The following is a 72089-nucleotide window of genomic DNA, read 5'->3' as shown; positions in this document are numbered from 1 at the left end:
TCCAATTCCAATGACGAGGTTGTTAAAGAGATTGAGATTGAGAAAGAAACCAATTTGATTACAATCGTGGAAGACCCAATTGAGCTAGATAACAATAGTTTAATAGAGGACCACGATATACTTGAGGTAAATAATTCATTGGAGATAATTAATGAGGATCCGGTACAAGGTTTGTCTAATCCTTTGCTTAATTTTATATCTATTGATCCTTTCCATCCAATTGATGTAGATTCTAAAAGAGTTATTAACCCAACTTTTAAGGAAATACCTCACGTAGGATTGGAGTTGTGTGCTTCCAAAGTTTTAACGGATTATTTTGCTTCTAAGTATCCACCACTTGATGTGTTTGATCATAAGATTGTGCAGGTTCACCAAGCTGAGGAACCTTTTGAAGTTCCCGAATTCTATGTTCTCTATCCACTTCCGAGTGTAGAAAGGACTAAGTGTGGGGGAAACTTCAATAAAGTGATAGCTTCAATATTTATATTTTGTGATAATATTTGTGTGAATCTGTTATTTGAATTTCAGATTGTTATTTGGAAGGATTACCAAATTTTCAGATTGTTGGTGTACGGACGATAACAATAACGTCGGGCTGATGACGTTAAACCAAGCGCTGCTTGGGAGGAAACCCATCAGTTTTGTATCTCTAAAAATTTTGTTTTTGGTTTTCTTAGTTTTTCATATCATATCTTGCATTCCCATCTTAGATTTTACAAAGTCCTATATCTATAATGAAAGTTTTGACGAATTCTCGTCAGAAAATTCTGACTGCGCACTTGTTACGACAATAGCTCTCGAGACTTCATACGGAGTCCGATTTGAGTGGTTGACCATAAATTTTAAAGAGGATGGACATATATTTCTTTTACAAAAAGAAAATATGAATTCAGAGTCTGTTAAGTTGGAAAGATAGGCCTGGACTTTTGAGTTTTGGTATTTTTCCAGAACTTTTTCAGATTGCATGTCAGTCAGTCCGGAGGCCATAAAAGTCATACCGTTTATCGAAACACTGTGAAAATTTTACACCTTATAGAAAAAACGTAGGTGAACAACTTTCATTTAGGATGATTTTCCTAGTTTCCTACCCATTTGTACAGTTTTCGAGTTTTTCAGGGCTGTTATGTCAGAAATCAGAATTTTCGGTTTTGAACATTGAGGACAATGTTGAGTTTAAGTGTGGGGGAGTAGTTAAGCATGTTCGGTTTGCATATAAAAAAATAAATAAAAAGAATAATACTCTTTGATTTCTTGCATTCTTGAGACTTCATCTTTTGGAGTTAATTATGAGCTATTTAGGATGACACTCTAAACCTTTTTAGGTTGAAACAATTCTTACTGCTATAGATTGAGTTCCACTTTATCATTCTACAATCCTTAATTATATATACGTTCATAATTTAATGCGAAATTAAGCTATGGTAGTCGTTTGAAAGATTTATCCTCGCAATTAATCATTACTGAATCACTTTCTTTTTATTTTGCAGTTTTATGTTTCTCTAAAGTGATTTGATGGGATCCTGATACTGCCGTGGATGTTGTAGCAAGGTAATCATTGGTTGAGTTTATAATAGCCCCATAAGACAATTGTCTTACACTCATAAAGTGTTGTAGATGGGGAAAAACGATTTGTTGGTTTTTAAGGAATTGAGGAGACGACCGTACGGAGGAGACTCCTAAAACCGAGCGAAATGTTAAACCTCACACAGATGCACCGCTGCAAAGGGGGTGCTTTAGATTCGAGAGATAAATCTGTAGTACTCCGGCCTAAATTAAGACAATGACCGTTCCAGAGTAAATTCGGTCACAAGAGAGGATGGGTTGATCTGTAGGAGGGAAGCTGGAAAATGAGTGGAATTGATGGTAATCAAAGATTGTGGGTGTGTAAATTCCAAATACGATAAGCTCTGAGTGATTGAAATTGCTCAATTGAGAGTAGTTTCTCAATTGATGAGTTGATGATCTCGTGTTGTCGATGAGACGTGAGATTGATGATACCGATGATGATTCAATCATGATTCAGAGACTTATTTATATTGCTGGAATTGTAGACACCATGATTCCATGAAGTGTGACAGTTGATGGAATCAAGGAGTGGGAAGTGGAGATCGTGTTTGAAACCAGTTGCTCAACGTGTGGAGACTTAGTCAATTTTCCACCCACTACCTCGTGAATTCCTTCAACTGATTGCACGAATTGCTCACATTCCATCGTGTTTGAACACACGTGTCGTAGACCGCCAGACCAAAACCGTAAGTGATATCCCCCAAGTGACACGATTAACGTCTCGTGGTTTGTTAGTCAATTGATGACTTCGTGGTTTGATGGGACGATGAGTCCATGTAGTCGTTGAGTTGAACATGATGTTCTGAAACTCGTGAATTGAACATGTCATGAGACAGAGGTATAGTTCTTACGATGAAGTGAGAAAGTATTGCTCATTCGATGGATCGTTGAATATTGATTGTTGAATCAATATTTCTTGGTTTGAACAAATATTTATCATCTGAGCAAGTGTTGCTCATGTGATGAATTGTTGAATATTTGGTCGTCTGAGCATGTGTTGCTCGTCTGATGGATTATTGGCAGTGTACCAAAAATATTAATTAGAATATTGGTCATTGAACCGAGCATAATTAATAAAATTAATGACCATGTGGTCGTCATAAAATTATTAAGGTTAGAATCTGGAATGATGATCCTTGGATTCAGAAACCCTAATTTGATCAATTGATGATCAATTCATGGTTCATCAGAATTTCAACCATGGGATGAAGGAGGGAGCGATTACATGGGACCGTGGATCAACCATGTAGTTTCCATATACTCACGTGAGCAAATACGAAGAACTCCCGAAGAGTTGACGATTTGTTGGTGAAAGAATGATTAAATGCTGGCTTAATCATTTATTCGAAAATACTCGTCTGAGCCTTAGGTGAGAAAACCTAATTAATTATGACGAGGCGAGGGACCAACCATGGAGTCATGAAACCGGCCCTGGGTTGTCCCGTGACCTCCTGACGATCACTTCATGAAAATCCAAAGTGTTTGGGAGAGTTTTGGACCTAATACGAGCAATTGTGCAAATTAGGCCAAAACTGTGAAAATTGATGGGACCGGCTTCCGTGAGCCAAAGAGTCAATCTTGGTCGGTCAAGATAGCGTGATCGTGTCCCCAAGGCGTCCGCGTCTCAGTCCTGAGAATTTTGGTATTTTCTGGCGTGCAATTGAGCATCCATTCGAGAAAATATGCCAAAATTAGGGTTTCGACGAAACTGAGGAAAACACCATGAGATGATGAAAAATAATTATAAAATAAGGAATGAGGAGGCGTGGGACCGCCGTGGTCAAGGCATGGTCGGCCGGTCGTGACCGCGGTCCCGTGGTGCCTTTTCCTTAATTTTATAATATTTTGATGATTTTATGAAAAATTCATGAATTTTGAGAAATTTGATGAATATAGGGAGTTTCCATGAATTGAAGGAGTTTTCATGAGTTCAAGGAAGCAAAAAATATTAAAATAATAAAAAACAAGGGCGTGTGGGACCGTGGAAGGCATGGCCGGCTGGTTAGGGCCCGGTCCCACGAGTTTCCCTAATTTTATAATGATTTTATGAAAAATTCATGAATTTTGAGAAATTTGATGAATTTAGGGAGTTTCCATGAATTGAAGGAGTTTTCATGAGTTCAAGGAAGCAAAAAATATTAAAATAATAAAAAACAAGGGCGTGTTGGACCGTGGAAGGCATGGCCGGCCGGCTAGGGCCCGGTCCCACGAGTTTCCCTAATTTTATAATATTTTTAGGTATTTTGATGATTTGAGAGAATTTTTCCTAATTTGAGAGAAATACCATGAAATCAAGGAAAACTAATAATAAAATAATAATAAAACAAAGGGGCATGTGGGACCGGCTAGGGCATGGCCAGCCGGCCAAGGCAGGGTCCCACAAGTTTTCATAATTTATTTTATTTTATTATTATTTGATGATTTGTGCAAAAATACCATGAAATCAAGGAGTTTTTTCATGAAATTGGAGAAATAATAATAATAATAAAATAATAAGGAACCGTGGGTGTGGGGCCGGTTGGGGCCAAGGCATGGCCGGTTGGCCAATGGTCACGCCCCACACTCCTTTCCTTAATTTTATATTATTTTTTATGGATTTATGGAAGTAACATGAAACCGAGGAGTTTCTTCAAGATGAAGGAGATTTGATAAAATGAGAGAATTTTCATCAAATCATGGAAAATAATAAAATGAATTAAAAATATAAAACTGGCGTGGGATTGACCATGACACGGTCGGTCGGTCGTGTGTCCGGCTCCCAGCACCCTGGTCAATATTTTTAATTATTTATTATTTTCTTCTCTATTTTGCATAGGTTCATCGTTTCGTTGTATTTTTGAAATACTCGTTCATGCGGTGACTGTTAGTGTATCATCGTTGAATACACCTTCACCATTTGAATCGGGGCTTACTTAGAGGTAGCTCAGACGCCCGGTTGTTGATTATTTATTACTAATTGTGGAATTCAGTGGAGAATAATTCACAAAACTGAGTAATAAGATGTTTATTATTAATTCATAGAATCAGCTGAGGATTCGACTACGAATTCAGAATAATAAAGTGAGCATTACCATTCCATGGGATCGTAGATTCGACCATAGAATCGGAGTAATTAAGGTTTATCTATTACCATTTATGAGACCAGTTGTGGATTCGATCATGAAATCGGAGTAATGAGATAATATAGTTATTGCTATTCTATGAGATCAAGCTGTGGATTCGATCATAGAATCAGAACAATTGTTATTGTCATTCCATGGGACCAGTCGTGGATTCGACCATGGAATAGGAGCGATTGTAATTAGGAATAATTAACTTTATGGCTCTATACTAGCAGAGCAAGCTGTCTAGGAGCATTAATCATCCCGATATGAGCTTGTCGGTAAGTCATATCCTTTATATAGTCAGGGTAAACTCGTTGTTTGTTCCTGAAGACGTTATCGCTCTATACTAGCAAAGCAAGATGTCTAGGAGACGTCCATCACGTGATGCTATATAGAAATAATCACTGAAAGTATTCAGTATTCATGAGATATGCCGTTGTCCAGTCGTGAGACTACATATCCACATGTACTCTGAGAGAAAGTACTCTCCGTTGAGAATTCGATGAGAGACCGTGTCTCGATACTCACGTCTGATTGCTGAATCAGAGCTTCGTATAATTATGAGTTTACAATTTAGCCTTTGTCGAAAATCCACCATCTACATTAAGTCCCCTGCTTACTGAGGAAAGCTGTGTTCCTCAGTCAGCATTAAATGGTGATTTTCCCCATAAATAATAATACCAGTATTGAACTTAGTCGTAAGTTGAGACGTTACCGGATTTAGAGAGCATGAGCAAACCACGACTTGATGAAGGCTTCAATGTCATGATTGGAGCGTCGTTTGATGAGCATAAATTGGTGTTGAACCGCTGGTTTGGACGACGAGTCCGTGGTCGGTTAGGATTCGCGGGTCGGGCCCAATAAGGAAATCCTTAGAAAATTAGGTTTTGGAAATAAAATTGATATAAAAGGGATTAATCCTTTTTTTTTTTTTCCACGACCAGTTCCCACCGCAGCACCTTCACGCCAGCAGCAGGAAGACCGCCGGGATCACGCGTCGCCGCCGGCCAATTCCGGCGGCGCCAGGTACGTTTTTTTTTTCTGATGTTTATGATCCTCATGAGTTTTCATGCTTTGATCATGATGAAGTTATATACATGTGTGTATATTAGTGTGAGTTTTATGAAAAACCCTCGTTTTTGAAAACGTATGTTCGTTCGATCGTTAGTTTTGAAACTAACTATAATCCCTGATTTAGGAGAGATTTTTTTTTAATATGAACCTAGGTCAGTGATAAAACTTAGTTATGAGTTTCATGTGTACCAAGGTTTTATCATAAAAGAAGTGAATTTTCATGATCGGAATAATCCTTCGTTTTAAAGACAAATAATGATGACACGAAGGAAAATGTGTATGATGAACTTGTGTCCAGTGATAAAATTTTGCTTATGAGCTTTCATGTAAATACAAAACTTTATCATATGTATGAGATGTGAGCTTTCACAATATTTTTTGAAATAAACCTTCGTTTTAAAGACAAATAACGACGATACGAAGGAAAAATATTTTTTTTTATATGTAGCCGTGACATATATTGTGTAAAATATGATGGTATATTTTATTTGCATGAATTTTTTTTCATTAGATAAAATTCTTTGAGAATTTATATATGCAAGTTGCATTAATTGCTGTTTTTTCGAAAAATCAGAAACGTGGGTTTTGAGGAACCTTCGAAGATAGAAAATATTTTTATGATGAAATATTTTATTGTTGTAAACTTCATAGGTCAGTTGTGTGAATGTTCACATTATGAAAATTATGTCCGTGATTTTATGAAAAATCAGTTTCGGAAATTAATAAAGTTTCGTTCGTTTTTTGCAGTTTTCGAAGAGACGAACGATTTTGGGGTGTTAACTCTAGTATTACTATCACTATTGTTAGTGGAAGTATAAAAGGTAAGAGTTAAGAGTTACCATTTTTGCTGATGTTGGTTTGTTTACATAGTAGTAATCTTTGATCTTCCGGTTCCAGAAAATGTCGACCAACAGTAACAACAATTATGATTACTGGTATTCCTCTTCTTCCTCTGGCTCTTCTGATGAGGATTCTGACGCTCCTGTAGCAAAATCGAAGGCTAGGGTTACCCAGGAAGGGGCGAAGACTAATGTTCCTTTGGGTAAGCGAAGAGTCTCTTTTGCTGAACTCGAAAAGAAAAGAGCTGAAGAGAAAAAGGAGGATGCCCGTCAACGTGAAAAAGATCGCATCCGGCGTAAGAGACAAAGGGTTGAGGAGAAGCGTCAATTCTTGGATGGGGTGCCTTCTGATTCTGATGCTGATGCTTCTGAAAGAGATATCACATGGGAACCATCCGAGCGTTACATTAAGCCTGATCGATATGAAAGAGAACATCGGAGGACGATGAAGAAAATTGAAGCTGAAGCTGCGGCAGAAGATAATTCGGATTCATATGATGATGTTATCTTTCGTCCACCGGACTTCACCAATGATTTTTACAGTGACTCTGAAGAAGATGATTCTGAGAAGGGAAGTGACGATGAAGCTGACAATTTAGATGAGTCCGACGAGTAGTTTTACTTTCATCTTCTTGTAGATGGTAGAGCGCTCCCTTTTTAGTCTTCATAGTGGATATCTTTTTTTTGACTGTTTAAAGACTTTACTTCAATTAGACTTTTCTTCTGAATGATGAACATTTTGTTAATCGTTGGTTTCCTCTTATCCATGACATGGACCAATGTCCATATATCCAAATTCATCATGACTTGTCGATTTCACGAGAAGTAACATAACTCGGCTGAGAATTCATGACGTGTACAAGGCCGCGTGGACCATCCTTTGACCGTGATGTTCAGTCCCCGGTGTGTTATTTTCCTCCGCGTCTTTGGTATCGATCCTTGAAGCCTAGGGTTTCATTGAAACTCGTAATTGAGTTGACTGTATGACTATCGCCTCATATATATATCTTCAAGACTCCAAATCTATGATCCACGCAAATATTTCTTCCATTTATGAGTTAGCTTCATCGTGCAGAGAAGTTTTGATCCTACCCTCTTGCCGCCATGTCGAGCAATATCATTTCTTCTCAAGATGTTCTTCAGTCGAAGAGCGAAATAGCGTCGTCTATCTCAGTAAGTTGTGCACTTTTTCTTCTTCTCTTTTCTTGTCTCTGTTCAATCGAGATTGTTGATCACATGAGAATGATTTGTCGTAGGACTGTAAGAAGAATGCTACTCCTCATAATGCAAGGCCTAAGCGGACTGTTAGAGCTCCTGCCCGGTATGGATCGGCTCGTGCTGAAGCTGGATCGTCTGTAAGTAAACCTATGACTCTTGAGATTATATTGAGTCCCGGGATTAACACTCCTTCGTTTCATCGTAGGCAGATGTCCGTGTCGTCGTCGATGCTAGACGAAGAAAGAGTGGAAAGTCTGTGACCGTGGTTGAGGTTGAGTAAAGCAGTAACCAGGCATGTGAAGATTCTGTAGGATCCGTGGAGACCTGAGACGGTATCCATGCTCGTGAATACCCAACCGCTGGACTTTTATTCGAAGTCCCATTGATTAATACCTTCCCAGACAATGAAATGGTCGGCGGATTCGTGGTTCCCAAATGTCATGTATCTCTGTACACAAAGATCTGGAAGAAGTATGGTCACATTGCCACCACAGAAGTGTGGAAAAGGTTTTCTTCCAACCCTTTTAACCACGGTAGCGGGGTTATTTCCGATCATCGAGGAAATGAATCAGATGCACTTGCGAGACGTCAAAAACCATGAGTTGCACCAATGGGATGAAATGATCTCTAATTGTGAGATATTTCGATTCAATGTAAGCTGGCTCCATCGTCGTCTTGAGATAATCAAGGTTCATAAGGCAGCAGAGGCTTCTGATGCAATTTCCATGAATGCAGCTTTACTGGATTAGGAGAGGATGCTGGCTCTGAAGTCGGCAAGGGTTGAGAAAGCAGTCGAAGACTTGAAGGCAAAGACCAATATTTTTCAGAAGAAGCTTAACGAGGCTTCTTACAGGGATTATCCGTTGCTAGATGGTTTGCTCTGAGTAAGCATTTGTGGTTGTTGTTTTTTGAGTAAATCTGAGTTTCTAGTTAGCTGAAACAGTTGATCATGGTATGAACAAATTTTTCTCATTTACGAAATGTTTAATGAACAAAGGAGCATTCGTATGCTCTTTGGAGGAATGAAATTACATTTTTGAAAATGCTTGAAATGATGAAGAGGTAGTTTGTTTCATGGATCAAGCATAATAAGCTTTGAGCCATTTGCCATTGATGATGTTTCCTTCCTTTCCTCCATTGATTGATAAAATTTTGTAGTATCCGGCTAGACACTGCTTTGATAACAACATATGGCCCTTCCCATTTAGGAGAGAACTTAGGAGCGGACATGTCTTGTTGAATGTGCTTTGCCGTCTTTAATACCAAATCTCCTACTTGAAATGTTGAGGTCTTACCATTTTGTTGTAGGCTCTGGAGATCTCTGTTTGTAAGCTTCCACATATTTTTCCACCTTGGTCTCCTTGATTCCAGCATATCTAGCTCAGCGATTCTTGATCTGGAGATTTCGGCCTCATCCCATTGTACACCACTGGATGCTGCAATCCTGGCTGAGGGAACTTTGATTTCTGCTGGAAGTATGGCATCGGCTCCATAGACAAGGGAATATGGCGAAGTACCGATCGAGCTCCTTGGTGCAGTTCTGTAAGCCCATAGAGCCATGGGTAATTGCTCATGCCATGATCGAGGATTGTCATGAATCGTCCGACTGATAATCCTGACCAAAGTCTTGTTGGTACTTTCTGCTTGACCATTTCCTTGTGGATAGTAAGGCGTGGAGAAGATTTGTTTGATCCCATATTTATTGAGCAGCTTCTCAACATCTTGATTGGCAAAAGGAGTTCCGTTATCTGTGATGATATGCTTAGGAACTCCGAATCTGCATATTATGTGCTCTTTGATGAAGGCGGCAATCGTAACTCCAGTGGTGCTTCGAAGAGGAATAGCTTCGACCCACTTGGTGAAGTACTCTGTCGCAGAGTGATGATGTATTCATGTTGTTTTGAAGATGCTGGATTGATCTTCCCAATGATATCTAGTCCCCAGCTGTAGAAAGGCCACGGACTATTCACAGAATTCAATGGGAGACAAGGAGTGTGGATGAGATTACCATGAGTTTGGCATTGGTGACACCTCTGAACGTGTGCGGCTCATCTTCCATGGTTGGCCAATAATATTTCTCATGAATTTGAAGAAATAGTTTCTCTTTCCTTGATGTTCTCCATCATGTACTTCCTTCAGGATTGTAGGGATTTCATGTTCGGCTAAGCACCTAGTAAATTTCCACCAAAGCTTTTGCGGTATAAGATCCCATCGAGATGGACAAATCTCTTAGCTTTCTGAATGAGTTTGACTGCTTGCTTCTTTTCTAGTGGTAGTTCGTTGTCCCGGAGGTATTTGATGTAAGGCTCCCTCCAGTCCCCAGTGTGGTGGATCGTCAAAACCTCTAAGTGATGAGGAGGTGTTTGGAAATCAGGGAAAGATCCTTGTAAAACTCTCGATTGAGTCTCCATGGATGGCTAGTAGTACCCCATTCTTTGAAGCTTTCTGTAAAGTGTTACCACTAACGTTTCCCCACAGACTTCCTCATGTATGCGCTTGAGTTTTTCTTCCGCTTCGTTGCTCCCAAGACATCGTGATAGAGATCCATCAGGGTTTCGATAGTATAGCCCTCCATGAAGCAAGAAGTAGTTTTTCAATTCCTTGAGGCTGACTTGGCCTTCTGAAATAGAGCTGATCAATTCATGAATGATGTGTGCTCGCTAATCGTTCGCTGGAATGTCTTCGATCTGAGTGAGCCAAGTTGATGATACCGTACGTCTCTGTAAAATGATCGTTTTCTATGCTCCTTCGAATTGCAGCTTGGAGGCGAGAGTTGCTAGGAAATCAGCATGCTTGTTGTTAGTCCGTCCAATATGGACGATCGTTGCGTCAGAAAAATAGGTCAACATCGCTGAGCTTCGGTTCTGAATGGAGCAAGTGTGATTTCTTTGAGAGAATACGTTCCATTCATCTGGTTGACCAATAATTTTGAATCTCCCCTTATCTTGAGGTGTGTTGCTCCTGCTTGCTTGGCCAAGGATAATCCTAATAGGAAGGCTTCATATTCCGCTGAGTTGTTGGTGCAGTGGAAATCCAACTTGAACGAATGTGAGAAAACTTCACCAGATGGAGACACCAACACTATGCTCGCTCCTCCGGTGTCACTACTAGGGGTGGAAGATCCATCAAAGTATAGAAGCCATGTTTCTTCCTTGATGACCAAGATGTCTGGGAATTCGCCGGGTACTTCTTCATGTAGTGTTGTTGTGTCTTCCCCTGGAAAAGCAGCGAGCAAGTATGCGACCGCTTGACCTTTGATGGCTTTAGGCGGCGTGCAAGCTATGTCAAATTCTGACATATGGAGTAGCCACTTCACTGGTCTTCCTATCAAGGATGGCTTTGATAGCAAGAACTTTATGGGATCAACTTTATGATGAGTACGACCCTGTTAGATAGTAAGTAATGTCTGAACTTCTGGATTGCATGTACCAATGCCAGGCATGCCCTTTCGGCCTTTGGGTATCGGATTTGAGCATCTCTCATTGTGCGGATGAAGTAGTAAATCGTTCGTTCGACGCCTTCGTCATCTTCCTGAGCGAGGAGTGCGCCGATGGCGACGTCACTGGAGGCTGTGTAAAGAATCAGAGCTCGTCCATGTACTGGAGACCTCATGACGTCCAGTGACAATAATATTTGTTGTATTTTATGGAAAGCTTCTTGTTGAACAGCTTTCCAGGTGAAGCTTGCTCCTTTCTTCAGCAGAGGCGTGAACGAAGCAATGAGTTGAGCTAATCCAGGAATGAAGCGTCGAATATAATTTACCTTGCCCATAAAGCTCTGTATTTCCTTCACGGTACGTGGAGGAGGCATGGTGGTAATAGATTTTGCCTTGTCGAGGTCGACTTTGATCCCTTCAGCCGTGACCAGGAATCCTAAGAATTTTCCGGAAGAAACTCCGAATGCGCACTTTAAAGGATCCATTTTTAATTTATATTCTCTGCACCTTTCGAAAACCTGCCTTAGAACTCCGAGATGAGATGCTCGAGTCTTCGATTTTACCACCACATCATCAACATAGTCTTCTACTTGCTTGTGCATCATGTCGTGGAATATGGCAGTCATGGCTCGTTGATAGGTGGCACCAGCATTCTTTAATCCAAAGGGCATCACGGTGTAGTGAAAATTCCCAATGGGAGTACGGAACGCAGTCTTGTTGGCGTCATGTTCATACATCTTGATATGGTTGTACCCACTATAGCCGTCCATGAATGAGAACATACCGTGACCGCTGATTGCATCGACGAGCACGTCAATGTTGGGTAGAGGAAAATCATCCTTCGGAAAACATTTATTCAAGTTCCTGAAGTCGACACAACATCTGATTTGACCATTTTTCTTCTTAACAGGTACCACATTTGCTAGCCACGTCGGATGAAGAATAGGTTTGATGAACCCTGCTGCCAACAGTTTCTGGATTTCGACCTTGATTTGCTCCTCGACTTCGTGTCTAAATTGTCTGGGCGGTTGTTTGACAGCTTTGGAACCAGATACGATGTGTAGGTGATGGGTGACAAGTTTGTCATCCAGACCCGGCATTTCTTCGTACGTCCAGGCGAAGACATCTTGATATTCTTTTAATAATTTCACCAGCTCGGTCCGCTCCTATGGTGATAGCACTGAACTGATCAGGATGGCCTTGGCTCGTTTTGGTTGGTCGCCTAAAACTTTCCACAGGCATGTCAGTTCGGTAGCGAGCTTGGACGTCCGAGATTACATCTCGTGAAGAAGGGTAGCCGTTGATTATGGCTACCTTCTGTTGGCACCTGATAATGGTACAGTGGCGCCTTCGGCGCATGCCAGTGGTACTACAGCATGGCTGGCATAATTCGTGCATGCCAGTGGCACAGTGGTGCAAGTGGCGCCTGGCGTAGCCATGACCACGAGATTTAAGCGGCTGGTCGCCTAAAACTTGCCATAAGTCTGTCAGTTCGGTGGCAAATTTGGATGGCTGAGATTGCATCTCACGAGAAAGGATGTCCATTGATTATGGCCATATCTTTTCGTATAGCAAAGTGGCGCCATTGGCATAGTGGAGTCTGGCGTAGCCATGGCATAGCGGCATGCCAGTGGCGTAGCCGTGGCAGCTGTTCTGGCATATTGGTGTTAGACCCAAATATGGCTCTGGCAACATTGGCCCTTTTGCTAAGTTAAACTTAAGGCCTTAGGAGAATCACTTAACCTAGTTGACATGGTGACTTTAGCTAAACTAGGGTTTGGCATATCGAAACCTTAATTAGCACGTGCACTGCGACACAGTGGCGTGGCTGACATAGTTGGTGCATGCCTGTGGCACGATGATGCAAGTAGCGCCTGGCGTAGCTATGGCCGCTAGATTTTGGCACATTGGTGTTAGACCCGAAATCTGGCGTGGCAACATTGGCCTTGTTGCCACATCAATCCCAATGCTCCGGGGAACGTTACTTGGCTTTGTTGGCGTAGCAACTTTGCCTAAATTAGGGTTTGGCATGCCGAAAACCTAAATAGTATGTGTGGCATGCGGACGCGGCATGGCGACACTTTTTGTGCAAACGGTGCCATGGCTGTGCCAAGGAACTATAGCAAGGCCATGGTATGGAAACGACCAAAATAGTAAGGATTGTTGTGGGCGGCTATGAAATGGCGCCATTCCTAGGGCTTCGTGGATCCCACACGGCTTGTGGCATGTTGTGGGGTCGAAGTGGCATAATTTGTGCCACGACTGGAAATTAGGGCTTTGGTTAATGTAGATTCGTGCTTATGACTAGAAAATCCTAATTTAAGCTTATCATGGCGTTGGACACGAACAGGAGGTAGGTTAGCATGCATGGCGCTATTTATGGCATGTTTTGGCATGCTGCCACAAAGTGGCATGTTAGCATGCCGCTCATCTCATTGGCGCAACATGGCACGCTTGGCATGTTGGCGCGGTTTTTGGAAAGCCAATTGGCTTCGTGACCATCTGGCGCAGCTTCCCCTTTTTAACACTGTGGCAAGTTTAAAGCAACCTGATTGGTCAGAAAAGAGGGTCGGCCAAGCATGGGCGTGGCTACACTTCTGGTATGAGTGCGGCGGCTTTAGAGCGGCCTGATTGGTCGATGGGAAATGGGGCCGGCAAGTATGGGCCCAGCCAAAACTTACATGCGTGTGGCGAGTTTAAGGCGACCTGATTGGTCGAGGGAAATAAGGACGGTTTAGGATGGGGCATGGCCGATAGAAAATGGCGCTGGATGGCTTAAGGAATGACCACGCCTCTCTTTGCTGTTGCTCCTATCCTGTGGCTCCTTGTTTTCTGATTCTGGGCAAGATTTTGCACCTACTAATCCATGGCGGATTAATCACCTAGTTTTCCTAGGCTTAATTTCGACAAACAAGGTATGATATACTGCGCAAGGCGCAAAACCCTAACTTTTGCAAATTAGTCAGGGTAATTGATTGAATTTTATGTGTTGACGCGGATCTCTTTTAAGTTCATTGCCAGAGAGCAGCATTCTTTCTGATTGAATGCCTTATGCAAAGACCTTATCCTTGATACTTGGAAATTCGTGCTACTCTGCTGTGAGTGAACATAAATTGTCATGCCATATCAACATTAAGGGTTCAGCCGGGGAACATAGCACATAAAGCATTCAAAGAAACTTATATTAAGTGAATATAAGCAAGGTGCCAAAATTTATAGAATATCTGGGATTGTTGCTACATGCACCATTCTGGGTAAATTTCATGAGAAAATATTGAGTTTCTCAATAAGTGTGCCAGTGAAGAGGTTGAACACTCATCACTTTTACATGGCTCTGTCTCTTTGCAGAGTGACGACCTATTAAATGCAGGGTTTTACAATTTTAGCCCTAAACTAAAAGCCACCACCAACACCTGGAAACTACAAACATACAATAAAAATATCAAAATAAAAAACGAACGCAATTCACTCGGCGGCGTTTCCCCCTCGTGCGAAGTATATTCTATGCGACAAGCTATATAATACAATGAGCAATCAACAAACTCAAAAATAGAAATATGAGTAAAAGATACAAATGATACAACTTTTTACAAAATAAAACATGCTACATGACATATATATGTAACTTCAAGTTACACATGCTTAAAATACAACAAGATATATATGTGTAAACTAAAGTCATACATGCTGTAACTAAAAAATGTGATCTCTACATCAATTATTGTTCTTCTGAAACAAAATTGTATCTGCATCTTCCTTACACATGCTTAAAATACAACAGTATATATATGTGTAACCTCAAGTTACACATACCGTAACAAAAAAACAGCATGCCTAAATCAATTATTTGTAAACATTTGTTCTTCTGAAACAAAATTGTTTCTTCATACTCCTCTCAGTATCAACAAAATTCTCAGATCGAACATGCAAGAACAACAAATAATTAATAAAAAAAATTGAAAAAAGATTTCAAATCAAACCAAAATAAAATTCGTACCTAGATTTGTTGTTTTCTTTCTTCTGAAACAATGTTTTTTTCTATTCCTCTTCTCAGTATCAACCAATCCTGTTGTGAGTATCAAACCAAATCAAAAAGCGAAAAACTAGATCCAAAATCATAAAAATCGAAATCAGTGGAACTAAAAACTAGATCGAAAATAAAATTCGTACCTATGTTGATTTCTCTATTCCAACCTGTCTTCTTCCTCTTCTCAGACTCAACAAGATCGAAACTAAACAAAAAATCCAAAAATCAGTATAAGATAGAAATCAAACAAATCGATCAGAAAAACTAATGAATCAAACCTATTTGATACACACAGAAAAGATAAATTGATACAAACCTATTTGTTGTTCTTCAATGCATTGTCTCAATCTCGTCAGATCTGAAATCCAGTGAATAAAATCAAAAAATTGAGAAAAAAAATTAACAAATCCTTGTTCTTCCTCTCGTCTTCTACACATCAGCAAACTAACGAATTCTTGTTCTTCAATGCAATGATTTCGTGTGAAGAAAAAATCTAATTATGTTTCTGATGAAAAAATTAACGAGAGCAGAGAAAAGAGAGAGCTGAAAAACTAATTGATTTGATTTTCTGTTTCTGTTACTGTATAATACGACTATAAATACTGGAGGTTAATTTTGGTATTTTCAGATTTATTAAAAAAGGTGCTGACGTCAACAATCCGGAAGAATTCAAAACCTGGCCCCAAAAATAAAAGTTTCGGGCCTAAAAATATCAAAAATTGAAAGTATGGAGTTGATAGTGGAAGATCCATTTTGTGGGGCTTCTAAATATTGAACCCATAGAGTAGGGTGGTTCTAGTATTTTTCACAATAAACATTTTATATGAATCCTATTACTGGGGCTTTAAACGGCTGGAATTTGGGGGTTTATGAGGTCATGAAATAACAATGCATAAAGCCCCTTATTCTGGTATTTTATGTACCCTTAATATGATTAGTACTAATTAAATTGATTAAGTTAACTAATCAGTATTAGTTAACGGATTAGACTATTCAAATGATTAAACTTTTGGAAATCAAAACTTGATTTTCCTTGATTTTGAAGAAGGAAAGATGGTGATTTTGGTGAAATATTTTTAAAAAAATTTGAAGAAAAATGATGAAACCCTTCGTAACAAAACTCGGGATAACCTTATAATCAACTCCCAACATCAATTTTAGCGATTCAAATCCGTTAAAATCAGAGTAAAATCTGAAAATTTTACTTGTTACGGCAGGGAAATTGTTTCGAACCAGCGGTGAGTAAGTACTTACGGTTGGGATATGAGGAATCCCCAGCCGTGAACACAAAAATTTAATGGGAAGTGAAGAACTCCTGGCCGTTATTCTTCCCAGAATCTCCTAAGTCTGTATTACGGCTGGGATAACATATATTTCTCGTCCGTAAATAAATATGTAAGTTGAGAAATTTTGATTTTCAACATGAATAATAGTACGATTGAAAATTAGTAATACTTTCATTAATTAGACCACAATAAAACCCATTACATACTTAATAGATCCCATTACAAAGTTGGTTTTAAATACACCCTTTCCATGTATCAAGAAGTCTTTGATGATGGCGAATTGAGCTTCAAAATAGAAATTATAACCTTTCCATTTTCTCCATTCCTTCTTAGCTTGAGCTACGACTTCTGCATCAGTCTCACCTCTAAGTCGTAGTTGCTTGCACATACGAAGTAAAGCCATATATACTTCCACTTTTTTGCGTATGTCTGCAAATCGGAGATACAATTCAACCCCATCGCGGTTGTTAGTGTTACCTGTTTCACTACAAAAATTTTCAAAAATATCACTCCAATACGATTGACTTGGTAAACCACCTTTCCTTCTTTCTTCTCCCCTCTTTGGATAGCATAATACAAATTTTTTGCAAAGAGATATGTCTTCTTCCAAAGTAAAGTTGGGTTTGTCCTTTGAGTACATTGCATTGAGTTTGTAGGGGTTTTGCTGGAGATTATTGAGGTAGAAGGTGTGATTTTGATTTGGAATGGGTGGTTATATAAAGGTGGAGTTATTTCAAGTTTAAATAAGTGGTTGAACAGCTAGAACCTTTTATAGATCAATCTTCAAACAGATCTATTTTTCAAAATTCAAAAAACTAACCGACATGATGTGATACAAAAGGAAATTATAGGTAGTTACGGCTAGGAAATCGAAAGGAAGACCCCGAACGTAATTCTGTATAAACCTGCAAGGTTTGTTGTGTGTCAGATTTACGACTAGTATTTCTGGCCACAAAAAGGGTTGTTACTTTCTGTCAGAATTATGGCCTGGATATGTAGCCGTAACTAGAATCCATTTTCTTTTTAGTTATCAGAGAGATATACGACTAGGTAATTTCCAACCGTAAAAGAATTATGGATGGGTTCCTAACCATTCTGGCATTACGGTTAGGAACTAGAAAGGTCGACCAAGCTGTAAACAAGAGTTGCAAATTTATATCAAAATTACGGGTTGGAGTTCTAACCACAAATATGATACATGGCCTGGATATGTAGCCGTAACCAAGAGTCATTTTATCTTTGGGTTACCAGAGTAATATACGACTAGGTATTTCCTAACCGTAAAATATTTACGGTTGCTTTTCCTAACCGTTTTCCTGTTAACGGTCGAGATTTTCTAACCGAAAAACTGTGCAAGTTTATTTGACAAGAATTATATGCATTCGCGACTAGGTTATGTGAAGCATCGACCTAGCCGAAAGTGCACAAAAAATTCAATAATGTTGATTTTTTCCTCATTTTTCTTAGATTAGGCAAATGGAAAGACTAACATTCATTCATACATGCAAAGTTATATAAATTCATCCATCCAAATCCATAACCAAACAACGAAAATAGTAAAGATAATAAAAAATCCATGAAGTAAAATAATAAAAAGCGAGTAAATAGTCATTCATTTGATTCCTCTCCCGAAGACGAGTGCATAAACGCATCCAAATCGTCCTCTTTCTCATGTTCCACAACTTGTTTTACAACTCTAGATTTTTTACCTCTTCCACTGCCACCTTGAATTGGAGTCTTTTTACCTCCACCACGTCCACCTCGAGCATTTGTTCCAGCACGTGCACCTTTTTCACCTCGACTACGGCCACCTTTTCCACCTCGACCACGAACACCTTTTTCACCTCGACCGCCTCGACCACCTTTTCCTTACTTTGATTGAACTTGCTCACCATAGGGAGTGTCCAAGTCATCGCTAGAAGAAGGAGACCTAGCCCTCTTAGCTATCCTTGGTCGGTCCTCTTCATAAGCATATAAACCTCCTTTCTCAGGGATTATTATTCCTTTAACTCGATACCGGAGTAATCTTTGTTCAGGTACCGTTAACTTCTCACCTGAATTAATCATACGGGTCATGTCCTTGACCACCCAATTAACTCGTTCAACCTATTTTTTCATATCAAATACACATACTCTAATTATTCATAGATAATTAAAATAATAATAACATATACGAACATAATTAGTAGTATACGTATCACCATCTTCTCCCAATCATCTTCTTCATTCACTGATGTCCTTGATTTTGAACTCTCTCTCTCTCTGCCTTCTTGAAGTTGAAAAAGCGGGGATACAACAACCTCACCCAATATTTCAATTAGCAATCTGTATGGACAAACTCCAATATACTTTCAAGAGAATCAACTAGACTCAATCTTAATAAAGTATATCAAAGAGTTATGTCTCTCTTTCTTGATTCAATTCTTACTCAAGCAAATAATAATCTGCGAGTCTAATTGAATACAAGAGAAATCACTTGAACGGTACCAAAGACCAATGTTCAAGTATCAATCAATTTCAATCAACAACCAAAGGCCGGATTTCCAATTGATGGATTCTAACGCACAACCTGTGATATTTCAATTATATAACAAAATATAATGCGAAATAGAAATTACACAGACACCAGAATTTTATTAACGAGGAAACCGCAAATGCAGAAAAACCCGTGACCTAGTCCAGATTAAACACCGCAATGTATTAAGCCTCTACAAACACTAGCCTACTACAAACTAACTTCGGTCTGGACTGTAGTTGAACCCCAATCAATCTCACACTGATTCAAGGTACAATTACGCTCCTTACGTCTCTGATCCTAGCAGGATACTACACACTTGATTCCCTTAGCTGATCTCACCCACAACTAAGAGTTGCTACGACCCAAAGTCGAAGACTTTAATAAACAAATCTGCATCACACAGAAAAGTCTACAGTAATAGATAAATTTGTCTCCCACAGAAATACCTACAAGTTTTGTTCCGTCTTTTGATAAATCAAGGTGAACAGGAACCAATTGATAAACCGCACTTATATTCCCGAAGAACATCCTAGTATTATCAATCACCTCACAATAATCTTAATCGACGCGGCGAAAGAAGATATTGTGGATTCACAAACGATGAGACGAAGATGTTTGTGACTACTTTTCTATCTTGCCTATCAGAGATATAAATATCAAGCCAATCTTTACGATTGTACTCAAAACATAGAATCAGCAAGATCAGATCACATAACTACGAGAAAGTAGTATCGGTCTGGCTTCACAATCCCAATGAAGTCTTTAAGTCGTTAACCTGGTTTTCAAGAAGAAACCTAAGGTTAAAGGAGAATAGACTCTAGATAATACAACTAGTATCACACGGAAGGTGTGGGGATTAGATTTCCCAGTTTCTAGAGTTCTCCCTGTTTATGGGTGAAGACTATTTCTGCTGGTTTTGGTAATTTTGGGTGTGTGTGGATGAGAAATGAATCTAAACCCTAAACAAATGCACTACACGGGAGTGCTTTTGATTCGAGAGATCAATCTATACAATTCTGGCCTAAACCAAGAAATGGTCGTTCCAGACTTGCTTCGGTCACAAAGTGAAGGAGATGGGGTTGATCTTAGGGAGGGAAGCGAAGAAGGTGTTGAGATTGTGAAGGTGTTGGCTATTTATGACTTGTATCAGAATGATGAACTGGCTTGCACGATGAAAACTATCAGTTCTGGGTGTTTTCTGAATACTGTGACAACACTTGGTTTTCTGTGCTTATCTCTTGTGTTTTGGAAATAGGCGAAGAACCTATTTATACAAGTCATTGAGCGCAAAACCCTCATCTCATAGGAAGTGGAGGAAGTTGAGTAATGGAGTAGTGGGGTCTTGTAGGTGATTGCACGATCACGTCTTTTCCTACTTTTCACATCATCGTTAACCGTCCATGCCTCCTGACACGTTCTTGTGATGGCGCGTTGCACGCTGCACGTTGTAAACCGCCAAACCAATACCCCAGTAAGTATCCCCCAGTTTGTGACATGCTTGATGTCACGAATGAGTGGATCGTGGGACCCACAGAGCGTAGCATACGGTGCTAAGTTAAATAACTAAGTTATTTAAGAAATCGATATTCATGAAATATTGTGTATGTTCGATGCATGTAATGCATTGTAAACAATCAGCATGTATGAGGCATCGATGTTTTAAAGCTTGTCCGAATAAGTCGCGGAGCAAACGTCTTAAAATAGCATCACGTCCAACCATCTTCAAGTGGTCGTTTGGAGGATGCATGGGCGATCCATGCTCTGGCCGATCACTTCATGTGAAAGAATGGCGGACGATGATCATCGAGGTGCCTCATTGGTCGTCTAGATTTTAACCTAGGATGTCCGACCAAGCTAGCGAAGTTGGACGGACGAGATGGTTTGCGACTCTCATTTGCGACCGTTGATGGAATTTTAGGGTTTTTAAGAGGTGCGCAAGCATCACTCTTTTGCTCGATCGAATTCAAGCATGGACGTCATTTTTGGTGGGATCGACCAGGCATACATGTAGACGGCCTGCCGGTGTGCATGTCCATGCTGTCTCGTCTCACGAAGGTGCGATCTAGGCCACTCAATTTGACCGGAAAAGGCGAGTAGTTGAGATCGGTTTGCGGCAGAAACCGATTGCCACAAAGGATTTGAAAACTGCACGTCATGCCACTTTTGGGCGTGCGTTTCGAAGCGCTCGACCATGGTTGGACTAGGCCGATCGGTCACACGTATAGATGGGCCCATGGTGATCACGTTGATACTCTCTGGACCTCCATCCAAGTTGGCGAAGATGGATGGTCGTGATCAAACTGCGGCAGTTATGCAATGCCGCAAACCCTAATTAGGGTTTTGAAGCATTCACACACGCATGACTTCATCCAAACGGGTTGGCAGGCAATGCTCTTTCTTTGGGGAGACCGACCGTGTGGGGCCCATATTGGGCCGACGGTGAACATGTGTGTACCTGCCCGTTGGTCCTAAGCGCGATCTAAGCCATCCAAACATGCAGGCGAAGTTGGATGGTTGTGATCGGTTTAGGACGCTAGTGGAGTTTCGACGACCCTTTAAGCATCACGCCAGCGTCACTTCGAGTTAGCGTTCATTGCTCTAGGGCTAGGTCATGAGAAAACCGATCAAGTGGGCACAGAGTGAGCCCGCAAATGTGGGCGTTGGCGTTTCAATGATCATTCACGGGATGATTTAAGCCGTCCAACCAGGCTGGTGAAGTGGACGGTCTTGATGACTTTAAGACTGCTTTGAACAGTCTAAGCTCGTCGAGCTTCTTCCAAAGCAGCGCAACCACCCTATTTTAGGGATAACGTTTGACATGCTGGGAGGAGTTCGTGTGATGTTCGACCGACTAGGGCGTAAGTGGGCCCGCCGATGGTCATCATGATACTCGCCTACTCTTGTCAGGGTTTGGCTAGGCTTGTTAAATTGCGTGACCAACTTGTGATGGCCACGATTCTTTCTGAGACTGATTTGGACAATCTAGATTTCCTTTAAGGAAATTAAGCATGCTCGATCGGGCTAATATAAGCATGCCGATGTGAGATTCTCTTTGTTAGAGAGTGATGTATCCTGTACGAGTATTTCATGCATGTCTCGAATTTGGCACTTGGAGATTCATGCTACTCTGCTGAGAGTGAACACTCATTCATCATGTCATGCCAAACATGAGAGTTCGGCGAGGAACAACATACGAAATACTAGGCTAATCATGCGTTAATTAATAATATTAAAAAATTCACAGAATATTTGGGATTGTTGCTACATGCACCATTCTGGGCGAATTTTATGTATTTATTCAATTGCTTCAAGTAAATAAAGCGAGAGGTTTTCTGCGCTCATCGCTTATCCAATGGCTTTATCCTTTGCAGGATGTCAACATATTATTTTTGGTTTTATAATTTTAGCCCTGAACGAAAATCTGCCATCAACATTAAATCCCCTGCCTAGCACGTAATAGTTGCACTATTGCGGGGTAGGCATTAGATTGTGACAAGTAAAGATAAAACTTATGAGACAAAGTTAGATGTTACCAGGAGAGACGGGTCGTCCTGTCCTTGGAGCATGTCGCGTTCAAGAGGCGTCCAGGCGAGCGTTCCCCTAGCATGATGTCGGCTGGCCCCAGGTAGATTAGGCATATGGTTGGTTGGATGCTCAAACTATTCATGACAATGTCGTAATCCTCGACTCTGATGAGGACGATCCTTATCATGAGTAATATCCTTAAAAGGCTGTTGAAGTAATTTCTGAAAAAGATGTTGAAGCATCTCCCAAAGAGAATATTGAAGTAGCTTCTGGAAAGCGTGTTGAAGCAGTTTCTGAAACGAACGTCGATACGGATCCTGAAGAGAGCGTTGGAGCAAGCGATCGTCGAGGAGACTCCTGGAGAGAGTGTTCGAAGCAGCTTCTGAAGCGAACATCGAGGCGGCTCCTGGAGAGAGTGTTGAAGCAAGCCTCTTCAGGAGAGAGCATTGAAGCGGCTTCTCCTAGAGAAAGTGTTGAAGAGGCTTCTTCCGGAGAGAGTGTTGAAGCAAGCTTCTTCAGGAGAGAGCGTTGAAGCTGCTTCTTCTAGAGCGAGTGTTGAAGAGGCTTCTTCTGGAGCGTTGAAGCAGCTTCTGCTGGAGAGAGCGTTGAAGCGTCTTCTGCTTCAGTTTGACTTCCCCTTGCGAATTACATGCTTCTTGATTGACCACGTCTCTTGTGTTGAAGATGTCCTTGACTCTGTCCGTAGTGGTTATGGTGAAGCTCGAGATTGGCAGTCTTCATATAGTGGTAGAGCTTGTCTCGTCATTAGAGGGAGAAGCTAATGATGTAACCGATAGCTTCCTCGATGTTGCCTCATGGAATATAAAAGAGGGACACAGTCCCCTGACCACGAGTATCCACTGATCCTTCGACTTATAGATGTTGTCACGCTAGGTTCATGAAGCCGTCTTTACATCTGCGTTGCGTTTCATAGACGTCCAGGAATATCACTGGCCTTTGACAATACGTCTGTTCTCTTGAGTATATCATCGTCTCTGGACATCCTGGAATGATAGCGTGCTTGCATATCTCTAAATTCACCATCTTTGAGATGGGCAGTGTTAAGCAGTCCCCAGTCATACTCCTTTGCCATTATCATCTTTGGATCGTGTCTTTGAGGAGTAGGGAAGTTCTTTCATGCGAATGACTTAACTAATAGGTTCTGCAAATATGATGAAGCTCTTGACATGGATAATCTGTATGTACCTCTTAAGTCCCGGGTGCAATCTCCTTTGGTAATGCAACTATTTCTTTTACGATAGACGAAATTCTGAAAGCGTCTCTTATTGATGTTGTTGTCGTCAAGCCAGACATGGAATATCTTGGACGTTGTTTCATCATTGTGGTAGTCGTGCATGTGGTACTGGAGTTGGAGTTGGAGATCTTGGACGCGCAGGATGTTGTATCTCGGTGGTTTTCCTCTTGCTGCTTCAACGGAACTGCTTACAGAAGGCTGAAGGTTGTATTTCCTGTTGGTGAGATGTATGCTTCCGCGAACATGATGAGGCTCTTCGTTACTGGAAGGATTGTTCTTCTAGCAGGGCAGGTGCTGTCGCAACTAAGCGTTTAGCAGCATCACGGAGTTCAGAGGATGTCTGAAAGCGCAGGTTCTTCGGCAAAGCACGATAGACAGGTACCATCCTATTGATGCACAATTGCACCACTTATTGTTAAGTCACATTTGGATCGGGATCCTCCAGTGCCTGAATTCGGGACCTCTTGACATAATCATTTGGATGTTCGTTGTTTCGCTGAAGCATTCCTCTTAAGTCTGACAGAGTGATTCGCCCAAGCTGTGGATTCTTCCTCGACATGATGATGCATACATCGCTATCTTCTTGAGGATGCTCCCTTGAGGTGTCGGCTCCAGTAGATCTGAAGATTTCCCAGGCTCGCTCTTGTCCGGGCTGACATAACAGGCGAACCCTTTGTGATGATTTGGAGATGACAATATTCGTTGAATCTTCTGAAACGCTTTCTGTTGTAGTGCGTTCCAGACGAAACTTGCTCATTTCTTCAGCAAGGGGGTGAATGAAGCAACGAGCTGGTATAAACCAGGTATAAAACGTCAAATGCAGTTCACCTTGCCCATTAAGCTTTGGATCTCCTTCACAGTCCGCGACGGCGGCATGTGAGGATAGCTTGAGTCTTGGATGGGTCCATCTCGATACCTTCAGCAGTTACCTTTCGAACACTTGCCGTAGGACTCCTGTGTGATCCACCGAGCTTTCGATTTGACTACTACATCATCCACGTAGTCTTCAATTGCGTCATGATCGTACATCCTTATCTGATTGTACCCGCTATATCCGTCCATGAAGGAGAACATGCGGTGTACGCTGGTGGCATCTACTAACATGTCGATGTTAGGTAGAGGAAAATCATCTTGGTGGCAGCATCTGTTCAAGTCTCTGAAATCCACGCAACACCTGATCTGTGCATTTTTCTTTTTTACCGGAACCACATTTGCCAACCAAGTTGGATGATGAATGGGTTTGATGAAAGCAGCAGCTAAGAACTTCTGAATCTCAGTCTTGATTTGCTCTTCTACCTCGTGTCTGAACTGCCTCAGAGACTGTTTTAACCGGCTTGGATCCAGGTATGACATGTAGATGATGGGTGACCAATTTTTCATCTAAACCGGGCATTTCTTCATACGTCCAAGCGAATATATCCTGGTACTCTTTGAGAAGTTCCACGAGCTTCGTGCGTTCATCCGTACACAAGGTTGAGCTGATGGAGATAGGACTAGGAGGTTCCTCATTCCCGATGCTAACGATTTCGAGATCATCAGTTGTGGAGTTGGTGCCATTTTGCAGATGTCGTGGAGCATCTAGCACTTCTTCTTGTGGCTCGTAGTTGTTGAAGCGTTCCGTTGGGCGGAGAGACTAGGTAACAGTCTCCCCTGATAATTGCTAAAAACGGCGTCGGTGCACAGTTTTCCCTTTCTGGTCACGGCTTTCCACAAAAGTTTGTTCCCTCTTAGTGTGAGCGCGGGTCACGACTTCATATGATGAAGGAGAACTGGAACGCCTTGTCAGCAAAGATGCATCATGGAGCTTGGTCTTCGATGATGCAAGTTGGTACTCCTCCTGGATTGATGCCCACGTGGGGAGTGGGATGCAATGAACTTTTTCTGATTCTTCGCACGGAGTTTCTCTTGGTTCGAACAATTCTACTCCACATATTGGTGCGTAAGGAGACAATGATGCAGGAATACGAACGACTTCTTGATTCAGCATAGTCTTCAGGCACTGATGATACATCAAAGGGACAATCCTATTGTCATGAATCCACGGTCGCCCCAGTATCATATGGTAGTCCGACTCCTTTTTTATGACTTCGAATTTCACCTTTGACTGGACGGTCCCTACAGATAAATTCAGATTGACATACTCGTACGTGTTGATTTGATTTCCTTCAAAGTTTTTCATCGTGGTAGGCTGCCGTACGATCTTGCCTGGGCGAACCTTGACCGTCCCGAGAGTCTTGAGAGTAATTACATTCTAAGATACTCCCGTGTCGATGAGGGCCCTCTTGAACTCCGAATCCTTGATGCATGCAGTAACGTGTAGGGACCGGTTGTGACCTTCTTCCGCTATCATGTCCTCTTCTATAAATGTGACATTATTCACAGACATCTCTGGCGTTTTCGAGGTTTCTGGACGTAGAGGAGTTAAATGCATGTCAAGGGTTATCTGGTTGATTGCAGCAAACGTCTCCGCTCGCTGATTCTTCGAGAGGTGTAAAAATTCGCATAAACTTTCTACTAGAGAAGTCGTTTCCTGATCCACCATCCTCTGGATCACAGTGAAACTATTGACTTGAGGAGGATCATTGTGAGGATCAGTCCCCAGTGTAGAAGTCTCTGTGATAGGACCGCTCATATCTGATGTCATCTTGATGAGGAGATCGAGTATGTTGTTTATCGCTTCTTTGATCAGGTCCATGTTCTTCGTGTGAATCTCCTGCACCCGTGCTAACTCGATCAATGTTGGGATTCTTCTAGTTACACCATCAGATACACCATTGGAAAGAGGGGTATCTCCATTGGAGGAACTTCGATCGGGGTTTGAAGTTGTTGGGGCAGTCCTAAGACCAACCATTTTGAAATCAGCCAAATAGGATTGGGTATTAAAAAAATTTACTTCACAGCCGAGAGATTAATCTCCCACTGTGGTCGCCAATTGTTTATGGGTGAAAACTATTTTTGCTGGTTTTGGTAATTTTGGGTGTGTGTGGATGAGAAATGAATCTAAACCCTAAACAAATGCACTACACGGGAGTGCTTTTGATTCGAGAGATCAATCTATACAATTCTGGCCTAAACCAAGAAATGGTCGTTCCAGACTTGCTTCGGTCACAAAGTGAAGGAGATGGGGTTGATCTTAGGGAGGGAAGCAAAGAAGGTGTTGAGATTGAAGGTGTTGGCTATTTATGACTTGTATCGGAATGATGAACTGGATTGCACGATGAAAGCTATCAGTTCTGGTGTTTTCTGAATACTGTGACAACACTTGGTTTTCTGTGCTTGTCTCTTGTGTTTTGGAAATAGGCGAAGGACCTATTTATACAAGTCATTGAGCGCAAAACCCTCATCTCATAGGAAGTGGAGGAAGTTGAGTAATGGAGTAGTGGGATCGTGTAGGTGATTGCACGATCACGTCTTTTCCCACTTTTCCCATCGTCGTTAACCGTCCATGTCTCCTGACACGTTCTTGTGATGGCGCGTTGCACGCTGCACGCTGTAAACCGCTAGAACAATACCCCAGTAAGTATCCCCCAGTTTGTGACATGATTGATGTCTCGAATGAGTGGATCGTGGGACCCACAGAGTGTAGCATACGATGCTAAGTTAAATAACTGAGTTATTTAAGAAATCGATATTCATGAAATATCGTGTATGTTTGATGCATGTAATGCATTGTCAACAATCATCATGTATGAGGCATCGATGTTTTAAAGCTTGTCCGAATAAGTCGCAGAGCAAGCATCTTAAAATAGCATCACGTCCAACCATATTCAAGTGATCGTTTGGAGGCTGCATGGGCGAGCCATGCTCTGACCGATCACTTCTTGTGAAAGAGTGGCGGACAGTGATCATCGAGGTGCCTCACTGGTCGTCTAGCTTTTAACCTAGGCTATCCGACCAAGCTAACGAAGTTGGACGGACGAGATGGTTTGCGACTCTCATTTGCGACCGTTGATGAAATTTTAGGGTTTTTAAGAGGTGCGCAAGCATCACTCTTTTTCCCGATCGAATTCAAGCATGGACGCCATTTTTGGTGGGACCGACCAGGCATGCATGTGGATGGCCTGCCGGTGTGCATGTCCATGATGTCTCGTCTCACGAAGGTGCGCTCTTGGCCACTCAATTTGACCGACAAAGGAGAGTGGTTGAGATCGGTGTGCGACAAAAATCCATTGCCGCAAAGGATTTGAAAGTTGCACGTCATGCCACTTTTGGAAGTGCGTTTCGAGGCGCTCGACCATGGTTGGTCTAGGCCGATCGGCCACACGTATAGGTGGGCTCATGGCGATCACATTGATACTCTGTATACCTCCTTAGTCTATATATACACCCTCCATCCAAGCTGGTGAAGATGGATGGTCGTGATCAAACTGCGGCAGTTATGCAATGCCGCAAACCCTAATTAGGGTTTTGAAGCATTCACGCACGCATGACTTCGACCAAACGGTTTGGCAGGCTATGCTCCTTCTTTGGGGAGACCGACCGTGTGGCGCCCATATTGGGCCGACGGTGAAGCGCGTTCTAAGCCATCCAAACATGCAGGCGAAGTTGGATGGTTGTGATCGGTTTAATACGCTAATGGAGTTTCCACGACCCTTTAAGCATCACGCCATCCTCACTTCGAGCAGGCGTTCATTGCTCTAGGGCTAGGTCGTGATAAAACCGATCAAGTGGGCACAGAGTGAGCCCGCCAATGTGGGCGTTGGAATTTCAATGATCATTCGCGGGATGATCTAAGCCGTCCAACCAGGATGGTGAAGTTGGACGGTCGTGATGACTTTAAGACTGCTTTGAACAGTATAAGCTCGTCGAGCTTCTTCTAAAGCAGCGCAACCACCCTATTTTAGGGCTGACGTTTGACGCGCTGAGAGGGGGTAGTGTGATGTTCGACCGGCTAGGGCATAAGTGGGCCCGCCGGTGGTCATCACGATACTCGCCTACTCTTGTTAGGGTTTGGCTAGGCTTGTCAAATTGCGTGACCAACTTGTGTGGCCGCGATTGTTTCTGAGACTGATTTGGACAATCTAGATTTCTTTTGAGGAAATTAAGCATGCTCGATCGGGTTAATATAAGCACGCCGATGTGAGATTCTCTTTGTTAGAGAGTGATGTAGCCTGTACGGGTATTTCATGCATGTCTCGAATTTGGCACTTGGAGATTCATGATACTCTGCTGAGAGTGAACACTCAGTCGTCATGCCATGCCAAACATGAGAGTTCGGCGAGGAGCAACATACGAAATACTAGGATAATCATGCATTAATTAATAATGCAAAAAAATTCACAGAATATTTGGGATTGTTGCTACATGCACCATTCTGGGTGAATTTTATGTATTTATTGAATTGCTTCAAGTAAATAAAGCGAGAGGTTTTCTGCTCATCGCTTATCAAATGGATTTATCCTTTGCAGGATGTCAGCATATTATTTTTGGTTTTACAATTTTATCCCTGAACTAAAATCCACCATCAATACTCCCTTATATAGTCTTTCAAATCAGGGTTTGCAATCAATGTTAGCTTGGTAACAAAGCATTCAATATTCACCGTTAGATGAATACCTGATTAGATTCAAGCTAATATCTTTCAACCGTTGGATCGAAAACTAAGCTTGTTGCACACAAATGAAATGCACGATTTTAGGTTTGTGTAACCGTACCCAAGCATGTATATTTGTTGGTTCAACAGTAGTTAACCAAATGGTTAGCCATATGTGATAAGCATGTAAATGCTACATTTTATAACCATATTTATATTAGATAGGATAAAATATTTTAGTTACTAATACTATTTTAGTGCTTTTGTAGAAAGTACAAGTGAATTCGATCATCCAGCGAATAAACAGCAAAATGTGAGACTTAATGGTGTTTGCAACGAAAATGGAAAAATGTGGTTGGCCTAGTACTTCCATATATCAGCAACCACAATGATGAAATATGCTTTCCTGGTATTTCTATATATCAGCAGCACTTATTATGTTGGCCTGGTAATATGAGCACTTTCATATCAACCATATTCTTGTTCACCATAACTAGGTCAAATGACTCAAATGAACTAGTTAGAGAGTTGTTCAATTGCAAGGAAATCTTATGCAACTAGACAAGACACAATCGAAGCAAAAACGATTTGATTCTCTCGAATCGGTTCGTGAACTTTATAGCCACGGTTTGCCTTTTGCATTCCTTAGATAATATAAATAAGTTCACAAACAATCGTCTTTAGATATAACCACTTAAGTTCGCAGACTTAGTTCGCGGACTTAAGTTCCCGGAAGGAGTTCTCAAACTCCAGCAGATTTTCTCGGGTCGAGAATTTCCGCCAGTTCGCGAACTGGGTTCGCGGACTGAGTTCGCGTCTCTTGTTCCGGTTCTCTTGATCAACAAAGTTCGCAAACTCCGGTTCAAGGAAAAAAGGACTTATACATATATGTTTTGCCACACAATGCTTATATCCATCATTGGTTATATAATCTAAACTCTCATTTCAATCATTAAAACATTCTTAGAGGACGTTATTATATAGTTGTTATTCACAAACTATTTTTCGTCAAAGTAAGCAATTTTCAAAATGATTGAAACGTATCATGACTTTCCTCACTAGGTAAAGATGAACTTAGCCAAAGCAAAAGCTTATCAACACATATTTCGAGAAATAGATAGGCGAGATAAACTCGACTCGAAATAGCAAATGTGTATAATCAAAGTCTATATAGCAAAGACTTTTGTCTCAAAATAGGAGATAGAGTAAATAGACTTTTGAGTGATAGATAAGTTCAAGTCGATGAAGTTCCACCAGTTCCTTGAGTAGTCCTTCGTCTTGTATGATGATTTCCATGGAGTTCTTGAGCTCAACTACCCTTTCTATCCTAGTCCGAGACTTAGCTATAGTAGACTAGAAATCAAGACTTATACTTTTGATCACTAACGTTGACAAACATGCATGAGATAGCAACGCATGCGAGTTCGACCGAGCAATGCTCTAACAATCTCCCCCTTTGTCAATTTTAGTGATAAAACCATCAATACATATGGAATACAAAAGATAAATGAAATAACTTTTGTAGCTCCTATTCCACATGCCTAATCTTCAACATTACTCGAAATCTTCGTCCCTTCCAAGTACTCCAATGATCCCAAAGGGTGTAAGTTCAGCATCATCGTTGTTGAAAATTCGTAGCTATAACAATGAGAAAACAAGAGTTCTCAATCATTGTTATACAGTGTCATAGTATCATTATATAGTATCAAAGTTCAATTGTATCACAACTTCGACAACAATACTATGGTGATATGTATCACTCCCCCTTAGTCAATACTCCATCTCACATGGAAACCACTCCCCCTTACATAATGATCCGAAAACCATATATATTTTTAGTGTGAACTACATATTAATTCTCCCCCTTTTTGTCAATAAAATTGGCAAAGGTACAAGAACGGGATCCTAATGAAATTTCCGAAAGAGACATTTCTTGACCAAAAGAAAACATATATCATCTTATTTAGATGCAATCATATAGCCGAAGCTAAATGCATTCATCAAGGAGTTTATAAAGATACAAGATAACCCCTATAATATTCCACATCCGCACTCCCCACAAAGATTTGGTAATTAAGCACAAGTTCAATTAAGAACTCTCCCCCATAATATGTCATTCCCGAGAGAACAACAAGAGCGACCTTAATTTCAAAAGAAAAGAAGGATTTATTTGGACATAACAAATCACATACAAGTATGAATTTGAATCCAAAATACTCAATTAAATTAACCACAAGAGAACCCATGATTAATTTAATCGGAAGTGCTCAACATAAGTGAACTTATGGAGACTCAAAAAAATACTCAATTAGAGTAATCACAAGAGAACCCATAATTAATCTAATCGGAATACACAACCAAATTAACCACAAAAAATAATCAATTTAATTGGTCATGCTCGACATAAGAGAACTTACGGAGCAACAACTAAATAACCAAATGAGGATGATTAATTTAGTTGATCATGCTCGACATAAAGTACCTCACGGAGCAACAACTAAGCTAAGAATAAGTCAGTCAATTGTGCTCAACATAAGACACCTTATGGAAGAACACAGTATATGCATAAAAATTGTAGACCGGAGGTCGACCAAATACTGTGGAAAAACAAGGATTCATTTTATTTTCCATCACCATTTGCACAATGACATACAATAGACATAATCCTTGTAAACAAAAGATTTTAACCTATCTTCCATCAATAATTGACATAATAGGCTTGACTTTTGTATTGTCAAAAGTTCATTCCTTCTTTTATCATACATGCATATCGACATATAAAGGACTTAATTTTTGAGAAGGTATGGGACAATCACAGTTCACGGACACAAACACACATATCCCATAACAAATTGAAGTATATAAAACCATAAAGAGAGAAGAGAGAGCAGTCATGCATATTGAGAAGCACTGATGTTTGGTGCAGCAGATGCAGCAGGAGCATCCATAGCAGCAACATGGAATGATTCTGAATCTTTAGGATTTGGCAAATCCTTAGGATATCCATTCAACTTCCAACATGTGGTCTTGGTGTGGCCATATTTGTTGCAATGGTCACAAAAGGGGCGTTGCCGCTTATTGTTACCATTATTGGGAAAAGCTCTAGGGTTCCGGTGATCACTACGAGAAATATTAAAAGTCGCAGATTCAACAGAGGTTGTAGAAGAAGAAGTAATACCTTGTTGCTCCTCCTCCTTCCTGACATGATAATAAATCTTAGCAGGTGATGGCATAGGCTCCATGAGAAGAATTTGGCTGCGCATAGAAGAAAAACGATCATGTAATCCCTGCAAGAGCTCCATCGATCTGTCTTGATTGTGGTTGTTCACATAATTCTTTTCTGCGCCACAGATACATGGTTTAATAGGTCTGAAAGCATCCAGCTGATCCCATAGCGATTTAAGATGGGTGTAATACATCGCAACGCTCAAGTGATCTTGTTTCAAAGTTGCAATGGACTGCTTCAATGCATACAGTTCGGATGCATTATGATGAGAAAACCTTGACTTGATCTCGAGCCATTGTTCTCGTGCTGATGGGAAATTCATGGTACTGGAACGAATTTCTGGATCCACTGAATTGGAAATCCAACTACCCACCAGATCATCGCAGCGGATCCAATGAGGTAAGTCAGATGGATTGGTAGGCTTCACAACAGTTCCACCTATGTAACCCGTTTTTCCCTTCACACTGAGGCCTTTAGTCATCCCTCAACCTCAGGTGCAATAGTTGTCACTGTTGAGGAGAGGAGTATAAATGACAGATGTGGGGTTTTCTGATGGATGCACATAGTATGGACTGTTAGGAGATAAAACAATATCTTTTTCAACACTGGAAGAGTTAGTTTGATCATCTTCGAGAGTCATGATGACGATTAGATTGCAGAGAAAAGAAAAAAAAAATCTAACCTAGCTCTTGTACACCATAAAGGAAACTAGTGATGGAGGTATAAGGTTTTCTCACACAACTGTGTCGAGTCTGATTTCGTTAAGAGATATATATATATATATATGATTACATCGGAATACAGATAGAGATACATAACAAGAAAAGCAAGGAAATAGCTGTAGCCAAAGAACAAAGGAACCAAACCTAATTGGCTAAAGAATAGGTAAAATAGTTGTCACAACAGAAGACTAGGAAAACTAGTTACAACAGTATGTACGTGTGTAAGTTTATCAACAATCTGATAAACTTAATACACTCATCAGTTGTTAACTTCTTCATTTTACAAGGTTTAATTCTTAGCTTTGTTATGGATCTTTACTGGAGTAATCAAATGGCAGTGGCGCATCAGCTTCTTTTCTGTGGACCAAAGACGCACCGAAAGTTTCCTTTATGCTTTGGACTGCCTTGGAGGATTCAGTGCCAACTTTAACCATGCTTCAATCTCGGGGCATTCCAGTGGCAGGCAAAAGAAAAATGTAAGCTCAATCACGGTATAGAAGAGTCTATGAAGCATATATTTTGTCATTACAGTATTCTTTTGGGAGGTTTGGATGTATTTTTTGAGAATCTTATGCACAATCTTAAAGAGAAGAACAGGGAAATACAAACTTTTCTTCCTTATGCAGTTTGTTGGATCCTATGGAAAGAGAGGAACAAGAGAAATTTCAGGTGAAAAAGAAGAACAGTGGCGGAAACCACTTTTACAACCAAATCTGCTCTAATTTTATTGTGTCCAACTTGGAGATCTGTATTTCTATTCCGGTTGATCATGTTCTTCTATTCAACTGGAAAACTTTCATTAGATGATAATTCTTTGTAAACACACAAGCAATCGCCATTTCAAGGGGCAGACGCATCGCGCGTGTGGTTTTACTGTTTTTAAATAAAAACTGTGCGGAAAGGAGCGGACATATATGAGTGTGCCTTCACATTCCAATATTTGTCATTCTCTAATGTTTTGCTTCTTTATTGATGCAGGCCTCCATTACAACTCCTTATTTCCCAAAGCGGCAAGGAGCCGACATATATGAGTGTGCCTTCACATTCCAATATTTGTCATTCTCTAATGTTTTGCTTCTTTATTGATGTAGGCCTCCATTACAACTCCTTATTCGGCATGTCCGTTCACTATAATCCTTGCAGCTAGTTGACATGGTTTGGTTCATATTTCTTCGTTACCCAAGAGAGCTCGGTTTGATTCATATTTCTTCATTACCCAAGAGAGCTCGAGCTCGTAAGTGTACTTCTAACTGGGTTTTCATTTGTTAATGTCGGATATGGTCTGCGGCTTCGTTACGTATGTGACAAAAGGAAAGAAGGTTAGGGACTCGGGGAAAGAAGGTTAACATGTTAATTATGCCCTTGGAATAGAGACAGATGAAAAGCGTTACCAATTTTAGCTGTTGTGTATCGTTTTAATACTCCGCCATTTGAAAATGTTGTTTCCATTATTTGCTACTCCTTCACTATTAAATTGGACCACCATACTCTCAAGTCTCAACTATACTAAGCAGGGGGATCAAAATAAAGTTCCACTAAATCTGGTAGTTCTTTTGTTTTGCCATCTCTAAACCAAGCTTGAACAAAATTAATATACTTCAGAAAGAAAAGCCCATTGACTAGCAAAATGAATAAAACTGTCTTAGAAAGAAAAGCTCCTTGCCATGAAAACACTAGAAGCAAAATTGAGGCACTGTTCTCAAGATTTGTTCAAAACCATTTGGGGTTGCTTTCTGAGCTGGTAAAGATACACTTGCTTCAGTTGACCTTACATCAGTGCCTCCTCTGCAAGTGTGAAAACCATTGTCAGAGAGAGAGGGAGGGAGGAGGGAGGGAGAGTGAATAAGAATATATACATACCTTGCGTTTAAACTGTTTTTTCCCTCCCTTATCCGAATTACTGAAGCTTGAAGGACCTTCATCGCCATCCTCATTCAAAGGTAAACTACTAACATCACCGTAGAAATCTTCCGACAAACCAACCAATCTGGTATTGCCAAGTAAAGTAGAGGATTTATCATAATGAACACAGATAAATACATAATTTAACATCAAGATGACTAACAGGTAGTGTTTAACAATATACAAGTGCAATACTTATTACTCATACCCGTTTCTCGACTTCTTCAAATGCTTTCCTTGCTTTTTCTCCGCCTTCGTCAGTGGTACACGAGTGAAAATTTCCTCTTCTTGTCTTGCACGTTTGTTCATCTTTTCCCTATACTGAATAGCTTCCCTACTCTCGGCTCCGACAACTTCTCGTACCTGTATTTGAACATAGCAAATTAGAGATGAACAGAAGATTGAACACAAGTCCTCTCAGAAAGAGAAGTGATCCATTAATTAACTTAATTACATGACATGAATACACAACTGACCTCTTCAGGTTTCCCTTCCATATCATTCAGAATATCCCTCATAACGGTACTTTGATTAGCCTGCCGTAATATTTGCTTGTCCCTTCTCTGGGCCAGCTTTTCACTCTTAGACACCTTTTCTCCGTCCATAGCAGTGGGAGCAAACTTGGGTGGCACGTATTTATCACCCACCTACACATAAAGTTATTTTCTCAGAGAAAATGATCCCGGCAGTTTAAATCAGTAGAAGTTACTGACTGAAACTTTCGTGTTTGTCTAGATGTACAAACCTCGTGATAGGTCGATTTGGGTGTAATCATGTCAGGATGTGGTCGATATCTCAGTAAGTCATTTGACTTGTTAGTGGTATCTGCTTGCTCTTTATTGGCATCTTCTTTCTCTTCTGTATTCACACTGCCTCTAATGTACTTCTGAATTTGGTAATCTTGCTTTTTATCGATAGTACGAATCTGCAATAGTTGAGAGAAGAGGAGGAATAAAGGAAAAAGAACATAATAAGCATTAAGTAAAAATCGTGACACAAACAACATTTAGCACACTCAGTAAGTATACCATGGCTACTGGGTCTTCTTTTTAAGTGAGAAAATACCATGTCTACTAGGTCCTGAGTCCCGACTCCAGGAAATAAGATAAGAAATAGGTAAGCCTTTACATATTGGCATCTATAGTAGATAACAGTGGACTTCACAGCATTATACTATAAAGATACATGGATTGACAAGTAAATCATCCATTATTTGTTAACCAATTTTATTTGGATACATTCAACAGAATAGGCTTACTAAAATAACAAACAACATGAAAGAGTACTTTGGTAAAAGGTTGAAAAGACTCCATAATGAAAACAAAAGATCCAAATGTTAGACAACTTAGACGTTGAGACAGAAGTCATTTTCATGCTTGACCTGGTTTTCAGTATTAGGCGCTAATATTTTTATGTGATGACAACAATAGAAACATGTACAAACCTTCTCTAAGAATAATCTTATCTCTACAAGGCTCCGAACAACTGGGTGTCCCTCGATAGAAAGACCTTTTGCCTTACGGAGTAAATAGTAAACAACACACTGGCAATAGCTAAGAAGAAGGAAATTCTTGGCGTCAAGATAGCTCAACCCATGTGTTGTTGGAAATTGATCTTCTTTCACCTGAAAATATTTTCTCCCATCAATGTAAGATATGCTATTCATCAATGAGAAACGCAGTTCACAACACCCACAACAACCAATATAATGCATGTTTTCAATACCCACTTACCTTCAATGTTAAAGCTTGCACTTTGCTCCTCACTAAATCCAATCCATCTTTCATTTCTTTTAACAATGCACATAATTGAGAAGCTTCTCTGAAATGGAAACATAGTAATGAGAACAACAAAGAAAAACAGCACCCGAAATAACACAGGACTTTAAGGTGTACATCAAATCTGAAGAACTGAGCTGAAAATGTACAGACAATCGCTATTTTCAGTTAAACTTACTTGCTTGTTGTTTCATTCTGATCTGAAGAGTTAACCATAACCGCCATGATTTTGGGTTTGTCAGCTACAGCTTTGCGAATCAAATAAAAACTAAATCAATTACATCAAAGTCGAACTTGAGTTAAAGCAGCAGCAATGAGTCAGGTTTTGCAGATAGAGAATGTTTCTATGACCTAACAACATATATCAAATTCAAGTACCAACACATAAATAACTGGTCTAATCTCAGCAAACTAAAATCCCATAACTGATCAATATTTCAGACGTGACAAAACCGCAAAATTCTATTCCTATAAAGCTTCAACTTACCAAAGAAAAAAATAAAAAACTTCTTCCTAGCGAATGGATATTACTAATATTACAGAGACCAAATCTTTGCTCAGCAAAATTTTCCAGAAGCCTTTGAGTCTGTGTAAATTATCCTACACAAACCTAAGAAATCAAAACTTATAATATTGAAAGGGAAAAAATGAGAAAAAACTAATCTAAATGGAAAACAAGACTAATTCCTTGTTACGGAATAGAATAAAACCAATCGATGTATAGACCTCTAAACAAATTCCTGGTTGCAGCCACAGGTTACTACATTGATTTCTCGACACAAAGGTTCTACGTTGTTATGGGAAAATCCAAGACTGAATAAAATCACAAAGCAATCCAAAAGGTTAAGGAGAAGAAGAGGCTAACAGCAAACCTAATGAATGAATAAACTTGGAATCGTTACTCAGAGACGAAATAAAGACCTAAATAATAGTTCACAAATGGTAATTAAGACGAAATAACAGCCCTAACAGTTCAACAAATCGTTTCAGAAACACCCTAAAAATCTTAAGCAGCGATAAAATCAGACTCACCTTCTTTAGTTTCCTCTGATAAGCAGACGGCAGCCTCTCTTCTCTTGTATGAAGCGGCCGTCTTTCAATATACCTGGTTAGACGAAGAGACGAAGACGAATACGATTGTGTTGTTGGGCCTAAACCCGGGCCTATTATCTTGTATCAAAATGCGGTGCCCTTATTATCCAGTTATTACCATTACATCCTTTTTATTACCACGGTATTTCTTGTGTACCTTTCAGAGAGAAGGACGCCATGAAGGATAATATCTCCTCCAAAATTTCCGGAGTTGCTGTCAAAAATAATAAATTTCGTTTTGATTTCTCTAAAATGCAACATTTTTACTTTGTTTGAATTCTTCGGTAAACATTTGAATTGTTTCAACTTTCAAAGTTTCCATTTGTGCACCCAACAAAGTTTACCTTAAAAGCAACATCTAAAACAAAAGAACCAATTTATGATGTTCTTCTCTGTTATCTATCATTCCCTACATTATCAATTAGATCTTGAACAATGGGTTTCTTTTTGTACGGATGCTCTGAAATGTAAGAGGTGACATTCTCAGAAACAATATCTATTGATCTAATTGTCTCACCACCCACCTTCAGAGAAAGAAAGAGATGGGGTTGCAAGATAACGGGGAAGGAGACGGGTTGTCTAATATCTCATTGGTAGATAGAAACAAGTACCATAGGATGGATGGAAAGCTTATACAAAATGATGGTGATAGACCCTCAGCTCATCTTCGATGTGCCCGGAAAACAAATACAAAGAGATTCGTTATTACGTGTGCTATATTCGCCTCTCTCAATACCATTCTTGTTGGCTATGGTAAACAAATTTTTCTGTCCTTGCTATTTCTTTATTTATATTTGTCTATTCTTAGAATGAAATGACCAAATACGATCCCTCTTGTGTGTTTAGGAAATTATCCATTTATGTGCAGCGGCCTCCTAGTTTAATACTGTATTTCTTATAGTGTCTATGTATTTATCAATTTCTGAAAATTGAACCCTAGAGTTGAACTTGAAGGCTGGAAAAAGCATGTCAGATGTGTTTGATCAACCTTTATCTCTTGCACTTAAATTGATGAACATTCATTATCATGCTTTATTAGGTAGACGGGAAGATTGAATTCATGGTTTAAAAAGGTGCGCTCTTTGTTTATTCTGCAGATATAGGTGTTATGAGTGGAGCAATTTTGTTCATTCAAGAGGACCTACAAATAACGGAAGTGCAAGTAGAAGTTCTCGTAGGTTGTTTGAGCATTATGTCACTTTTTGGTAGTTTAGGTGGTGGCAAAGCCTCGGATGCAATTGGAAGAAAATGGACCATGGGTTTTGCAGCTGTTGTCTTTCAAACAGGTGCATGTATAATGGCTGTTGCACCTTCATTTTTTGTACTCATGATAGGCAGAATCTTGGCCGGGATAGGAATAGGTTTTGGAGTCCTGATCGCACCCGTTTATATTGCTGAAATTTCCCCTACTTCTGCCAGAGGATCTCTTACTTCTTACCCTGAAATCTTCGTGAATTTTGGTATCCTGCTCGGTTATGTCTCAAACTACTCATTCTCAGGCCTTCCTGTACATTACAGCTGGAGGTTATGCTTGCTGTGGGGATTTTTCCATCAGTGTTTATTGGATTTGCACTATTCATAATCCCCGAGTCCCCGAGATGGCTAGTTATGCAGAACCGTATTGAAGATGCAAGAGCTGTTATGATAAAAACTAATGAAAGTGAAACTGAAGTAGAAGAGAGATTAGCTGAAATTCAGAAAGCAGCTGTAACTGCTAATTTGGAAATAGAAGAGAAAGCTGTTTGGCGTGAGATGCTGAATCCTAATCCTTCACTTCGCCGAATGCTAATTTCCGGTATGGGAATACAACTTTTTCAGCAGATTACTGGTATTGATGCTACTGTATGTTACGGCCCAACAATATTTAGAGAAGCTGGGATCAAGAATAAAACTTCTCTTCTCGCTGCTACTGTTGCTATCGGATTCTCCAAGACTATTTTCATCTTGATTACAATATCTCTCATTGACCGAGTCGGAAGAAAGCCGTTGTTGTATATTAGCACAATTGGGATGACAACTTGCTTGTTTGGATTAGTCATTTCTCTTTGCTTTTCTGGTCATGGAACCTTTGGGATCTCCATTGCAATTTTGTTGGTGTGCTCAAATGTAGCATTTTTCTCAGTAGGAATTGGTCCGATTTGCTGGGTTTTGACATCAGAAATCTTTCCTCTAAAATATAGAGCTCAGGCAGCAGCTCTTGGAGCAGTTGCTAACAAAGTGAGCAGTGGCTTCATTTCCATGTCTTTTCTCTCAGTAGCACGTGCAATTACGGTGGCGGGAACATTCTTCATCTTTTCTGTGATTTCAGCTCTCTCAGTTGCTTTTGTTCACATTTGTGTCCCTGAAACAAAAGGAAAATCTCTGGAGCAGATTGAAGTAATGTTTCAGAAAGGGCACGAATTTTATATACGTGAGTTAGAGCTAGCAGATACCGAACATTTGGTGCAGAAAGAGTGACTGGTTGGTTTCATCAATTACACTGATACGTTCTGGATAGCTTGCAGTTGCAACCGCTAACGAGTTTCCAATGTATAAAATACGATACACATCAATTATATCAACTAAAAGATTTGAGTTTTACATGCTCAAATGAAAAACAGCGTTGTTTATGAATAATTACATAAGATGGTAGTGTTGCTTTGACAGGAAGGTAATCGACTTTGTTCGGCTTATTTATTTATCTATCTCTTCCTTAATAATGTTATAAAAATTTTAGCTAAAAGAAATTGAGTTTAGACTTCACATATTGCAGTCAGAGGAAGCAATCTTGTTTCCCTCTGGACTTGGCCAAGAAAACACTTAACAATTTTCAGAGCATCACCCAGAAAGTCTAATCATAAATGAGCTATTCTTGTGCAGACGAACTGATTCTGCTCACATCTGTTAGTGGCTGAATAAGAACTTGACAAGCCTCAAAATCAGAGAAGAATCTGAACATATACAGTATAATAAAATCAACTAAACGTGCTCACTCATTTTCAAGTTTCAACAACATCTTTTGAGACAATCTGACCTGATATTTGTGATTTGTGAAGAGTCAAGTGCTCAGACGAAGATATGTGCACTACAAGAAAAGAAAAAAAAGTATTTTTTTCCTTTGAATTCTGTATTTGAAAATTTAAGTAAACCACAAACTAAGACATTATTGTTTACATTCTTGTCTGACCTTTATCGCATACTTAGAAAGCTGACACCGAAGAATAATTGCAAAAAATGCAGCAATCCATTAGTATTTGATCGATGATGCTCCCATTTTCAATCTTCAAACTTCTACTTTGTTTGTTCCACAAATGAACTGCCAAACTCTTTTGCCGTATCTGGTTTAGCTTCCCAGTATACCATTTAGAATCAGCCCCTGCACCAAAACTTCTGAACAAGCTCCGGATCCTACTCCAATCCACCGGATAAAACGCTAAAGGTGGCAAAACAGTGTAATTGAACCCTGGAATTGAATTTGCATCCAACTTTGAAACAACTCTTGAAACCAGATAAGGTCCATTGTGTCCCCACCTATTTCCATTAAAGGTCAAAGCAAATTCTTCAATGAACTTTTCAAGCAAAGGGTATTTCTTATCAAAGATTAAAACAGCATTGTTCAATCTACTCCAATTTCTTGTTTCAAGATCCATTGTTTGAGCTCCAATAGTGTTTCTCAACTTGGACAAGTTTTTCAGTACTAGTACATCAGTATCTATATAAATTCCACCAAATTTATACAAAATTGCAAGTCTGAGCAAATTTGAAATATTCTGGCCTAAAGAAACTTCACCAGGATCAACACTTCCTTTCCTAAGCCTATCAAACCAAGCTTCCGCAAATGTATTCTTTAAAATATAATCAAAATTCGGAGAAATCGCTAAAGCCCGGTACCCTTTGTCAGTAAAGGGTCTTAACAATTCAAGACCTTGCTTTGAATCCATTGAAGTTGATATTATAAGTAAACAAGCATTTGGGTGTGATTTGAAAACACTCTCAATAGACAGCAATTCACGATCACCAAATGAATCTAGAGATGAAATCCAAGTCATAAAAAAACGTAACTTACAGTACGAGGAGGAATTTGAAGAGGAAGAAGAAGAAGAATTTGTCCCATGAAAGAATTCCTTTGCTCTTACTGAAAACTGTCTAGACAAAGGAGTAGGCTTGAAAATCTTGAATACGGGTTTGTTAGACCCCTTTCCCAACACTTTTGAAGAAGAAGATGATGACAATGATGATTTTTGTAAAAGTGGGGGATGGGTTTTTAATTTTGATGGTGGAATTTCCTCTTTCAATGAATACATGAGAGGAGAAGTTGATGATGAAGAAGAAGTGATTGTCATTTCAGGAGAAAATAAAGTATCAGATTCAAGTAAAGTTTTAGTTGGAAAAGGTATGTTTGGACAAAAGGTTCTAGAACCATTATATGAAAGAAGAAGGAGAAGAAGAAAAGCAAGAACTGAAGTCGGAAATGAAAAAATTAAAGAGAGAATTACTCTTTTTATTCTTTGGAATGAATGTAACCTTAGAGATAATTGAAGGGAGATTATGTTTTCGTTGTTACCCATATTGATTGATTCCTCTGCTGCTTCTTTTTAGTACTGCGTCTGCTTCTTAATTGATGATGATGATGATTTCATGTCCAAGTTTGGGTTCTTCTTGTTTGAGAAGATGGTTGATTTAGTAGTTGCAGAGAAGAAGCTTGCAAAACATTTTAATGGCGGCAAAAATATTATAAGGTTTATTGGGCGTTAATTTCTCAAACTAAAAAAAAGTAGTGTATGTTTATTTTTGAGGCAGTTATTATAACTTGATTAAGCATTTATCACACTACCAGTGTTAGTTTGATATGCTTCGAAAAAGAAAAAGAAAAAAAAAGTGTTAATATCTTCAAGCCAAGCCACATTTAAGCCGAGCCGGAAAAAGCTTACCCACCCCCCACCCACTATCCAAAAGATTAAAGTCCTACTTTTGTGCCCCTTGACAAACAGGAGAGGGGAAGTGATGAAACAATCAAACACTGCTTTTGATCGTGGGATGGGATAAGGGACACTCTGTTGTTCCCATAAAATTGAGATTCCATTGCAATGGCACTTTCATTCATGATTTGAGTGATGCGTGGCCCTTATAATGGGGATTAGACCAAGCCTATTAGGAGAACCAAAATCAGGATCAGCAGCAGCATGGTGGGTTTGTACGTAGCGAAAGGACAATTTCATTCATCACTGAATGTTTTAATTTTTTTCAGCCAATTAGGAATAACAGGTAAGATGCATGTGCTTAAATGTTAAAGAGTTTTGGGGTTTAATATGGAAAATATTAGCGATAGGGAAGGGTATGGTGAAGATGAATAATTGTGTGATTACTATCAATGAACAGTTAGAAGGTTCAATCAACATGATTGAGATGTGCACTTGTTTCTTTTTTCTGCAAGGTTCTCTATACACGTAACTTTAAGTTTTACTGGTTCGTAGACTTTTTTTCTAGACCTTCTCCAATAAACTGAATCAGGTCATGTGATGTGAGCCGAGCATAACTAAGCTTTGTTGCAAGCTGAGTTCCAATGAAGAAGAGGCCAGGCATTCCCGACCTAAATGACATTTGTCGTATCGGATTTAACGCCCCTTTCCATTTTTAGGCCATTTAAATGCAAGTAGTCTTAATTGGAAGGGGCTACTGGTGGCAGAAACAAATCGTAATCAGAGGTAGATGTATACATTGAAGTGTATGAGTTAGACGAAGTCAATTTTAAGTATACATGCCAGAGGGCTGCTGCATCCGAGTTTAGAGATGGCGACATTGAGTCATGGTCCTCGTGGTTGACTAGTAGCTACGGATAATGATGGTTGGCTGCTGCCTGTTTGGTCTCACTTTTTCGTTCCATTCTTATGATTTATCAAAAATAGCGCTCTATATATTTGATTTTTGTTTGGATCCACAGAGGTTCTGACTTGAAAACCCCCGATGAAGATAATGAATTATCAGACTTAAATTCAAATCTGAGTTATAAGAAACGCTCAAACATGCTAGCGGCATCCAATAAGTGAGATATGTCATAGAACTGATAATATATCGAAACAAACACCGTTTTATGCTTAACTGACACATCGTGTCCTATTTGAACCACTAACCTTAACATAGTCGACTACATGAGAAGTTGGGTGTAAAATAATGTCCTGTTTCCCATGGTTGTTCATGGCACTAAACTCGCAATGATTCTCAAACTCAAAGTCATACTACAAAATAAACTCTCTCAGTCTTTCTACACATGCCAGAAATCTCCAGATGTCCAAGTTTCATATCCTGCATCCTAATATCAGCCAGTAATCTTTCTCTAAAATTTCTTCTGCCAACTTCATGGACAGGATACCAAAATAGGAACGCCCGGTTGGGAGATATCAAAACTAATTGGGGGATATGAATTACTTTCCCCAACCAAAGGTGTCTGCTAAGGGGTGTTTTTTGGGACGAAAATACTAAAACACCCTTTGATTAATTAAAAAACATTATGAAAAGACTATTATACCCTTTGCACAAATAAAAAACTTAAAATCAAAACCAAACACAAAATCAGTTATCCTCCATTTGAGTACCGGCATACTCGTGTGTTAGGGTTAGGTTTTGAAGAAAAAAAAATCTTCCATCTCCCTCTCCGCATCTTCATCGTTCTTCATATACTCTACGATTAATCGTTGAATCAAAAATTTCTTCGTCGATTAAAACCAACCCATAAGAATGCCTCCATGAAAGATACTCAGTGTACATATTGTACGTAGGTCCAAAGCTGCACAAATGAAGAAAGGAAAGGGAAAAGCTGTTGATGAAGGAAAACCCAAGTCTTCTCGGTCTCGACGTAGTCGAAATGATCCGGAACATGGTAAGGTCGTCATTCGGGAGAATGTCCCGGGGTGGGGGGGGGGGGACACAAGCAGCGATGATGATGCAGAGTGGGAAGATTTTGTACCTCCTGATCCAACCCGAGCAGGTGGATCATCCTCACATCGCTTACGACAACCTGAAGTTGGAGCCTGTGAGAAAAAGGAAAAGGAAACACGAAAGCACCTCCCAAACAAATATGACATGATTCCAGAACGCAATAACGGCAAACAATGGGGTCATCCGAGAGATCCGAAACTCTTATTTGACTACAAGGACTCTTGGGATCGTTGGATCTATTCAACTTATGTAAGACGTTTGCATCTTGTTATTATATTTTTTATATATGATCAGGTGAATTTAAGTTAGTTTGGTGTGTTTTTATAGGACCACAAGAAAGTCTTCCGTGTTTGCTGATGAGTGCTAAAAAGTGCATATTTCTATATATTTTTCTTGGCATTTAACTCATCTTTTGTGCATTAATTCTACATTTTATCCCATATTCTGTATTTTCATTGTTTTCAAGAATAAATATTTTTATTAATTAATTTTGCATTTTTAGGTAATAAATAAAGTTCGGATGAATTGCGGAGCGGAATAGAGCAGAAAAGTAGTAAAAAGCCGCGAAGAATGTTGTGCACAAGACCAAGAGGGCAGAAATGGGCTCAAGAAGGAAGAATTGTTCTTAAAGAAGTTATGGGCCTGACATACCCAAGGCCCAAAACCCTTTCTCAAACCCATTTCCACTACCCAAGCCCGTATCGGATTTCAGCCGTCAGATCGAAGCATCTCAGCATCCTACGGTCGCTCCATCATCGCACATCAAACTCCGAAGCTCCCGCTGAACATCGCAACGCCCATCTCCATCTTGGGCCGTCCTTTTCGTTGCATTCCTCCATCCGACGGTCGATACCCGCAGATTCACATCTTATCGTTGGATCTACCTACCATTGTCACATCCTACGGATCAGATCGAGATACATCATCTCTCGCTGAAACCGCTACACACCACAGCACCAAACACCCTACACCTCTACCAAACACCCCCTTCTTCCCAAATCATCGACCACTCTCTGCCCATCCCTGTTGCAGAACCACCACCATCACCCTGCCACTGCCATCGCCACCACCTACTCCATAGCCACCTAAACACCACCACCAACTCCACTATAATCATTCCCCTCATCTTCTAGCCATCTATCCTACCAATTTCTTTTCTTTTCTTTCTCAGAAAACCCTAGGAAAGAAATTGGTACAATAGCTCGAGCTAGAAAGAGAAATTGAAGGCATGGGAAGGAGCAGAGAAGGGAGAAGAAGCATGGGTTGAAGACGGACTCGTCTTATCACAGTTGGTGAGTAAAAAAATCGAAACCCTAATTCTCTGATATTTTGGGGATTTTTAGGTTTTTGCTTGCTTGTATAAATAGAAGGTGTTGGGTGTGAAATTGGCTCATGCCTGGGCTAGCCAGAGCACCAATTGAGACTTGGGTTAGCCAAGCTCAAGGGTTCAGTTCAATTCCAATTTTTGTATCAGTTCATGTTTATGATGTTATGATGTTCTAATCCATTCTGCTAGGGTTAAATGGAGCCCTTAATATTTTGCTAAATTGATTCATGTTCTTAGTGGTGTTATTGCTGTACTTAATTGCTTAAGGGTAGATTTCATCTTAGTTCTACAACATATACTTTCACCATGTATGTCATGCATCCTTGGTAGTTTGATCAATTCTATGTTGTTGTGCTGTAAATCATGCTTAAAATGAATAGATTTATCTTTTGATTAGTTGTGCTTTAATCAGACAATTAATACTTGTGATGAATGCTTTTTACCAGAGACAATGACATCACTGTAACTGAATTACTAAGCTAAGATTAGGTGGTGGACTCCAAGATCCTAGCAATCTCCATATCCACACTGAGATTTAGCTTTTGTCTTGACACTTTAGGATTCGAATTCAAGTGAGAAACATAGAAAATCAACACAACTCCCTCCTAGTCCCTGAGGACAAACCCCTTCTTACTCCACCTATCTACAACAACCCTGTATACTTGCAGGTGTAGTTGTAGGTTCTTTTGAAACCCTATCAAGTTTTTGGCGCCGCTGCCGGGGACTCGGTAGCGGCGCTGTGTTGTCTCTTTGTTTTTCTTGCATTCTTGCTTGCTGTCCATAACCATCATTCCCTTCTTGCACTGTCATCTTGTATATATTGCATTGTTAGCTAGTGCATCTTCTTGCATATACTGCATATTCATAGCATCATTGCATCTTGCATTCTTGGTGTAACTTAGTGTAAGCCTGTAGCTTTAACTGCATTATCATTAATTGTTGTTAGTTTGCTAGTTTATTGTACTTCATTTTAGCTTAGTTTGCATCATTGTAACCTTGTAAATATTAGTTACATCTTGCATTTGGTCTTTACATTGGCATAAACTGCATACCAACCATTTTTTTTTCCTGACATATTGCATCTGTTCATATTTGCATTCTGTAGTTTTAGTCTGCATCTTAGTTTAGCTGCATTCTGCACTCTGCAATTCTGCATTGTTCAATAGTCATCTGCTTTCTTAGCTTCTTGTCATTCTGCATATTAACCTGAAACTGCAACTGCCTTCTCACTTTGATTGCCAACTGCACTGCACATCTGTAGCTGTAACCAGCACTTTTGTTCTACCATTTCCCCTGCCACTTAACCTGCTTACTGAACTAGAACTGAACTCATAATTTGAGTGTTCAGGTAGCTGGTGCAAAGAGAAAAGAGCTGAAAATTGTCCTTGTGAAGCCATTGTGGTGTTGCAAAGGAGAGGAGAGGAGCTGCAAAGGCAAAAAGCAACAGGTTTGTGCAAATGCAATCAAGGGGTACTTGAGAAGCTGTTGCTAGCAGCACTGAGAACCAAAGACTGCAGCTGTTGAAGTTGCTACACAGTCAGTTCTGTGGGCTTGAGTTAAACAAAACACTGCTGTTGCTTCTGATCCAACTTGCTGCAAACTGCTGCCAACTGATGCTGCCAAAGCCAAAGCCAAAGCCTGCTAACTCTGAACTGCTGGACTGCTGCCAACCTGCCAACCTCTTCTGCTGGGCTTGTGCAACTTCCTCTGAACTGAGCTTGTGCAACTGAGCTGGGCTCTGCTACACTTGCTGCTGCTGGGCTTGGACGTGAGCTGCTTGGACGATCCAAAGCCCAACTGGGCTTTTGCAACCTAACTGAACAGCTGGGCTGTGCTATTCAAGTAAGCCTAAACCCATTAAGAGAACCCAACCTGTGGGCTTCCATTTTTAATTTGTGGGCTTGTAATAATTTTTTCCATTTTCTGTTGGGCTTGTAATCTTAATTACTTGTGGGCTTGTTTGTTTAATTGCTTGTGGGCTTGTGATGTTAGACTGATTTGGGCCTGTAGTTTTAAATTAGAAAAACTGAACTTTTGAAAGCCCAACTGGGCCTCCGACCAAACAAGCAACAGTTAGGCTATTTCAAAAGCTACATTGGGCTTCAGTTTGCATACACATTGTAGGCTTAGTTCAACTTCCCTTGACAAAGCAATTTCTCCCACCAATGTGGGCTTGCTCCTAATTTCAAAAACCAAAATTGCTCCCAAATTAAACCAAATTTTTATCATCTCCCTTGGGCCTTACTTTTTTGTGATTTGTGTGATTTCATAAAACAAAGACATGTCTGGATTTTGGTCTGCCTCTGGGAATAAATCTATTAGAGATGCTTACGGGCAAGATTCACCTTATGAGCCTCCCACAGACCATGATGTCAATAGTTATAGGGATTATAATTATGGACCTTTTCAAGGTCATGAGCCTCAATATGCAAACCCGTATAACTATTCACCCATGTATCAACCTAGCCAACCTAATATGCATGTTTGTACCTTTTGTGGTGGTTTAGACCACCCTGATGAATATTGCTATGTTTTGCATGAATTTAGGAAATCTAGGGGATACCATGAAAATCCAAATTATGAAATGCCCACAAATTGTGAGGCTGGTAGTCATTGGGACCATAATCAACCTTTCGAAGGTTGTGATCAATATTTTGTAAACCCTAATGACCATGCACACATGTACCATTCACCACAATTTGAACATGAAGAATTTTGTACTCCCAGGAATTTAGACTCCACCGTAGAAGCTCTCAGACTCGGTGAGCAAAATTCTGATAGAACTATGTCACGCATTCAGGCGAAGTTAGATCAGATTTTGCTTCAACTACAAAAGGAGGAAATTCATGAGAAAATGCATGTTGTCCCTAATAAAGTGTCCAGTCCCATTCATCTAAATGATATTGAATATGAACCTGATTTAGAGGAACATGAATCGACTAAGGACACCACCACTTTTAATGAGGATCAATATGCATGTTACCATGATGATGATTATGATGATAATGATATGTTAGAAGAACATGTTTTTGCTGAAAATATTGTGGAACCTTTTGGTTCAATAACATATGGCTTCTCAGCCTCAACCTTCATGAATGTTGTTTCTTCTGATACTCATTGTAATTCATATGATTTTGATTCTAATATGGGGCTTGTACAATTCTTCTGTGAAGATGAACATGACATAGGAATAGTTGAATCTTCTGTAGACACTAATTTTATTATGCATGAGGACGAATTTGATGTGTCTGATTCCTTGCCTAAGTCACAAAATGTTATTTCTTCCGGTGATGATTTGAGTACTTCGAACAATCATGATACTGATTTAGGTCTTGATGTTTTGTTCGATGAATGTGAGCATGTTTTACCTGTTTCTGATTTAGGGAAAGTATGTGTTGGTATTATTGATCTTACCCATGAAAATAATTTAGATGTACCCACTTTCTTACCTAAATCTCAAATTGAGATTATTCCACCCAACCTAGATTTGGTTTGCAAAAAAAATTTAAACCAACTTTTCTGAAAATTCCCAATCTAGGATTGGAACTGTGTGCCTCCCAAGTCCTCTTGGACTATTTTGCTTCAAAATATAACACTTTTAAAGAGCCACAGTTGGAATGCATTTCTTTGCCCATCCCGAAAACAGTCCATTATGAGTTAGACCTTTTGAATCCTGAACCCCTAAAATTAAAAGATTTTGTGCTTAAAAGTAAACCTGTTGAACAATTTAGGTTTAGGGGTGATTCATTCGGTTTTTCACTCTCACTCCCATTTCAGTCCAATTTTAGTGTTTTGAAACTTTCTATGTTTCAACACTTTGTCTTTTGGGTTGATCCTCAACTCTTTAGATTGTTAGTGTATGGTGAATATTTGTTGTATATAATCCAGTAGATAAATTTTTAAAAACCCTTTTGTTCCTTTTGTATATATTTTGCTAATCCAATATGATTTCGGCTAAAATATGTTGGATTTTTGCCTTGAATAACGGAGTTTTAATTCTGCTTTCGCCGAAATCGGGTATTCTCTCTCCTTTTACTCTGCTCAGCATGTCCCTTTCCATATGTTGCATTTTAATTCTTTCCATGTTTTGAAACATTGAGGACAATGTTTAGTTTAGGTTTGGGGGTATAGAGTAGATGCCATGATAATTTGCTATATTTGAAAACAAAACTCCATCTTTTTGAAAAAAATTGAAAAATTCCAAAAAAAAATTAAAAAAGTCAAAATTCAAAAAAATTAAAAAAATGAAAAATCATAAAAAATGGAGCTCATTTACCTTGAAATGTTGACTCTTGTGCAAATATGTATTTTTATTAGGAGTCTTAGTCTAGATATTTAGGCACCCTGATTCTAGCACAATTCACATAGTGATAAGAAATTTGCACGCGCACGATCTACCAATACATGTATGGCCTCGATCTTCAAGGTGTTGGATAGGAAGTTACGATTGCCAATCACTTTAGAATACTGAACGAAACTTGACTAGCTTGTTCTTTGGTTGGTTGGGATAGAAGATGGAGGTTACATTAAGAAAGACAACCATCGAATTTAACTGGGTGCATCAAAAAGGGCTACCTCTTGCAAAGTGTCATGTAATCTTTTGTTTCCTTTTGTAATGTATCAAAAGTGTTGCTTAAAAAAAAAAAAAAAAAAAAAAAAAAAAAAAAAAAAAAAAAAAAAAACGATGTATATATTCAGAAAAAAAAAAAAAAAAAAAAAAAAAAAAATATATCAGAAAAATACAAAAAAAAAAAAATCAAGTATTGTTCAATTCCATCATCTCTTGTTCCAAAAATAAAAAGAGAATAGTCAATGTAAATAAGAGTCATGTAAAGAGTTATTTTTGTTGTTTCGTTGTAATAAGCAAGGAGGGTGTATGCCATTGATGTACAACGCGAGTAATTGTGAAATACCTCCAACTCATTCACAATTCTCGTAAAGTCCGGACAGCTAGCTAGATTTCGACCTCAGTTCTTAGCCTGAGAAACTATCTCTTGGTGATTAGTAGTCATAACTTCAGATCTTTCTTTACACATGTGGAGATACACTTTACACTCTTATCACATGTCCTTATTTGTTATCAGTGCTAGGATTGTGCCTTCGATAGCTAGATTGACATCTCCATTTTGCTGTGAGCTTAACTGTTTTGCACATGTCACGTTTGATGGAATCTGAGCTTATATTTTGTCCTTAGGTTTTGTAGGCACACCTCTGGTAAACCTTCACGAGACTTCAACTCGTCCACTAGGGACACTTAGTGGTTTAAAAGGCTTAGTGCATACGCTAAATGCATTCGAGAGACCAGCGACAGTGGTATAGTTAGGATTTCCTTAGTTTTGTTTTACTTGAGGACAAGTAAAATTCAGGTTTGGGGGTATTTGATGAGTGCTAAAAAGTGCATATTTCTATATATTTTTCTTGGCATTTAACTCATCTTTTGTGCATTAATTCTACATTTTATCCCATATTCTGTATTTTCATTGTTTTCAAGAATAAATATTTTTATTAATTAATTTTGCATTTTTAGGTAATAAATAAAGTTCGGATGAATTGCGGAGCGGAATAGAGCAGAAAAGTAGTAAAAAGCCGCGAAGAATGTTGTGCACAAGACCAAGAGGGCAGAAATGGGCTCAAGAAGGAAGAATTGTTCTTAAAGAAGTTATGGGCCTGACATACCCAAGGCCCAAAACCCTTTCTCAAACCCATTTCCACTACCCAAGCCCGTATCGGATTTCAGCCGTCAGATCGAAGCATCTCAGCATCCTACGGTCGCTCCATCATCGCACATCAAACTCCGAAGCTCCCGCTGAACATCGCAACGCCCATCTCCATCTTGGGCCGTCCTTTTCGTTGCATTCCTCCATCCGACGGTCGATACCCGCAGATTCACATCTTATCGTTGGATCTACCTACCATTGTCACATCCTACGGATCAGATCGAGATACATCATCTCTCGCTGAAACCGCTACACACCACAGCACCAAACACCCTACACCTCTACCAAACACCCCCTTCTTCCCAAATCATCGACCACTCTCTGCCCATCCCTGTTGCAGAACCACCACCATCACCCTGCCACTGCCATCGCCACCACCTACTCCATAGCCACCTAAACACCACCACCAACTCCACTATAATCATTCCCCTCATCTTCTAGCCATCTATCCTACCAATTTCTTTTCTTTTCTTTCTCAGAAAACCCTAGGAAAGAAATTGGTACAATAGCTCGAGCTAGAAAGAGAAATTGAAGGCATGGGAAGGAGCAGAGAAGGAGAAGAAGCAGGGTTGAAGACGGACTCGTCTTATCACAGTTGGTGAGTAAAAAAATCGAAACCCTAATTCTCTGATATTTTGGGGATTTTTAGGTTTTTGCTTGCTTGTATAAATAGAAGGTGTTGGGTGTGAAATTGGCTCATGCCTGGGCTAGCCAGAGCACCAATTGAGACTTGGGTTAGCCAAGCTCAAGGGTTCAGTTCAATTCCAATTTTTGTATCAGTTCATGTTTATGATGTTATGATGTTCTAATCCATTCTGCTAGGGTTAAATGGAGCCCTTAATATTTTGCTAAATTGATTCATGTTCTTAGTGGTGTTATTGCTGTACTTAATTGCTTAAGGGTAGATTTCATCTTAGTTCTACAACATATTACTTTCACCATGTATGTCATGCATCCTTGGTAGTTTGATCAATTCTATGTTGTTGTGCTGTAAATCATGCTTAAAATGAATAGATTTATCTTTTGATTAGTTGTGCTTTAATCAGACAATTAATACTTGTGATGAATGCTTTTTACCAGAGACAATGACATCACTGTAACTGAATTACTAAGCTAAGATTAGGTGGTGGACTCCAAGATCCTAGCAATCTCCATATCCACACTGAGATTTAGCTTTTGTCTTGACACTTTAGGATTCGAATTCAAGTGAGAAACATAGAAAATCAACACAACTCCCTCCTAGTCCCTGAGGACAAACCCCTTCTTACTCCACCTATCTACAACAACCCTGTATACTTGCAGGTGTAGTTGTAGGTTCTTTTGAAACCCTATCATTTGCCGCCATTAAAAAATGGATACATGGCCTTTGGAATGGGAGTTTGATGTTGTTCAAGCGACAGTCATAGCATCTGGGTTGTATCCCGCGGTAGAAAACTATGTGGCCACTGATCAAGTGACGGCGAATTGCTTCTTGGAGAGGTTTTTTTTCTTCAATTGATACCATGCATTTTCCTTTTGGCGAGATGACCATTATCCCTGAAGATGTTCAAAGAATATTAGGTCTAGGGATCCTTGGAAAATCCGTTAAGGAAGGAGATCACAGTAAGAACGTAGAATGGACCAAGATCTATCAGCTGACCAAAAAGTTGTTTGGTTGGGACGAGGCAACGACTAAAGCAAATATGTACGTGTCAAAGAACACCATGGCAAAGACTATCAAAGTCGTCAAGCTCAGAGCTTTGTTTGGGAATACGGTGGGCAAAGAATTGAATACCGAACAAATTCAGCAAACTATCGTTGCTTACCTGTTGTTCATCTTGGGCATCGCAATATTCCCTGACTTTAATGGCAACAGGGTGCATATGAACCACTTACAATACTTGGATCCCTTGGAGGAGGTTCATGAGTATTCATGTGGCATTGCTTTCTTGGCACATTTTTTGGCGGAGATGCGTAGATCTTAGGAATTTCATTGTATTACAGGTAACCTGAACTAGTTATTTTGTTTTCCAATTAGTTCTTTTCTTGTACATTTCATTGGAACGATCTTTCATTGGCGTAGGTGTGGCTTATGAACACTTCCCAACATTGTTCAAGGAGTACAAATATTTGGAGTCGTCAACTTATGGTTTGGAACCACGGGATCCTGTAGCTAAGAAACACGTTTTCGACAATAAATCGAATCCCAATAACAGAACTCGCCGTGAGAGAGGCTTTGGACTCTATCGTTGTCGAAGATGTTGTGTTTGACCCATATAGGAACGAAAGAGGAGTTCACTTTGCAAGGCATGACAATGTATCATTTTACAACGGATCATTGTTTCATCCAAAAGGATTTGTTATGCACAACCCTCTCCATGTGATGCGCCAACTTGGGTACAAACAGAAAAAAAAATTTACAGGTATATCTAATCAGAAATTCTCTCATGACTTTCCTGAATGTCTATCAGATGAACAGCATACGCTGGTAGTTTACAAACCTACTCCTCTACATGTACATTGGAATGTAAGGGAATAACAACAACTAGTGCTTGATAGGGTTGGTTGGGAATTGGCGGAAAACGGTTATGAGTCGGAACGAAACTTTCTCGGAGGTCATTTGAGGTACTCGCATCTTTATATTGTACGCCCGGCCACCGATGTAGTGCCTCCACAAGCAAAACCTCCTTCCAGAACTCCGGATGAACTTATTGTACCCGCACTTCAAAAGACCCTCACATTGTTGGTACATAATTCTGATTCATTTCCTATTATTTGATTACATATCTATAAACTTATAAAAGTTTACATACTAATGGAAAAATATGACAATAGCATTCGCGGCTAGGAAAATTGGGAAACTGGTTTAAGTGCAATAACAAGAAAGGAGAGGTGCTGACCCAAGAAGAAATGAAGAATGTCGAGGAAAATATAGACAAAATTGAAGATCCAAGTGCAAAGTCCTTGTGGAAGGAAACAAAGAAGAGGGTTCAAAAGAAACCAAGGACCGAGTGATCTAAGATGTTTGATAATGTTTCTTTTATGGTGTTATTAGTTAAAACTCGCCCCCATCCTTTGAACTACTACACCACCTCCGAAAACCAAAAATTACAAGAACTTCAAGCCGAACCTGCACCACCAACAATCGTCACCGACAAGCCCTTCCTGCCATCACCCGAAACCAACAATCTCTATTGCAGTTTTAACAATATAAAGCTCCAATTTGAGAAAATCAAGATCCCTTCGTAAGAATTATGACTTTCACGTAGGTTTCTATTGATTCTGTTTTGTGTTGAAAGTTTGAAGGATTATATGCAGAAGTAGGCCTGGTCTGGACCCTCACTTTCATTTCTAGGCCACTTTTTTTATTTCTTGCAAAACTAGGCAAGTTAAACGGATTCCATCCACTTTAACCATCTCGGTCAATTTATCGCGTTGACTTGTCAATATCTCGCCAAAATATCATATAGGGAGATCTCATACATGTGGTAAGATTACTAAAATGTCCTTCACACGTGTGTGTCAGTCACATTAGATAAGATGTCCACCTGTCTCGATAAGATCTCCACGTGTTGCTATCTGAGAGCCTAATCTAACTAACACGACATCTCGAGGATTAATTGAACGACCAAGATAGTTCTTCATTGTTATTATCGACAGCGCGGGAATGTGAAGGAATAAGAGAAGGCAGAGAAAAACATCGATTCAATTGTTTCTAGTAGAGAGATTAATCAGTGAAATAGTGTTTTGTTAGTTGAGATTTGAAGAACAAATTGAAGATTTCCTGCTGGTGAAGATGACGAGACGGAAGAAGCGTTCTAAAGAGAGGTAACAAAAAAACCCTAATCTGTTTTCATGGTTGTTTTTAACGTTTCAGTGATGAAAATACTATGGGTTTTGTTTGTAAGGTTGATTTATTTGGGTTTGTGGTTGTTTAGATTTCTAGGGTTTTCTCTGTTTATAAAATTTTTATGAAGTTCGAATGTGTTCTGTTGATAATGAAGTTGTACTGATAATTTTCTAGGGTTTGTTAATTTCAAAATTGGGTTCCTGCTGATTGATTTCAAAATTGAAATTGATTTCTAGGGTTTTTTATGGTTTCTGTGATAATTGATTTCTAGGGTTTTTATGGTTCTAGATTAGGATGGGTTTTTCACGATTTATCTGAAATGGGGTTTCCATAATTTTCCTGATACATATTTTGTTGTTCTTAATTGTAGAAAGCAAGTGGTTCAAGAGGTTATAAATGAGGTTCAACAGGGAATATTTCCTAACAGAGATATTAAGGTCAAGGATCTAATCAACGCTATTATGTGTTTTGAGTTTAAGGGTTTTTCCAGAGAAGGTATGGGTATAAATCAGTTAAAGTCTAGGATTAGTCCTATGTTGAGATTAACCAGTAGGGAGACATTGGACCTTCTATGGTTTGTTGATCCATGCCTACCATCAAACATCATTAATGATGAATAGTTTTGGTTTTTTCTGGGAAAATGCAACTCAAGATGAACATGGTTGGATTACATTGTATTTGCAAGTGATGCCACTAGATGAGAATGGTGAGATAGATGTATCTCAGGTTACTCTAGGTTCAATGCATCCTCCACCACAGATGACACCCTAAAAGAATGTGACTCCAAAGAAGCCAGTCTCTAAGACTCCACCTAAACCAGTTTTTACTAGTGTTCATCACCTAAGAGATGGTATGGAAAGTCAGTTAGAAGAAGTCAAAGAATACCAAGGATGAAGAAGAAGAATCCTACTAAAGTGTTTGTTGATTTAGCTGGTAGTGAAGAAGATGTTTCTGAGAAGTTGGAATGTGAAGCACACATGCAATGGAAATGTTAAAGGGGAGAACAGATGTGCAAATCCAGAATTTGTAGTTGACTGGTACATGCAAAGGTTGGAGACTCTTGGTAACAAAAACAAAATCCCTGATCCTGAGTCATTGGCAAATGAGTTCAACAAAACAATGAAAGTGAACATTAAGTACCATACAGCATGGAGAGCAAGAAATATTGTGTTGCAGAATCTTCATGGCAGCTATGAGGAGCAGTACAAGAAAATTCCTGCATTCTGTGAAATGGTGAAGGTAACATTAATTGTTTTGTTGTTTGTTTGTTAATGTTTGTCTTTAGTTAGAGAAACATGACTTAATATTACAAATTATATGGCATTAACATTAATTTTTTGTAATTGCAGGAAAAAATGCCTGGCAGTGTAGCTAGTTTCTCATATGGAAGCACAGACAACACACTCTTGTCAATGACACTCTGCTTCAAGCCTTCTATAGAAGGATTCTTGGATGGATGTAGGAAAATCATTGGATTGGATGCTTGCCATTTGTATGGGAAGTATGGTGGTGTGTTACTGGTTGCAACAGGTTTAGATGGTCAGAATGGTTTAGTACCTCTTGGTATTATGGTGTGTAGGAATGAAACCATTGAGAACTGGAAGATATTTCTCAAAGACAATATGGTTGATACTATTTATGTTTCAATTTGGTTATCTTTTGTGAATGGATGAATAGATGCTTTTGTAAGACAATGCAAGTTCTGATTTATGTGGTTGTGGAGATGTTCATTTATGATTTATGGAGAAGAAGATAAGGGTGCCACGTAAGCAGTGCCACGTGGGCCTTTCCATGTAACCTGTGCCACGTACGCACTGGGTGATGACATATAAAGAGTCACAGTAGTTGGTTGGGTCGAAATAACCGATTCAAAGGACTATCTTGTCATTTTAAGTGCACCTAACGGTGCTAAATTTTCATCCATCACTTTTGGTCAAAACTTGCCTAGTTTAGCAATAAATAAAAAAAAGTGGCATAGATTTGAAAAGCACCAAAAAAACAGGCCTATTTTTGTAAAAAGCCCAAGTTTGAAACCGTAAAAATGAAAACCAGGGTACCGATTATGTTCTACATTCAAACCCTAAAAATGAAAAACAGGGCACCCAAGCCCTAATATTCAAAAAATTAAAGAAAAAAGTTAGCAAATGTTTTCGAAGTTTAATGAAAACCCATTTTGATATTGAGGCTTATTTGCATTTGACATTTTTTCTATAGAAGTCCTTTTAATCCTACGACAACTTGTCATTGTTATTAGACATGAACAGAGAGGAAAAATCATCAATGAATGGATTAGTTTCAGAAATTTAAAATACCTTGTTAGTTTTTGGAGTGGGATTAATATGGATTGTTCAAATGTGAGATTCTTAGACGAATAGTCGACCACCCTATGAATTGATGTCACATCTTGTCTGGATTTTCCTATCTCACATCTTGTTTGGAATGGGGGCGAGTTTTCAGTATAAATTGTGTTTATAGTGAAGAAAAGACTAAAACACCCTCAGCTGCTCTCATGTTAGAAACGTGTCAACCATGCTCAATACTTCTATATTTTCCCTAACTCCTAATAACCATGCACCCAAATACTACTAAGTGATAACTTATTTAGATAAAAACACCCACATTTAGTTTAGGGCACTCATCACAGCTATACACACCCTATAATAGGATCGCATGCGCACACCATACCGTTCTAGCTTTCCACTAAAATGGGTTGAGTTCAGGTTCGGATTCGAAAAGAGATTTTTAATGATGTTACAGGAAGTTTCAGAGTATGTTAAGCTTATGGATTCATGGAATATGAAGAAGATTACAACTTCTCATGTCTCACCTCTTCTGACTCCTCTCTGTCGAGAAAACAAGAAGTTGAGAAGATGTTGCGCAGGTGTTTATTTTTCGAATCGTTCTTACGAATCGATCCTCAAGGATTCTGAGAAAAACCTACGTATGAAGTCACTTGAATGTGATAATCTTTATCAAAAGTGATTTTTGTTGGAAGAAAAACTTGCAGAATCTGAAGCAAGATATGACTCTCAACAAAAATGTTTCGATGACACAGAACTTAGTTTTCTTGCCAAAGAAAAGTCCTTGGAAACTGACCTTCCAGCTGCTCTTGATAAAGTGAAATCACTGGAAGAGAATCTGAGAAGATTCAATTCTATCTCTACAAAATTGTCTTATATGATTGGAGCATGTAAAGAACATCGTGATACACGTGGTCTGGGCTATAAAGGAATAGACGCTCCAAAAACTAGTAAGATCAATTTTGTTAAAGCTATTGATAATTCTTCATGTGAAAAACCTTTCGCAGCTTGTAATGCAGCTAAAAACAAGGATTCTACTTCTTCCAAATCTACTCACACGAGAACAGTTGAGAATAATTCCTTTAACTACTATTACTACGGAAATAAAGGACATTCTGAGTGAAAATGTCGTTTTCGTTTAAGGAATGAAAAACTTCACAACATGCTTGCATGGATGTCTAAAGAAGTCATCAAACCTGTCTCTCACATTGTTGGAGTAAAGGGCAATTTCGACAATCAAGAAAACTACTATGATAAGTCTTTTCTTAATCGTGCCTTTGAAACGAAAAGAGGTAGAAGGAAGAACGACAAAATAGTAACTGACTTCTTAAATAACTCTGAAAAGAGGAAAAGACATAGGAGAAAGAACGAAAGGTCGAGTTTCTTGTCACTCCCTGAAGAAGGCCGCAAATCCAAGAGTTCAGCTCCAGACTGCTTACATATCAATAATCGAGTCTCAGAACTTAAGATAAGTATAAACAGACTCAAACGGGGCATCAAAATAACATGGAAAGCGATTGACTCAGATACTCCTAGTTCCTCTCTTAATAAAACTCCTTTAATTATGTCAAGTAATTTGTCTCTAAATCCTTCTGAAGGAGAAAAACAAGAAGTCAAAATTGATGAGCAAAATGTTCATCTTAATACAACATGACTGCTCACTACAGCATCCCTCTTTTAGTTTAAGAAGGATGCTCATTGTTCTCAAGAAGTGTGTCTTGAGAAGTGCTGTCAAGGTTGTATATTTTCTCTTATTTTCTTGTTTGTTGAGTTTCGCTCCAGTTTTTTCTCTTGTAGATAATCATGATCTTTCATTCTTGAGAAAATTTCCTGTTTGCGTGTACTTCCTCCAAATAGTTCTCAACTATTAGTCTTGACATACGAACTTCATTCTCCTTCCTTTTGATCACATCTTAAGGACGTGACCACCATTGCACGAACTCCTGGCCCACACGAACGTGTACAAGTTCTCCTAGGGTTTTCCATGGAACTTCTTATATACCTGGGTGTTATCTCGTGTTGCATTGTTCTGAAAGGTCAAAGGGTTGTATTTTTTTTTGGTGTGCACAATGAATGGAGGAAACGAAGATCATGAAGTCAAGAAGGGGAAGACTGTCGAGTTTCGTGAGAATCCTGTTTTCATAACATACTATCATGCCATTGATCATGAAAAGAAACTACCAGTTCAGATGTCATCACAACTGGTAGGAAATCTTCTTCGAGATTTCGAAGTCGTACATGAACAACTCGGAATCGCAACAAGGAATCTTGAGTTTTTGAAAAATAAACTGAAGAAAGCAACTGATGAGCTCATCCATGTTCAATCTCTGATTGCTGACCGGGTCTAGTGTTTTTCAGATCATGTTCACTATAGGAGTTCATTTGTCTAGTAAATCTTCTATTTTTCTTGTTTTGTTTAGAAGAATAACTAGAGTTTGGAATAGCCATTATTGTGATTACACATAGCTATGTCCAACGTTTTCATCTCCATGTTTTTAGATTTATTGGTTTAAATTCTAAACTTGTTTTTTGCAGTATTAATCTTTATGATTTTTTATATTGCAAATTGTTTATGGGATATGTGTGTTTGCGTCCGTGAACTATGATTGTCCCATATCTTGTCAAAAGTAAAGTCTTTCGTAAGTATTCTTATATTGATAAAGGAATGAATGGACTTTTGACAAATACAAAAGTTAAGCCTATATTGTCAATTATTGATGAAACATGGGTTAAAATCTTTTCTTTGCAAGGATTATGTCTATTGGTTATCATTGTGCAAATTGTGATGGAAAATAGAATGAATCCTTGTGTATTCCGCAGTAATTGATCTTCCCTAATCCATATTTTATGTATTACTGTGAGACTCCGTAATGTGTCTTATGTTGAGCATTATAACAACCAAGTTGATTATTTTTGTGATTAGCTTTGTTGTTGTTCCGTAAGGTACTTTATGTCGAGTATCTTTGAACTAAATTAATCATCTTGTTTGGTTATTTAGTTATAACTCCATAAGTTTTCTTATGCTTGAGCGTTCTTGACTAGGTTGATTATTTCATGATTAACTTAGTCATTGATAGATTCTCTTATGCGAGTATGGCCAGTTAAATTGATTACTTTTTGTGATTAGTTTAGTTGTGTATTTCGATTGAATTAATCATGGGTTCTCCTGTGGTTAATTTGATTGAATATTCTGGATTCAAATTCATACTTGTATGTGATTTGTTATGTCCAAATAAATCCTTCTTTTCTTTCGAAATTAAGGCCGCTCTTGTTGTTCTTTCGGGAATGACATATTATGAGGGAGAGTTCTTTTTGAACTTGCGCTTAATTTCCATATCTTTGTGGGGAGTGCGGCTGTGGAATATTATAGGGGTTATCTTGTATCTTTATAAACTCCTTGATGAATGCATTTATCTTCGGCTTTATGATTGCATCTAAAGAACAAGATGATATTTTTGCTTTCTTTTGGTCAAGAAATGTCTCTTTCGGAAATTTCATTAAGATCCGGTTCTTGTACCTTTGCCAATTTTATTGACAAAAAGGGGGAGAATTAATATGTAGTTCACACTACAAATACATATGGTTTTCAGATCATTATGTAAGGGGGAGTGGTTTCCATGTGAGATGGAGTATTGACTAGGGGGAGTGATAGATATCACCATAGTATTGTTGTTGAAGTTGTGATACAATTGAACTTTGGCGCTGTGTAATGATACTATGACATTGTATAACAATGATTGAGAATTATTGTGTTAGAGCACTGCTCGGTTGAACCCACCAAACGTTGGTATGTTAAGATTGATTGTCATATATAGTTCCAAAACTCGAGTTGCTATTATGTAAACTACAATCAACTTCGATAGGTTAGACTAGAAATAATAGAAGTATTGTGCTCCAGTTACTCACAAAGATCTGAAGATGGATTGAAGACAACAAAGACATTATCCTTCAGCTTGAGGTTAGTAACTACGACTTGACTTGTTCCATTTCTACCTTGTGTCTTTCAAATATTTTATATTGAAAACATAACATGCGAAGTTATATTATTATGATCAAAGAGTTAAGGAATATAATACGAGGTTTATTGCTTAACCATTACACTTTGTAGATAAGACATCACCATAATCATTTGAATGCTATTGTGATTATGTATGGGTATGAAGTGAGGATTTCATCCTAGGGAACAACGTTTACATGTGTTCCAAGGAAGTAAGTTCATAAACTTGTTCGTGAACCGAAAAGGAAATTGCCAGGTGTTATTGGTTTTGTTATTCATTGCATATCTTATGAACAACCAATATGTGTGATAGAGTATAACCGCTCACAACCTGTTGTGTTCTTGGTAGAACTATTCACAAAGGCCTGACTTCTGTATTTGTATAACTTTTATTAGTAAAACCAATCTTAAGTAATCACATGTGGTATGATCGGATTATGTCTGCCTTTGGGAAAGGGAACCGATCCTAGTAAGGGAAAGGGAACCGATCCTTGTAAGGGGTGCAGTACATCAAGGGGAACCGATCCTTGTATGGGGTGCAACAAGATCTATAGTAGAAAGGGGAACCGATCACATGAACATGTGCAACACATATAAGTTAGATACCATATATATGTGGGGAACCGATCCTAGTACCTAGTCAACCGAATCTTTGGGAAGCTAGTGTGACCATGCGTAGTACTCACATGGAGGTAGAACCGAAACTTGTTTTGGTAGAACCGTTACACCCATGATTGTGATTGAATGTTGGTTTGATCAATCACATAGTTCTTGAAAGTCAGATGAACCAACTCTAAACTTGTTTGGAAGTGTAGCAAATCGGTTTCAAGGTTGTAAGTATGGAAGACTTACAAAGTAAAAGATGTCGACATACTTAAACATGTACATAAATCTTATTTATTAATTGTTCAAAGATATTCCTTGATAACTCAAACCGAAATATTCCTAATATCTTTTGATATTTGAAAATATGCTTTTAATATATCAATATTCGAAAATATATATTATTATGACAATTTCTAAATGTGTTTTTAACACATTCGGAATTAATATGATAATATAGTGTATTAACATGGAAATTTTCGGAAATGTGTTTTTAACACATTTATTATGAAAATTCAGAATTATATATATTATTGTGTTTTTAACACATTTGATATATATTAAGCATATCTCTTGATTTATATTAGTAAAGTATTTTATATGCTAGTTAATATTTGATTATCAAGATTTCGGTAATATTATTTGGATATTAATGGTAATTACTTGACATCCAAATTTCCTTGATCTATAAATACTTGAAGCTTGCATTTCGAGTAAACTAATCCTTCGTAACAACAAACTTCCTCTTTTGTCTTTGTTACCAGTGTAGCCGCCTATTCGGAGAGGAGAGTAACCTAATTAGGCGAAATTTCTTACGACCGCTTAATTTAAAGTCTTCTTTGGGATTGAGAAGCTCTAGCGCGACCCGTTGGTGGGAAACTAGAAAATTGCATTGTTATTTCAGTTTTCGATTATTGATTTGATTGACTAACGGTTGTTGAATCTTTGATTGCACCTAGTTTATTTATTCTTGAGAACCTTCTCTTCTGATATAAGGCTCACTCAAACTAGATCAAGGATTTAACGTTTCTACGGATCTAAATTTTTCTAGATCTGTAAGATAGATTCATTGATTTGCCATTGTTAACAGACTCCGTTTTGTGCGACAAACCAATAGGGAATCTTGTTTTTGCAGATTGTTACTTTGAAGATTAAATGAAGATTGAAGATTTTGAAGATTTGAAGAAGAAGTTGTTGTGAATCATTAAGAAGATATACTAGATCTACTCCTAAAGAGAACGTATATTCTGCTAGGATATTGGGTATTAAATATCTATTGAGAACTTCGGTTCTGCTAGATATTATCAAATCAAGAATACTGCTGAAGCTGAGTAACTAGGATTTTAGTTTACTTAGTAGTGTCTGCACGAAGTTGCAGGTTTACTTTTTGTAGCGTCTTAATTCATCGAGTATTCAAATCTGGACTAGGTCCTGGGGTTTTTCTACAAAGTTGTAGTTTTCCTCGTTAACAAAATTCTGGTGTGTGTGCTTTACTTTATTTCCGCATTATAATTGTTTTTATATTATAATTAAAGTAATTACACTTGTACGTTAACTAGGAACTTGATATTTATCTTATAAGGTTTCGGTTATCAAGTGAACACTTTGTTGTAGTATTCTCTCGATCTCATCCATAGACGATCAGACAAAGTGTATTGGATTTCTCCACTTGTCTGATATAATTATTCACGTGTTAGGCCAGTCCGACTAACCCTATTTCAAGTGGACATTGTGTTGAAATATTCCTTGAGTGATTGTTGCTCCAAGAGGTTTATACACAGTGGGTCTTGTATAGGTTGTGATCAAAATAAAAGATTGTGGTGTATTTAGGTACCCTCGTCTTTTCAATTGGTGTCAGAGTAGGCAAACACGAAAATATCTAACAATCTGTGTTTGGTGTGATCCAACCTATAAAGTTTTGAATCAAATGATAATTGATTCGGTTAACGTACCTCCAGGGTTTGATGGATCAAACTATCTATGGTGGAAAATGGCTATGCAGTCTTTTATTCAAGCTCATGACTTTAACACTTGGGGTTTAGTTATTGATGGGTATGTACACCCAAAAGTACTGGTCGACAACTCAACCACTGAGTTTAGACTAAAGGAATTGAAAGAATTCAGTAATGAAGAAAAATTGCTTTTGAAGCAAAATTCTTATGGATTAAACGCCATTATACATGTTGTAACTCGAGACCTCCATCATCATGTAACCAAGTGTAAAACATCAAAGGAGGCTTGGGATAATCTTAATATCGTATTTGAAGGGAATGCCTCCAAAAAAAAAGCTAGGCTTCTAACCCTATCTTCTAAATGGGAAAATCTTCATATGGATGAAGACGATACCTTTGATGAGTTTGATGAAAAACTTTCTGAAATAGTGAATGCCTCTTATGCTTTAGGAAAAACTATTTCAGATAAAGATATTGTGTGTAAAATTCTAAGGTCTTTACCACCAAGATACGAATCTAAAAAGCATGCCATCATGGAATCTAATGATCTTTCCACACTATCTAGAAGCGCTTTAGTTGGTAAATTAAAGATCTTTGACCTTGAATATCAATTCAAGAATGAAGAGGGTATTACCCTTAAAGCTGTAACTAAGACTTGTTCTTCAGATACAAAAACTGAGAATTGCAGTGTTGGTATGACTGCACGTGAATTTAGAAAGTTATTAAGATAAAAGAAAAGGAATTCTTCTCCTTCTCAAAAAACACAAAAAGTGTGTAGAGAATAAAAAACAAAATAATTCTGATAGCTCTAATTGTTCCGAGAATCAAGAGAACAACGCTTTCCATGTAACTATTGATTGCTCACCTGAAAAGGATGCTGAAGTAACTTTAGAGTCAAAAACACTTGAATGTGATAAACTCTGCAAAGAGAATGAAAATCTTAAAAGGGAACTTGATATTCTATATAAGGATATAAAACGTGTAAGTAATGGTGAGACTTATCTTGAAGTCTCGGAAAAATACAGAAAACAAAAAGGTGATGATCGAGAAGCCCCAGAGCCAAAGGCACTCGACTGTGATCTTCGTGAAGAGAATGAAAGATTGAAAAAGGAACTTTATGAATTGGAGAACGATATTGAGATTATTGGTTCTGGTAATTATCTTGAATGCATCAAATGTTACAGAGAGCAAATCGAAGAAAGTCATGATCGAGAAAGGAAACTATATACGGAGCTGGAGAATCTGAAGAACACTAAGGTAAGTAATTCTACCGAATCTGAAATAGATTATAAAGTTCAAATTGATAAATTTAAGATTGATCTAGATAATGCTCTCGAAAAAATAGAAATATTGGAAAAAGAGAATATGGATCTTAAAGCGGACTTGAAAAAGTTCGATAGTAGCACAAAACAACTTGACTCAATGTTGAAGTCAAATAGAGTTCCTCGTGACATGCGAGGATTGGGTTACAAAGGTAAACAAACTTTGAATACTAAACAGGAAACAAAGTTTGTAAAACCTAAAGACTCTGCGGAAGAAATTGCTTCAAAAGTTGCCACAAAAGATTGCTCTTCCATAAAAGAAAAATCTGTAGCACCTTCATCTTCAGCAAAAGACGGAAAACGTAAAATTTGTCAAACTCCAATGAAATAAAATCCACAACAAGGTAACACTAAAACCCATGGTTCGTATGCTACTAAGCATTGCTCTTATTGTGGAAATAAAAGACACTTGGAAAGGAGCTGCAGATTCCGTAAAAGGAATGAAAAAGACGTAGATGCACATGTTTCCGCAAAATTGGATGAACTCAATAATGCTTATCGTGCTAAATCAGGACATCATTATCCTAAAAATGAACAAAAGAATTATTGTAATGATAGTTCAAAGTTTGCTTGTCAGGCTTCTACGAAGTTTTCTCAGAATCGCTCAAACTACAAAAGGAGAGATAATTTTGTAAAGACTAGATCTAATGTTCCAAATTGGAGAAAGGCTAACTCTCAGAGTTTTCAATATTTCAGTTACCCTAATGTTTCCTCAAGAGATTCATCTTGGATTTCAGGAAGAAATAATAGGAAGAACAAAGCTGCTTCTGAAAAACCCATTTCTAAATGGAGTCCAAAGTCTTCTCTAAAGACAACCAGGATGGTATCAAAAGATAGTCACAATGATGACACTCGAATGATAAGTTTCAATACTCATGACATTCAGAATATTGTGTTAAACATTCTTGAACAAATGAATGTATCTCTGTGTTGTCATCGTTATACCAGTCCGTGAACTTGAGCAGGTTATATCTAAAACCAGTTGTTCTTGAACTAATGTTTAAATAAACTAAGGAATGCTTTTGCAAACCGTGCTATAAAGTTCATGAACCGATTCGAGTGAATCAAACCGATTTTGCTTCGATTGTGTCTTGTGTAGTTACATAAGATTTCCTTGCAATTGAACAACTCTCTAACTAGTTTATTTGATTCATTTGAACTAGTTATGGTGAAGAAGAATATGGTTGATACGAAAGTGATCATATGGCTAACCTTTGGTTAACTATTGTTGAACCAACAAATGTTAATGTTTGAGTACGGTTCATAAACCCAAAGTGATCATATGGCTAACCTTTGGTTAACTATTGTTGAACCAACAAATGTTAATGTTTGGGTACGGTTCATAAACCCAAAATTGGACATTTCATTTGTGTGTAACAATCTAAGTTTTCGATCCAACGGTTGAGAAATATTAGCTTGAATCTAATCAGGTTTTCATCTAACTGTGAATAGTGAATGCTTTGTTACCAAGCTAACATTGATTGCAAACCCTAATTTGAAAGACTATATAAGGGAGAACTCTAGCAACTAGGAAACCTAATCCCCACACATTCTGTGTGATACTAGTTGTGCTAAGCTAGAGTCGATTCTCCTTTAACCTTTGGTTTCTTCTTCTAAACCAGGTTAACGAATTAAAGACTTCATTGGGATTGTGAAGCCAGACCGATACCACTTTTATCGTAGTTGTGTGATCTGATCTTGTTGTTTCTATCGCTACGAGTACAATTCAAATAATTGGCTCGAGATTTTATATCTCCGATAGGAAAGATAGAAAAGAAGTCACAAATATCTTCGTCTCATCGTTTGTGACTCCGCAATATCTTTTTCGCTGCGTCGATTAAGATTATTGTGAGGTGATCAATAATACTAGACTGTTCTTCGGGAATATAAGTTCGGGTTATTGATTGGTTCCTGTTCACCTTGATTTATCAAAATACGGAACAAAAACTCGTAGGTATATTCGTGGGAGACGAATTTATCTATTACCGTAGACTTTTCTGTGTGATACAAATTTGTTTATTAAAGTCTTCGACTTTGAGTCGTAACAACTCTTAGTTGTGGGTGAGATCAGCTAAGGGAATCAAGTACGTAGCATCCTGCTGGGATCAGAGGCGTAGGAGCATTATTGTACCTTGGATCAGTGTGACATTGATTTGGGTTCAACTACAGTCCAGACCGAAGTTAGTTTGAAGTAGGCTAGTGTCTGTAGCGGCTTAATACAGTGTGTGTTCAATCTGGACTAGGTCCCGGGGTTTTTCTGCATTTGCGGTTTCCTCATTAACAAAATTATGGTGTCTGTGATATTTCTATTCCGCATTATATTTGTTTATATAATTGAAATATCACAGGTTGTGTGTTGTTCAATCAATTAGAATATCCGACCTTTTGGTTGTTGATTTAAATTGACTGACACTTGGATATTGGTCTTTGGTACCATCCAAGTTATCTCTCTTTGATAAAGACTCGCAGGTTTTTATTTGCTTGAGTAAAGATCAAATCGAGAGATTGAGATATAAAATCTTTGATATACTTTTCTTTAGATTGAGTCTGACTGTCTAGTTGATTCTCTAGAAAGTATATTGGAGTTAGTCCATACAGATTGCTAATCGAATTGTTGGGTGTGGTTGTTGTACCCCCGCTTTTTCAGTTTCTACCAGAACCCCTCATGATCCTTTGATAAAGCCTACCAACATGGGCCAGAACTTAATATGCTAAATCAAAAAGTCACCCAAACCATAAGGGTTCACAACATTATGAGATCGAATATCAAGGTAATAAAACCGAAATCAAACATCCCATAAACATCCATAGAAATAATAAACATTCAAGCACAGACTATGTAAATCAAAAACCATCACAAGAAAAATTATAAATCAAATAATTTTATCCATAATAGTTTTTATTCATAATAGACTTAACACAATTATTGAAATAAAAAAAAAACTATATCTATTTTCTTAAACAAGAGTTTAAACTCATTCATCTTTGTTATCCTCTGTTTCCATGATTTCATCAAGGTTTTCTTCAAACATTTCAAGATTGGTAGAGCGAAAACTAATCATTTGAAGATCATGAAAGTCTTTATAAGATGCCCAACAAACGACATGGAAAATAGTTTCCTTTAAGGCAACAAAAATTAATTCCTGCAGAAGTTCCTTTCTTCCTATTAGTTCAAGTACTCCTTCACACAAGCTTGTAGCTCTTACATCAGTAATTGATGGCATGAACTGATATGAACACAAATCAGAACAGATTTTGAATCTTCCTTTATTAGAGGAATCCAAAACGCTTTCCACTTCTTGCATACAATATTCTCCCACAAGTTCACTGTACGATCTCTTATTCTCAGTGAAAAGGATTATATGAATTTTTCTGGTTAATAGATCATGAAATCTACAGGAGTATATCAAATCAGATATATCATTCTTTAGGTCTTTCATTATTGAAAATCATGAAAAATTCGAATAAGAATTCGATTCTTATACGGTTTCTACCTTTTATACAAAGATTTTTGGTAATCCTTCTCAAAAGGAAATAACTGGAATTACCCATTTTAAACAAATCTCTATAACACCGACGTGCTTGGGTACAGAGAAATTTGTTCTTAAGAAACAATGCATTATTTTTTACTGTTCTTCCTTTTCCACATCTTGAGATATGATAAGTCATCATAATCAAGGAATGGTTCAGAGTCTGTACCTTTAAAAGGATGAGAGCTAAACCTAACATTTCTCTTATGCTCCTTTCTAAACGATTTTGGTATGTACTTGGTAGATCGGGACTCAGTATCATAGTCCTTTACTCTGTTGATTAAGAGTCGAGGAATAAGGTTTATTTTTCCCAGCTCTCTTGAAACAAAACGGAGAGCATTTTGCATTTTACGAATCTTACACATCTTCTGAACATGTTGTTTACTACCACCAGAATAACAACATTTTGTATTATAAGAGTTACAATGTTGGTTGTTACCTGGTTGTGCAAGATTGTTGAGAACTCCTTTATTTTTCTCTACTCTTCGTGGCTTCGATTTCTTCATGAGCTTTCTTCTTCTGGTTTGAAAGAACCCAACTGTCACAGACCAGATTATATGCTAGGACTGGGCCTCCGCCATTTACTCCCTCCGTCCCATAAAAAATGTCCTCGCACTTTTGCCTATTTTGGGGAGAGATGGAGTATATCTTGTAGGAAAAAAAAAAAAACTCAGCTGCCTCATTTTAAGACAAGGACATGTAGGGCACCATCTAACAGCAAACCATGATAAAATTGGGGATATCCGACAGCAGATAAGCAAAATAGATGGAGAAAATAATACATACTATCTAGTCCCCTGTATAGTCGCAAAGAAGGCATAAGTTGGAAGTATCATGATTTAAGAGAGTATATTCCACGGTTAACAAGACTACAGAAAGTACTTATAAACTCAGACGAAACATTTAAACCAGTGCAGGACATGAGAGAAACTTCTGCTAAGAAAACCAAAATATACGGATCCCATCCTTTCCTCATACTTTCCCCAGGCTCTGTTACTATTCTAACACAGCTACAAATGTTGCAATATCTAAAACTTGAAATCTTTCTTTTTTGATTTCCCATCCTTCTCGTGCATCTTTCTCTTCCTCTTCTTCTCATTCTGCACAAGTTCCATTAAATTTATGAGTGAAACAGGTGAATATATAAAACTACCGTGAAAATGGCAAAACTGCAGAGATATCAAACATACCTCCGCAACCATATCACTGAAATCCTCACGCTGGCTACGCTGTTTCTCTTCTTCCCTTGCTTCCTCGTACCTGTAACAGAGATCAAACATTAGCAAGATATTCCTGACAGAGCAAAATATTATTTCAGTCTTTTGACAACAATCTTCGTTACGGTTTCTCTCTTACTTGGCAGCCAAAACACCATCCAGGTTCTCCAACCCTTCCAGTTCCTCTGGTTTGAAAGAGACATCAACTTTATCTGCCTTTTGACCACGGAGTAGATCAACCTGCGGAAGAAAAACTAGTAAGTAGATGAATGACTACGACTTAAACTCAATTTTAAGAAACTATGAGTGAAAAATAACCAAACCAGCGGACCGCATACTGCAGAGTGTCTCAGACCCCTAAATGGGATTAAACCTAAAAGTGACTGTGCACCCGTATGAAAGAAAAAGGATGTCCTTTTCAGAACAAATTTTGATTTAAAAAAATATACCGCAACTACAGTTGACCAGGAGTACAGAGCACATTACCAAACAATTGTGTGTGAGAACAGACAAAAAGGATTACCCAGGTATCATACTTGGTTCCATCTCATAAACAGATACTACATGTAGCCCAGCTTCATAGACATTGTTAAAACATGGTTGCTTAGAACTTTCAGATATTTGGTGCAATCAATATTACAATGAGCTAACCTACTACCCAGTGCACCATGCTAAATATCTAACATGCTTATAGCAGTCGATCAGAATAATTAGTTACATAGCGTTGCTTTTGTTTGAAGTCTCCGTTATGTATATAGTTAGCTTTCCCTAGTAACATTTAAGATTTACTAGAGCAATGGATTCCCCATTAAAGTAAGGATGGAAGAAAGGAAGATAACAAATCAATACCCTTTTGGAAGCCGCTGCCTTTTCCTGTGCTCCAGCACCAACCACATACCTGGATCCAGAAATAAATGTTAAAAGACTTTTTCTAAATTATCCATGTACCCAAAGTATGAATCTAGAAAAGAACTATGACGAGTCAATTCAACAAAACTACGAAAATGACTATCAATGGTACGGAACAGTAAACTATTCTGTACAATTATTAGATAGTCAATGATACATACGTGTGTGTTGTCCCAAGCAAGGTTCCAGGAGCGATCTTTTCTTCTTTTTCTTCAAGCACCTAAATAAGAAGGGGCACAAGAACGTAAGCAAGAATACAAACAATGAGTTACCATGTAAGGACTGTGCAGAATATTTACTCACTTGGTACAGTTGTCTCTCAGGTTCTTTTCTCTGCTGCTTTCGTAGTTCAATAAAATCTGGTGTCTCC

General features: G+C 38.7%; 4 protein-coding genes and 1 pseudogene across 6 annotated transcripts in view; 1 reads left to right on the top strand and 4 right to left on the bottom strand.

Moving 5' to 3' along the window:
- Window positions 1-32272: 32272 nt before the first annotated feature.
- LOC113353239 lies at window positions 32273-33088 on the bottom strand. The gene has a single exon (XM_026596912.1). It carries the CDS (start codon window positions 33086-33088, stop codon window positions 32273-32275), a length of 816 nt encoding a protein of 271 aa, XP_026452697.1.
- Window positions 33089-34833: 1745 nt separating this feature from the next.
- On the bottom strand, window positions 34834-38280 carry LOC113306336 (neuroguidin-like). Of its 3 annotated transcripts, none has more exons than XM_026555297.1 (9): window positions 38042-38280; window positions 37188-37277; window positions 36965-37052; window positions 36676-36855; window positions 35977-36156; window positions 35708-35878; window positions 35440-35594; window positions 35190-35316; window positions 34834-35114 (listed from the first exon to the last, which is right to left on the bottom strand). In XM_026555297.1, the coding sequence occupies exons 2-9, from the start codon at window positions 37232-37234 to the stop codon at window positions 35103-35105; spliced, it is 960 nt and encodes a 319-aa protein (XP_026411082.1). In that variant the 5' UTR covers window positions 37235-37277; window positions 38042-38280; the 3' UTR covers window positions 34834-35102. The 3 variants fall into 3 exon arrangements, with proteins under 3 accessions (XP_026411082.1, XP_026411072.1, XP_026411078.1); XM_026555287.1 differs by having other exon boundaries at window positions 37188-37257; XM_026555293.1 differs by having other exon boundaries at window positions 37188-37251.
- On the top strand, window positions 38281-40871 carry LOC113306323 (annotated as a pseudogene).
- A 113-nt stretch (window positions 40872-40984) lies between these two features.
- Window positions 40985-42903, bottom strand: LOC113306329 (uncharacterized protein At4g19900-like). The gene is made up of 2 exons (XM_026555281.1): window positions 41268-42903; window positions 40985-41165 (listed from the first exon to the last, which is right to left on the bottom strand). The coding sequence occupies exon 1, from the start codon at window positions 42646-42648 to the stop codon at window positions 41281-41283; it is 1368 nt and encodes a 455-aa protein (XP_026411066.1). The 5' UTR covers window positions 42649-42903; the 3' UTR covers window positions 40985-41165; window positions 41268-41280.
- A 27430-nt stretch (window positions 42904-70333) lies between these two features.
- Window positions 70334-72089, bottom strand: part of LOC113306316 (splicing factor 3B subunit 2-like) — a 5171-nt gene continuing 3415 nt past the window's right edge. The window contains exons 13-18 of the mRNA XM_026555269.1: window positions 72023-72089; window positions 71881-71939; window positions 71660-71708; window positions 70950-71050; window positions 70784-70853; window positions 70334-70693 (exon numbers count right to left, since the gene is read on the bottom strand). The exon at window positions 72023-72089 is cut by the window's right edge and continues 15 nt beyond it. Coding sequence (XP_026411054.1) covers window positions 70622-70693; window positions 70784-70853; window positions 70950-71050; window positions 71660-71708; window positions 71881-71939; window positions 72023-72089 — 418 coding nt within the window. The 3' untranslated portion in view covers window positions 70334-70621. The remainder of the gene's footprint in view (window positions 70694-70783; window positions 70854-70949; window positions 71051-71659; window positions 71709-71880; window positions 71940-72022) is intronic.

Source organism: Papaver somniferum, chromosome 1, assembly GCF_003573695.1.
Source record: "Papaver somniferum cultivar HN1 chromosome 1, ASM357369v1, whole genome shotgun sequence".
NCBI classification, from domain to species: domain Eukaryota; kingdom Viridiplantae; phylum Streptophyta; class Magnoliopsida; order Ranunculales; family Papaveraceae; genus Papaver; species Papaver somniferum.
The sequence above is the reverse complement of the archived record's forward strand: the minus strand, read 5'-3'. Positions and strand labels throughout refer to the sequence as shown.

Excerpts from the sequence above, each read along its gene's own strand:
- LOC113353239 (XM_026596912.1), bottom strand. The coding sequence starts at position 33,088 with ATGACTAAAGGCCTCAGTGTGAAGGGAAAAACGGGTTACATAGGTGGA.
- LOC113306336 (XM_026555297.1), bottom strand. The coding sequence starts at position 37,234 with ATGGCGGTTATGGTTAACTCTTCAGATCAGAATGAAACAACAAGCAA. Across the intron at positions 36,856-36,964 it reads TGCAAGCTTTAACATTGAAG|GTGAAAGAAGATCAATTTCC; the intron begins GTAAGTGGGTAT and ends AAATATTTTCAG. Across the intron at positions 35,317-35,439 it reads TTGAAGAAGTCGAGAAACGG|ATTGGTTGGTTTGTCGGAAG; the intron begins GTATGAGTAATA and ends TGGCAATACCAG.
- LOC113306329 (XM_026555281.1), bottom strand. The coding sequence starts at position 42,648 with ATGGGTAACAACGAAAACATAATCTCCCTTCAATTATCTCTAAGGTTA.